Source organism: Apodemus sylvaticus, chromosome 20, assembly GCF_947179515.1.
Source record: "Apodemus sylvaticus chromosome 20, mApoSyl1.1, whole genome shotgun sequence".
NCBI lineage: Eukaryota > Metazoa > Chordata > Mammalia > Rodentia > Muridae > Apodemus > Apodemus sylvaticus.
Genome location: NC_067491.1, coordinates 39,658,233 through 39,728,143, shown reverse-complemented (window position 1 = coordinate 39,728,143; position 69,911 = coordinate 39,658,233). Strand labels below are relative to the sequence as shown.

The window sequence follows — 69,911 nt, the reverse complement described above, 5'->3', positions numbered from 1 at the left end:
TCTACCAGGATGGGACTTGTCTAACATTCATGTCTTGACTTGCCAACCAGAATGTCAGTTACCCTTGTACATGTCTTCTTCTGCCAAGTAGGATGTCAGTTCCCAGGGAGGTCTTGGGAACTTAAACTTGGAACCTTAGACCCCCTACTCAAAATGGAAGTCTTATTACAAATAGTTTCTTATATTGGTGCAGGTGTCTCTCCTATGCTGGGATCCACCCCAGGGACAACTTATAAAGGCAAATACCATAAAAGGCTTACACATAGGTACAGGAAGTTCTGTTGGGTGGTTGGTTCGGGTCCAAGCTTATTGTGGGTAATTACACAAAGCAGTTCTACTGACTTCTATCGTGATTGGCTTTCATAACATAATAGAATATGGAGTCAATCTTGGCATTAGAAAGTTTCCTTGTAACAGCAGGTAAAGTGAGAAAGTTTCCTTATAATGGCAGATTACCCAGGAATCAGTCACCTAGGCCTTGACACTTACCTAGGCCCTACTATTTCATTTAGGCCTTAATATTTTACCTAGATTCTAACACATACTTGTAAAAAAACAAAAACAAAAACACGTTTAAAAACAATTATTTTTAAAAGTGTGTGATGTGTTCTGTGCAGGTGCAGCTTTGGTTTTGAGTATTTTTTTAAGCTTCGGTTGGCTGAGTCGGCAGATGTGAGCCTAAGAGCTGTATATATTTTTAATCCTCCCCAACTCGGAAAAGACCAGCTGTGGCTACAGCCACCTCTTCAATGAGCTTCTCCTCTGCTCTCACCTTAAATAGAAAAAAAATTTGCATTGACCTTATTTCTGTAGGGTGCGTGGACCATGCACACACGTGCCCCGTGTCCAGGTGGAGGTCAGAGGACAACCTGAGGAAGTCAGCGCTCGACTTCCACCGCATGGGTTCCGGGATCCACCAGTCTTGACAGATGCACTTTTACTCACTGAGCCATCTGGCCAAGGCTCATTTTAGCTTCTGCCTCACTTACAGACTCTAACCCCTTCCCCCAGAGCCTGTCCTCAATATAGGACCTGTCCAAAAACTTCCTAAGTGCCCCACTACAGACCCACTGGAGTTTCTACGCCCTATGAGGATCTAGTGTGGGTCTTAAAGACACTGGGAATTTCCTAAGATTGAACCCGTGACTGACTCACCATTGCTTTCCTATGACGCGGAGCCCTTCACAGACAATGCCTTGCATAGACACATTTCTCAATAGACTTTGTAGAATAAGCATCATGTTTTAAAATCATTTAAAAGGCTAGGCGGGGGACAGAGTATGCCTTTTCTCAAGTTTACATTCTCCCCTCCTGTCCCCAGTGCCTGGTGCAGAAACAGGTCAAATCTCTGACTCAGAGGATGAGGGGAAAGGACTTGAGAAACAACAGCTGAGAAGGAAATATTGCCAGGTTGTCAGAGACATTGAAGGCCTGGGGTGTTTTCTCTCTTCCCAACTGCTCTGCCCAATCAAGTTAAACAGTCCCTACGAGTAAATAAATGTGGCAAAGTTAAACAAATATTTTTTTCGCCGCTGGATTGGTTCATTCTTTGTGTGGGTTCACATGGGGGAGAACCAGAATGTTTTGATTCAATCAGCCATCGCCATCAAACGCTTGTTTACAAATGGGCTGTCATATTTCCTGTTCTTATCTCTCAAGTGAGAGTTCTTGGTATTGCTGAAAGGATTACTCTCACTCAACAGGAAAACCCCAAGGCTCCTTAACCTAATGTTCTCACCTCGTTATCAAGTATGAAAACAGGTCGGCCATTCACTCCTACAGACTACAAGGTAGAGGGAAACAAGACATTGCAGTCAGTCTGGATCCCTGTCCCACGGAGTAAGGTGTGTTTGGACACTGAACCTCCCACTACCCTCGTTTTTCATGTGCATTTTTCCAGAATACTGCCATGTCTTGCCTCCTTTTTTTCCTCAAAGATTTACTGATTTATTATATGTAAGTACTCTGTAGCTATCTTCAGACACTCCAGAAGAGGGTGTCAGATCTCGTTACAGATGGTTGTGAACCACCATGTGGTTGCTGGGATTTGAACTCAGGACCTTCGGAAGAGCAGTCACTGCTCTTAACCGCTGAGCCATCTCTCCAGCACCCCCTATGTCTTGCTTCCTGATTGGAAGAGAGACAATATTGCTCCTCCGAGGTATGGGAACCATGGTTCCTTCCGCTTGCAAAGGTCTTGGTGATCGTGTGGGGATGCCACCTTCCCGGGACGCTTGCTCACTTATCAACGGTCCAGGGGGGCGTGGCCCTGTACGAAAGTGGACAGGTGAAGGTGGGGTTGATGTGTATCATACACACCGAACAGTAGCTGCTGAGTTAAATGTGCTGACCCTGCTCCCCCTCACAGCTCGATGAGGTAATACCCACCACATTTGCATTTCGCATAAGAATGAGATTGGGCTAAAAGACCATTAACCACTTACCCTGACAGACATTCCAAGTGGCAAAGGTAACTTTCACACCCAAGCAGTCTGGCTCCAAGGCAGAATTATACTATATTACCTAATGTCCCAAGACTTACTTAGGAGCTTAAGTGTCCCCTATGGGCCAGCAGTGAGGCCAAGGTTTTTTGTTTTTTGTTTTTTTAATGTACACGTCTTTAATCTTCATAAAATCCATCTGGTGAGTATCATCATCTTCCCAAAGCCTACAACGATTGGGTAGCTTGCTGGCGGTGAGCGGCAGTGAGGGAAGGAAGCAGGTGCCCAGGCTGGGCCGTGCACGCAGGCTTTTCTGCTCTTGCGGATGGGCACTGTAAGCCCTGGGGACCAGACACCCAGGACTGCAGGCGTGACTGGACGCAGATTTCTCCTCCCCACAGCAAATACCTGACAAGAAGCCCAGAGTCTGTTTTACAGACTGCAACTGTTCTAGTCTGTTTCCCGGCACCTCCTTCCTTCTGGAAAGAAGACCCTAATTTTCTTTTAGAGAGTGTTGGAGATTTTTTAGTTGTTACTATCATAAAATTCCATCTAATCAAAACAACACAGACTTAGAATCTTACAGTTCCGTAACGCAGAAGTCCAAACGGGGTCTCACTTGGCTAAAATGAAGGTGTCAACAGGGCTGTGCTGGTGTGGAATGTCTTTTCTTGACCTCTTTAGCTTCTAGAAGCGTCTCAAATTCCCTGGCTATACAGCCTTCCTTCAAAATTGTCTTAAACTTAAAGTAGCACTTTTTTTTCTTTTTAAGACAGGGTTACCAGGCAGTGGTGGTGCATGCCTTTAATCCTAGCATTTGGGAGGCAGAGGCAGGCAGATTTCTGAATTTGTGGCCAGCCTGGTCTACAGAGTGAGTTCCAGGACAGCCGGGACTATACAGACAAACCCTGTCTCAAAAAAAAAAAAAAAAAAAAAAAAAAAAGGCTGACCTCAAAATAATCTTCTGACTCCTGAGTGCTGGGATTAAAGGCATGTGCCAACACCACCTGGCCCACATTCTCCTCGCTTTAAAGTCAGTTGATTGGCAAGGGATTGGGAGAAGGTCTCTGTGTGGAGTCCGGGCGCCTTACTCTGCTTCTCATGGGAAGCTTCTCTTTCCTACCCTTACATCGTGTATTCCAGGTCAAAACAGCAACTCAGAGGATACAGTGGCACATATCTGTAATCTTAAAATTGAGATTATCAATTCAAGGTTATCCTTGGCTATATATCTTGAGCTATCTGAGATTCTTTACTTCTTTCTTTCTTTCTTTCTTTCTTTCTTTCTTTCTTTCTTTCTTTCCTTTCTTTCTTTCTTTCCTTTCTTTCTTTCTTTCTTTTTTTCTTTGGAGGGAGGGGGCAGACAATCAGTAATCTTGACTCAGAGATGGTCATGTAGCTAACTGGAGTCCATGGGGAAGAGACACTTTCATTCCATGTCAGGGACAGGGCATTGTGCTCGGCAGCTCAGTACACATCCATTTTGGTTGTAAATGCTTGGGACTGTCCTTTCTGACAGTAGCTACCGTGCCGCCATCACCTGAACATCGGGTACATTCCCCTAAAATACAGGTTTGCCTACTGCTTCTCTGAGGAAAGTCCTGGAAATTGCTTTTTAAAAAGAAACTATAATATACGGTACATGACATTTTACATTTATAATTAAATAAGGCATCCTGGGGTTGACAACAATCATATTTTATTTATACGTATGTGTGTGTGTGTGCGTGTGTGTGTGTGTGTGTGTGTGTGAATTCTCAAGAATAAAAAATTACAATGAAAATAAACCAAGATTTTCTAATGGTACCCCCCCCCCAAAAAAAAAACTTTTCTTAGCAGGCTTATGCACAGCAAACAAGCCAGAATCTGGCCAGAAGGCTATACATCCTGAAAAAAATGCTAAAGCTTTTCTTTAGAGCAACGAAACAAAACTTGCCCATATTTGTGGGTCCTATTTTTTTTTACAGATACAAAATTCACACACATACATATACACATACACATACATATACAAATATATGACATAGAAGCAAAAGGAAGATGCAGGAATGAAGGAGATGACCAGGGAGGGCAAAGTAGGAGGGATTAGGGGAAGAAGGAAAGGCAACATTAACATGCAAGATACATTTGAAAACAATTGTCAGCCAGGCAGTTATGGTCCACGCCTTTAATCCCAGCACTTGGGAGGTAGAAGCAGGCGGATTTCTGAGTTTGAGGCCAGCCTGGTCTACAGAGTGAGTTCCAGGACAGCTGGGGCTACACAGAGAAACCCTGTCTCGAAAAAGAAAGAAAGGAAGAGAGAGAGAGAGAGAGAGAGAGAGAGAGAGAGAGAGAGAGAGAGAGAGAGAGAGAGAGAGAGAGAGAAAGAAAGAAAGAAAGAAAGAAAGAAAGAAAGAAAGAAAGAAAGAAAGAAAACAATTGTCTTTATACAATCTAACACTGTAATTTAATGAATATGTGCCAGGAGTAAAAAATGAAAAACTGAATAGCCTGTCCCAGGCCAGAGGGCCCACTGCACTCAGAGCAGTTTGTAAGAACCCCCTCGCCCCCCTCCGGAGGCCCAGAGCTGCTGCAGCCAGCCCAATGGACTGGGGACCCATCACTCACCAAAACCCCCACCTCCAAATACCACACCCCTTCCACCCCTCCTGCCCCTTCTGCCAGATCCTTCCTGCTGGGTCAGGCTCCTAGCTGGTCTGCTCCCTTGAAGACACAATATCCTGACCCATCCCAGAGGACCTGCCACATTTAGAGCAGTTGAGGATCCAACTGCTCTGCAGTTGGACACAGCTTGACTGCTCCACTGAAAACCCAACAGTCGGAAGGCCTTCCAGGAGATCTACTGCAGCCAGGACAACAGATCAGCAGCTTCTCTGCCCCTCTGAAGAGCCCCCAGCAGGAAGGTCCCACAGGTGGTCCACTACAGCCAAGGCTGCAGGCCTACCCAAAGACCTGAAGCAACCCAGGGACAAAAGAGGCAGTCTCCAGACAGTCACCCAGACCAACAAACACCAGGGAAATCCAGATGGCAAAAGGCAAGCACAAGGCAATAAGCAACAGAAGCCAATATCATCTGAACCAGTTCTCCTACAACAGCAAGCCCTGAATACACCAACTCACCTAAAAATCAGGAACCTGTCCTAAAATCCTATCTCATGAAGATAATAGAGTCCTTTAAGAAGGATATCAATAACTCACTGAAAGAAATACAGGAAAACACAGGTAAACAGGTGAGGGAATGGAATGAAGTGATCCAAGACCAAAAAGTGGAAGTAGAAACAATAAAGAAGACACAAATGGAGGCAAACCTGGAAAATGAAAACCTAGAAAAGAAGTCAAGAACTACAGAAGCAAGTATCACCAACAGAATACAAGAGATAGAAGAGAGAATCGCAGGTATAGATGCCATAGAAGAGATTGACACAACTGTCAAAGAAAATTCAAAACAAAAACTCCTAACCCAAAGCATCCAGGAAATTCAGGAAACAATGAAAAGAACAACTCCAAGAATAATAGGAATAGAGGAAAATGAAGATTCCCAGTTTAAAGGACCCAAATCTGTCTTCAACAAAATCATAAAAGAAAACTTCCCCAACCTAAAGAAAGAGATGGCCATAAAGGTACAAGAAGCCCATAGAACACCAAATAAATGGGACCAAAAAAGAAAATCCTCTTGTTACATAATAATCAAAACACTAAATGCACAGAACAAAGAAATAATATTAAAAGCTGCAAGGGAAAAGAATCAAGTAACATTCAATGGTAGACCTATCAGAATTACACCAGACTTCTCAACAGAGACTATGAAAGCCAGAAGAGCCTGGTCAGAGGTCAAGCAGACTCTAAGAGAACACAAATGCCAGCCCAGGCTACTATACCCAGCAAAACTCTCAATCAACATAGATAGAGAATCCAAAATATTCCATGACAAAACCAAATTCAAAAAGTATATATCTACCAATCCAGCCCTACAGAGGATCCTAGAAGGAAAATTCCAACACAAGGAAGGTCCCCTCACCAAGGAATGGATAAGATATTAAGTATCTCAAAACAAAGCCAAACAGAGAGAACTACAAGCACATAAAAGCACCTACAGCCGGGCGTGGTGGCGCACACCTGTAATCCCAGCACTTGGGAGGCAGAGGCAGGCAGATTTCTGAGTTCCAGGACAGCCTGGTCTACAGAGTGAGTTCCAGGACAGCCAGGGCTACACAGAGAAACCATGTCTCAAAAAACCAATAATAATAATAATAATAATAATGCACCTACAAAAACAAACATATCAGGAACCAACAGTCATCTCTCTTTAGTATCCCTCAGTATTAATGGACTCAACTCACCTGTAAAAAGACATAAGCTAACACACTGGATAGGAAAACAAGATCCAGCATTTTGCTACATGCAAAAAACACACCTCAATAACAAAGACAGACAATATCTCAGAGTAAAAGGATGGAAAAAGGTCTTCCAAACAAATAGTCCCAGGAAACAAGCTGGAGTTGCCATCTTAATATCCAATAAAATAGACTTTCAACCAAAAGTTATCAAGCATGATGAAGAAGAATTCTTCATATTTATCAAGGGGAAAATCCACCAAGATGAACTCTCAGTTCTGAACATCTATGCTCCACATGGAAGAACACCCACATTCATAAAAGAAACTTTACTAAAGCTCAAAACACACATTGAACCCCATACAATAATAGTGGGAGACTTCAACACCCCACTCTCGCCAATGGACAGGCCATTGAAACAGAAACTAAACAGAGACACAGTGAAACTAAGAGAGATTATGAACCAAATGGATTTCACAGATATCCTCAGAACCCTAAAACAAAAGAATACATTTTCTTCTCAGCACTTCATGGTACCTTTTCCAAAAGTGACCATATAACTGGTCACAAAACAACCCTCATCAAGAAGATTGAAATAATCCCATGCATCCTATCAGATCACCATGGCCTATGGCTGGTCTTCAGGAACAGCAAAAACTACAGAAAGCCCATATACACGTGGAAACTGAACAACTCTTTACTCAATGATAACTTGGTCAGGGAAGAAACAAAGGAAGAAATTAAAGACTTCCTGGAATTTAATTAGAATATTGACACATCATACCCAAACTTATGGGACACAATGAAAGCTGTGCTAAGAGGAAAGTTCATAGTACTAAGTGCCCTGGTAAAGAAACTGGAGAGGTCTTACACTGACAACTTAACAGCACACCTTAGAGCTCTAGAACAAAAGGAAGCAAACTCACCCAAGAGGAGTAGAAGGCAGGAAATAGTCAAACTCAGGGCTGAAATCAACCAAATAGAAACAATACAAAGAATAGATAAAATCAGAAGCTGGTTCTTTGAGAATCAATGAGATAGATAAACCCCTAGCCAAACTAACTAAAGGTCCCAGAGGCACTGTCCAAATTTACAAAATCAGAAAAGAAAAGGAAATCATAACAATGGAAACAGAGGAAATTTTAAAAAATCATCCGATCCTTCTATAAAAGCCTATATTCAACAAAACTGGAAAATCTAGAAGAAATGGATGATTTTCAGACAGATGCCATATACCAGAGTTAAACCAAGAGCAGGTAAACTATCTAAACAGGCCTATATAGCACAAGAAAATGGAAGAAGTCATTAAAAACCTCCCAACCAAAAATAATCCAGGGCCAGATGGATTCAGTGCAGATTTCTACCAGACCTTCAAAGAAAATCTGATACCAATTTTTCTCAAACTATTTCATAAAATAGAAAGAGAAGGAACACTACTTAACTCATTCTATGAAGTCACAATTGCTATGATAACCACATAAGGACCCAACAAAAAAAGAGAACTTCAGACCAATCTCACTTATGAATATCAATGCAAAAATAATCAATAAAATCTTGCAAACTGAATCCAAGAACACATCAAAACCATCATTCACCAAGATCAAGTAGGCTTCATCCCAGGGATGCAAGGTTGGTTTAATATATGCAAATTCATTAATGTAAACCACTGTATAAACAAACTCAAAGAAAAAAATCACATGATCATCTCCTTAGATGCAGAAAAAGCATTTGACAAAATACAACGCCCCTTCACATTAAAAGTGTTGGAGAGAACAGGAATTCAAGGTCCATACCTAAACATAATAAAAGCAATTTACTGCAAACCAACAGCCAATATCAAATTAAATGGAGACATACTTAAGGCAATCCCACTGGAATCGTGGACAAGACAAGGATGCCCACTCCCCCCCCCCAATCTATTCAATATATTAGTCGAAGTGCTAGCTAGAACAGTAAGACTACAAAAAGAAATCAAGGGGATATAAATTGGCAAAGAAATAAAGGTATCACTATTTGCAGATGATATGATGATATGATAGTATATATAAGCAACCCCAAAAATTCTACCAGAGAACATCTCCAGCTGATAACATCTCCAACTTCAGCAAAGTGGCCAGATATAAAATTAACTCAAAAAAATCAGTAGCCTTCCTTTATTCAAATGACAAAAGGCTGAGAAAGAAATCAGGGAAACAATTCCCTTCACAATAGCCACAAATAATATAAAATATCTTGGGGTAACTCTAACCAAACAAGTGAAAGATCTGTATGACAATAACTTCAAGTCTCTCAAGAAAGAAATCAAAGAAGATTTCAGAAAATGAGAGATCTATCTCCCTTGTTCATGGATTAGCAGATTTTTTTTTTCTAGACAGAGTTTCTCTGTATAGCCCTGGCTGTCCTGGAACTCACTCTGTAGACCAGGCTGGCCTCGAACTCAGAAATCTGCCTGCCTCTGCCTCCCAGAGTGCTGGGATTACAGGCATGCACCACCACTGCCCGGCTAGGATTGGCAGAATTAACACAGTAAAAATGGCCATCCTACCAAAGGCAATCTATAGATTCAATGCAATCCCCATCAAAATCCCAAAACAATTCTTCATAAACATGGAAAGAGCAATTCCCAAATTTATCTGGAAAGGCAAAAATCTCAGAACAGTGAAAACAATTCTTAACAATAAAAGAACATAATGGGGAATCAGCATCCCTGACCTCAAGCTTTACTACAGAGCAATAGTGATAAAAACTGTATGGTATTGATACAGAACACGCTGATCAATGGAATAGAATTGAAAGCCCAGAAATAAAGCCACACACTTAAGGACACTTGATCTTTGACAAGGAAGCAAAAAATATACTATGGAAAAAAGAAAGCATCTTCAATAAATGGTGCTGGTCTAACTGGCTGTCTGTATATAGAAAAATGAAAATAGACCCATATTTGTTACCTTGAACAAAGTTCATGTCCAAGTGGATCAAGGACCTCAACATAAAACCAGATACACTGAATCTAATGGAAGAGAAAATGGGAAAGAGCCTTGAACTCCTTGGGACAGGGGGAAACTTCCTAAATAGAACTCCAATGTCTCATGCCCTACAATGACGAATTGATAAATGGGATCTCATGAAACTGAAAAGCTTTTGTAAGGCAAAGGACACAGTCAATAAGACAAATCTGCAACCTACAGAATGGGAAAAAAATCTTCACTAATCTGATAGAGGGCTAATATCCAAAATTTACAAAGAACTCAAGAAGCTAATCACCAAAAACCAGACAACCCAATCAAAAACTGGGGTATGGAACTAAACCAAGATTTCACAACTGAGGAATCTTGAATGGCTGAGAAGCACTTAACGAAATGTTCAAAGTCCTTAGTGATCAGAGAAATGCAAATCAAAACAACCCTGAGATTCCACCTTATGCCAATCAGAATGGCTAAGATCAAAACCTCAGGTGGCAACACATATTGGAGAGGATGTGGAAAAAGAGGAACACTCCTCCATTGCTGGTGGGATTGCAAACTGGTACAACCACTCTGGAAATCAATCTGGAGGTTCCTCAGAAAACTGGAAATAGAGCTTCCTGAAGACCCAACTATACCATTCTTGGGAATATACCTAAAAGATGCCCCACCATACCACAGGGGCACGTGTTCCACTATGTTCATAGCAGCCTTATTTGTGATAGCTGAAAATAACCCAGATGTCCCATGACAGAAGAATGGATACAGAAAATGTGGTTCATTTATACAATGGAATACTACTCAGCTATTAAGAATGAGAACATCCTGAGTTTTGCAGGCAAATGGATGGAACTAGAAAATATCATGCTGAGTAAGGGTAACTCAAACGCAAAAGGACATGCATGGTATGTACTCACTAATAAGTGGATATTAACACCCCCCCAAAAAAGTACAGAATACCCAAGATACAGTCCACAGAACTCAAAAAGACCAACAAGCTAAAAGACCCAAGTGAGGATGCCCCAGTCCCACTTGGGAGGGAGAAGAAAGCAGTCACAAGTGAGGAGGGAGGGACCTGGGAGGGAAAGTGGATGGGGTGGGGGAGGGGGGAGAGAGGGGAGGGAGAGAGGGGAGAGGAGGGAGAGGAGAACCTTATCTGACATTGGGGAAGGGAAAAGGACTGAAACCCTGAGGGCCAGCAGAAAGAATGGAAACAGGCAACCTCAGGAGATAGGAGGTTAGGAGAATACTCCAGAATGCACAAGAGACCTGGGAGGTGAGAGGCTCATAGGGAGTCAAAAGGGAGGGACCTTAAATGAAATGCCTAACAGTAGGGAGAGGGAACTTATAGAGCCTACCTCCAGCAGGAAGACAGGGCTTCAAATGAGGGAGAGGGGGCCATCCCACAGTCATAACTCTGAGCCATCATTGTTCCTGTCTGAAAGAATTACAGGAATGGAAATGGAGAGGAACCTGAGGAAAAGACGGCCCAGTGGGACAGGCTCAAAGTGGGATACAGCTCAAGGGGAAGTCCCAAGGCCTGACACTATTACTGAGGCTATGGAGCGCTCACAAAAGGGGACCTAGAATGACAGCACTCCAGAAGACCCAACAAGCAGCTGAAAGAGTCAGATGCAGATGTTTGTACCCAACCAATGGACAGAAGCAGCTGACTCCTGCTGTTGAATTAGGGAAGGCTGAATGAAGCTGAGGGCGACCCTGTAGGAGGACCAGCAGTCTCAATTAATCTGGATCCACGAGATCTCTCAAACACTGGACCACCAAACAGGCAGCATACACCAGCTGTGAGACCCCCAACACACATACAATAGAGGACTGATGGGTCTGTGTTCATTCAGAGATGATGCATTTAACCTTCAAGAGTCTGTAGGCCCCAGGGAATTTAGAGGTGGGGAAGGGGGGTAGAGACATCCACATGGAAATAATGGAAGGGAATGAGGTATGGGATGTGCAACAGTCAGTGGGTGGACAGCAGCTGGTGGGGTGAGGAATAAAATATGGAGTGTATAAAAATAATTAATAAAAAATATTTTTTTAAAAAATGGAAAACTGTGTTTGAATGCATCCTCTTCAAACTTTTTATACAGCATACAGCTCCAGATAAATTATCTCAACAGGCTCTCCCTGCTGTTTCCCTGATGATGTGTACAGGATTGCCAAGGACCTGCTATTCTGTGTTGACCTAGGCTTGATGGGAAATGATAACTGTCTAGGCTACTGACATTGTAATATCACCGTGGAAAGGGCCTTGAGGGTGCACAGAGTCACCAAGGAAGTTATTGGAGGGGTGATCAAGGCCTTCAGGCAACTCCAGAAGGGCAGAGGCATCTCCGCCCCCCCACCCTCACCCCCGCATTCTGTAACAATCTGTGTTGCTCTTTGGCAAGCCATCCCCATGTCTGTGAAGCATGGATCCAACTCAGGATCTTTTGTGGACCCAGTTCTAAGGATGGGGATGACAGTTTCATCCCAGAAACTATGTCTCCAGGCCACGTTAACAAGTAGAGTCTTTTCTTACTTTCCTCAACTCTATCCCAGTCTATGAAGGGTATCTTAGTTGCCTCTATTGGTGTGAAGAGATACCATGACCAAGGAATTTGTAAAAGACAGCATTTATTTTAGAGGCTTGCAGTTTCACGGGGTTAGGGTCCATGAGTATTGACACTGGAGAGCACAGCAGCACCAGGCGGGCATGGAGCTGGAGTCGAGAGAGCTTACATCTGATCCACAAGCACACGGCGGGGTGGGGCGGGGGAGGGAAGAGACAACTGGGAATGGGTTTGAGACCTCAAAGCCTGCACCTAGTGACACACCTCCTCCAGAAGGCCACACCTCCTAATCCTTCCCAAACTGTTCCATCAACTGGGACCAAGCATTCAAGTGTATGAGTCTATGGGGGGAGGGGCATCCTTGTTTAAACCACCACAAGGGAAGTGGAAATCGGGCTTTGGAAGTTAGAAGCCCTATCCAGCTGGGCAACAAATTCAAGGAAGTAATGGAGGCAGATAAAATGGTAATGTGTGTGTGTGTGTGTGTGTGTGTGTGTGTGTGTGTTTGTCTGTCTGTATGTCTGTCTGTGACTGTGTCTGTGTGCATGTGTGTGTGATGTGGTTTTAACATTCGCTCACTTATTTACTTTGAGTGGGATGGGACACTGTTGAGGTACACTGTATTAAATTGTGTCTCTGTTGTTTCACACCTCTCTAAGGCATTCTATGATTGACTTTAGTAAAAAAAATATCTCATGGTCAATTAGCTGGGCAGCAAGTGGAAGGTGTGACTTCCTGGGGTAGAGAAAGCCTGGTGCTAGATGGGCAGGTTAACTAGATGCGCTACTTGAGAGTCTGCCCAGCGAAGGCCTAAAGCTTTTTAATTAATATATTGATTGATTAATATATACAGAATTGTAATAATCATGTAATTTGCAGGCATTGCATGTACAATTACAAGTATGTGGAGGTCAGAGGACAATTTGCAGGAGGCGGTTCTCTCTTTCCACTGCATGCGTCTACATGCAAGTGCCCCTCCTGCTAAACCAGCTCACGAGGTCAAAATGGATATTTTTCAGCTGATTACCAAGATCAGAAGTTGCTGTGGACAGAAGTTCAGGGGTAAGCTATGTTCCTCCCATTTTCCTTCTGTCTCTTCCTCCTCACCCTCTACTCATCTTTCTTTCATGTATGTACATGTTCATGAGTGTACAGTTATGTGTGCCTGTGAGGTCAGAGGTCAGTATCAGACATCTTCCTTTGTTATTGTACAGCTTCTTTTTTTTTTTAAAGACTGGGCTTCTCGCTGGGTCTGGAACTTTCTGTTTTGTCAAGAGGAGTTAGCTGGAATGCTCCAGGGATCCTCTTGTTTCTGCTTCCCTGGAAATTGGATTTCAGATACAGCCCCACACACGTCTTTTATGAGGACGGGGACTCCAAACTCAGGTCCTTATGTGTAAATGGCAAGCATTGTACAAACTGGGCCAAAAGATGTGGCTTTTAAGTGTGAGCCTGGGTTAGCATCCTGCCTCTGCTGCTTCTGAGGAAGATTTACTCCTTCTGGGTTTCTGTTCCTAGGACTGAAAATGGGAATACCGTTGGCAAATGAATGTGTAAGTAATGGAGAGGACTGTTTGAAATAAAACAGACAGTGTTTTACGCAGAGCTAGCATACAATCATAGCTTAACAAATGCAGGCTCTGAAGTTCTCTGCCTATTACAGAAACGACTTTAAGACACAGCAGACTAGATTCCATTTTGAGTTCTGATTAAGAAGCTTAGTGATGAATTTATTTAATAACTGTTGGCTGAATTTGAACATCAGGACCAACCATCAATATTTAGCATTAATTTGGTCTGTTTCTGACATCTGTCTGGGAATCACCTGAAGGACACCTTCTCCACTAGCTTTCTATATTGAGCACACTGTGGGAGAAATGGCTCAGTGGCTTACCATCTCATTCTCCCCTCTGAGATCGCAGGTGAGCCTGGAGAGTTCTGCTCCACACTGCCCCCCCCCCCCGCCCCGCCCCGGGGTTGCCTATACTCTATATTTATTTCTCCATTTTCCCTTGAATCTGCAGCGACACAGGACATTCTCACAGTAAGGATCAGAAGCATAAGAAGCTCAGGCGGACATCATGAGCTGAAGGTCTCCATCAAGTCCACTGTCATTCTTTTGAGTTGTTTATCTGTTCATTTGTTCATTCATTTGTTTTTCTAAACAGGGTTTCTATGTATAGCCCTGGCTAACTTGGAACTTGCTTTGTAGACCAGGATGGCCTCAAACTCAAGAGATATGCCTTCTTCTGCCTCCTGTGTGCTGATATTAAAGACATGCACCACCACTGCCTCTACTGATTCTTTTCTTAATTTAAAAAAAATTTTTTTTTTAAATTTTATGTATGTGAGTACACTGTCACTCTCTTTGGACATTACAAAAGAGGGCATCAGATCCCATTGCAGATGGATGTGAGCCACCATGTTTGCTAGGAATTGAACTCAAGACCTCTGGAAGAGCAGCCAGTGCTCTTAACTGCTGAGCCATCTCTCCAGCCCCTCTACTCTACCAGACTTAATAGCCCATGGATGGGGAGACAAACTCCAGTATCCCCAGTAGGAGGCACCACAGAGGAACATTCCCAAGATCAGTTATATTGAAGACTGCGGCTCATGGAGCACATATGTCTGCTTCCTTAAGTTGTCCTCTCTTAGTATTACAGTTAGGAACTGGTTTGTCCACCAAGGGTCCTTGTATTGAAATATTGATCCCCAGTATGATGGAGTTGGGTGGTGGGACCTTGAACAGGTAACACTTTGTGGGAGATCCTCTGGTCTATCGGAAGTATAGAAAGGAATAATAGGTTTTCTTACAAGAGCCTTGTTAATTCTCTGGAGAAGGTTGTTATAAAGAACCAGAGTGGGGTCCCACTCTCTCTAACTCCTTGTTTGACAATGCAGCTCACCATTGCTATCTGTAGTCATGTGACACAGCAAAAAAAAACCAGGTGAAGTGGCGTACCCCACCATATCAAAACTGGGGAGGCAGAGACAGGAGGCTCCCTGGGGCTTGTTGGCCACCAAGCCTAGCAGAACTGCAAAACTTCAGGTTTGGTGGGAGAGTCTGTCTCAAAAAATAAGGTAGCAATTAAGAAAGAGACCCGATGTCAGCCAAGTGGTGGTGGTGGTGCACATCTTTAATTCTAGTACTCAGGAGGCAGAGGCAGGCAGATTTCTGTCAGTTTGAGGCCAGCCTGGTCTACAGAGTTCCAAGACTGCCAAAGCTACACAGAGAAACCCTTTTATTCAAAACAAAAACAAAACAACAATAATAACAACAAGACAGCTAATGTCAGCTTCTGGCCTCCTTACACTTATGCACATGCACAGATATGTACCTGTGCGAACACACACACATACACATGGACATGTGCACACATACACACATAGACATGTAGATGTGCACACACACACAGACATATTCATGTGCACACATACACACACACAGACATATTCATGTGCACACATACACACACACATGGACATGGACATGGACATGGACATGTGCACACATACACACACATGGACATGTGCACACATACACACATGGACATGTTCATGTGCACATATGCACACATACATGAATATGTACATGCGCACACATGCACATACTACTGACTGCAGAGCCCCACTCTAGTTTCTGATTCAGTAGGCCTCTGCCTTAGTTAAGAGTTTCTATTGCTGATGAAACACTATGACCTCTGTTGGTCAGCTAGTTGGAGAGCCAAGCAACTATTTGGTTGACACTTCCACATCCTATCCACAACTGAATGAAGGCAGGAAAGGAATTCAAACCGAGCAAGAACCTGGAAGCTAGAGTTGACAGAGGGGTGCTGCTTACTGGCTTGCTCCCCAGGGTTTGCTCAGCCTTCTTTCTTATAGAAGCCAGGACCACAAGTCCAGGGGTGGTCCCGCCCACAATGGGCCGGGCCCTCCTCCATCAATCACTAGTTAAGAAAATGCCCTGCTGGCTTGCCCACTGCCCAATGTTATGGAGACATTTTCTCAATTTCAGATGATTCTAGCCTGTGTCAAGTTAACACAAAACCAGCCAACACCCCCCCCCCAAAAAAAACCGAAGATTAACTCAGTGACCAACACCTACATGAAATCAACCAACCTTTTTCTAGGACTTCATAAGCCGTTTCACTACACCTAATAATCCACTGATGAAGAGAAGAGCTATGATGTTATGATCACTAGGAAGCAATACCGCTGGTCAAAAAAAAAAAAAAAAAACCAAAACCAAACAAAACAGAATAAAATGAAGCCAGGCATGGTGGCCACAGCTTTAATCCCAGCACCAGGGGGGGCTGAGGCAGGTGGATCTCTGAGTTCCAAACCAGCCTGGTCTACAGAGTGAGTTCCAAGCCACCCCAGCTGAGACCCTGCCTCAAAATACCAGCCCCTCCCCATAAGTATTCTCGGATGATCAATGAGCCAATTCAAACCAAATTAAAGTCAATAAAGGCAGGTTTCTTGGGAAGGTGCTCTTAGGGAGGTTTCACTGGTCCCAAGGAATGAGGCCAGGGAAGGGGCAATGAGGAGGGAAACAGAGGGGAGGGGAAAGAGAGAGAGAGAAAGAACTTGCACATGCAGGGAGAGATGGGGAGAGAGAGAGAGAGGAAGAGAGAGAGAGGGAGAGAGAGAGGAAGAGAGGAAGAGGGAGAGGGAGAGGGAGAGAGAGAGAGAGAGAGAGAGAGGAAGTGAGGAAGAGAGGGAGAGGGAGAGGGGGAGAGAGAGAGAGAGAGAGAGAGAGAGAGGAAGAGAGGAAGAGAGGGAGAGGGAGAGGGAGAGAGAGAGAGAGAGAGAGAGAGAGAGAGAGAGAGAGAGAGAGGAGAGAGAGAGAGAGAGAGAGAGAGAGAGAGAGAGAGAGAGAGAGAGAGAGAGCAAAATGTCTGGATTATACAGGGAAGAGCTTCTGGGGGGAGGGGAAGTCCAGCCCCTGGTTGGAAAGAAAGTTAAGGGTAGAGGGTGGGGCATGCCAGACACATCCTGTAATAGGGACTGAGGGATGCTGGGAGAACCTGGAGGCCGGGTCCACTTTCGTATGTAAAATATGCACTTCAGTCATTTGCCCTGAGTCTGAAACCCAACACCACCCACCCAAAAATAGAATAACAAGCCCTATCCTCGAGACGTTCATTAGTAAGAGACAGGATGTCTTACGTGAGGCTTCTAAAGCGGCAGCTATCTCCGGAATACCTGGCAGGGTGGGCCTCCGCCTTGTGGAACGGTGGCAAACGGCAGGTTTGAAGCATTTGTGTTCATTTGAAGGGATGGCCATGACGAAGCGCCACAGACTGACTAACACAAGATCAGTTTGCATCATCACGGCCTCGGAGGGGGGAAACCCGAGGTCAGCAAGGCTGATTACGCCTGAGACTTCTGTTCCGCTTGCGGGTAGCCATCTTTTCCTGTGACTTCATTTCCTCTTCTGATGAAGACATCAGCCCAATTGTGTTAGGGAACTACTCCCAAAGACTTCACTTTAATCTAATCACCTCTCTGAAGATGTAAAATCTTAAGTTTGCAGGGGGAATGGAGGAGGGTTACAACTCTCCCCACAACAGCAGTCAAAGGACTCAGTGTGCTACCACTGGGAGAATCCATCTCACCTCCCACTGCGGGGCAATACAGAGCCGGCCGCTCGCTCGTGAAGACTTGTGTAGTGGCTTGACTTACCCCACGTTAGCCCCGGGAACCTAAATGTGACTTAATTTGGGAACAGACTCTTTGCACACATCCTTTATTAGTTAAGGGTTATCTCACAATAAGCAAGAGCTGGCTTAGGTCAGGCCCTAAGTGCAAAGACAGTGTCAAGAGAAAGGGAGAGGAGAAGACAGAGATGGAGGCATGTAGAGAAATCACAGAGAAGATGGGGAATGATGCACCCCAGTGAGACAGAAAGCCGGCCTTCTGCTGGAGGACAGACATAGATTCTCAGGACCTTAAGCTCTGAGTTTCCCTTCTCCTTGTCAACGATGTCTGACACAAACTTGCCCCCCTCCCCCGCTTTATCTTATCACAAAAGATCCAAGATAAAGCCAAAATGTCTTTTAGGCCTAACTGAACTCTAACCTGTATCTTGCACAGGAAAATCCCCTTAGGCCACGAGGAACCATCCTCATGACTAACAAACCCTCAGCCCCCTCAGCAACAGAGCAAATTGCCTTGTCTCTCCACAGAAAACTTACACCTCTCACAATCGCTGTGGCCTTTCCCTCATCTCTGCTTTCGTTCCAGATAAAATGTTGGCCTAAGAGCCCACAGTCTCTGTATTTATGTCTACAATGTCCAGGAGAAGGCTTTGTAAGTCCCAGATCACAAATATTACAGCAGTCATAGAAGCTCTGAGGAAGGCAGGAAACTGGTTCTTCCTCAGAACCTGAGAGAGGATCCAGTCTTGCTAGTGCCTTCTAGTCTCTGGGTCTTTGGCGGAACTGTGAGAAAATACGTTTCTATGTTTCTAAGTTACCCAGTTTGTGAAGCTTGCTTATGACAAAGAATGCTAATACTTCCAGTTTCCACCATAAAGGGATGAGGAAGCTATCTGAGAATTATAGAAAGCGGCCACCTTCAGAGATGCCTCTGGACAGGTCGTGGTGACATAAAAGGTGCTCAGCTCATCAGACTGTCCAGCACGTGGGTGGTCATTATCTGAGCAGATGGTCCACAGTATGTCCACAAAGTAGAACTGTCATCAACATTCCCCAAGTTGTGGGGACTTTGACGTCACCCTCATTACAACAGCTAGAGGGTGGGATTGCATTGGGTAATAAATTAAGAATACTGTTCGAGTGTCACCGAAGAGCCACTTTCCAAGAAAGCTCAAACTCGGTTTGCACAGCAACATCCGGTAAGGAACACTGATAGCAAATGTCCTCCCCTGCTTTTGTGACCCCTATGTCAGCACAGAACCGCACTGCGTCACAGCCATGCAAAACAGTTTCTGCCATTTCTTGGAGACAGAAAAAGTAAGAGGGAGGGAAAAAAGGGAAGAAAGAGGAAACTCTGCATTCATCTGTTAACTGATAATGAAGAAGTGGGTCCGTTAAGCAAATTCTCAGTACTTGGCTTTATGCATTTAACATTTGTAACCTGTTCAACTCCTCGATCAGAAAGTCTCCCTGACAGTAAGGAGTGTATGCCAGAGCTTCTGAGGGGGTCGTGTGTTTATGGAAGAGGGACTGAGGGACAAAAGGGGTGTGTGTGTGTGTGTGTGAGAGAGAGAGAGAGAGAGAGACAGAGAGACAGAGACAGACAGAGACAGACAGAGACAGAGACAGATTTTAAGGAACTGTTTCAACAGTTGGGAGTGGCAAACCAATAATATACTGGATGAGTTACATACCATCTGAACAACAAGATTCAAAGTGCAGGGCCTATTGAACAGTAGCACTTAATGTTGGTATTCTGTCTAAGCTCCGCCCCACACCTACCTGGCAACAGCCAGGTATGCCCCGCCTCATAGACCTGGCCCACTATAAAAGGGGCTACTTGCTCCTCCTCTCTCTCTCTCTCTCTCTCTCTCTCTCTCTCTCTCTCTCTCTCTCTCTCACACACACACACACACACACACACACACACTCTCACCTCTCTGCCCCTCTTGGGCTCTCTTCTCCTCCCCCCTCTCTCCACATAGTCATGGCCGGCCTCCACTCCTCTACTTCCCTACTCTCTCTCTCTGCCTCTCTAACTCCCATCCTCTGCCCTGAATAAACTCTATTCTATACCATGTCTGTGTGCGTGTGGTCCCTCAGGGAGAAGAGGTGCCTGGGCATGGGCCCGCCTGGTCACCCCCTTCCCCCACACCGCTGTGCCAGGAGCTTCTTTCTCGATAATGAACTAGAATGTACAGGCAGATGCTTTTCAAGAATGCCTGAGATTGTGATCTTAAAAATAGAAAACTGGGCTTAAGTAGCAAGCAGGTGCCCCAAATGAGTCTTTGAATTGAGGTTAATGAGGTAGAAATGTTTCTAACTTCACGCTCATCAAAACAGAGAAAGAAGGAAATGCTTATAAATTTTTAAAGATCCTTAAGCCAACCTCCCAGAAAAAAAAAAATCTCCAAATGGTCAATAACTATTATTAGCAAAAACTTCTTTGTATAAAGCCCTCTCTCATGATACTAGAAATAGATCCCGTTACCACTGAGAATGTCCCTTGTAAACTGCACTCAAGATCATGTTCAGGATTTTATATGGTTGTCTTTCTTCCTCTCTGTATAATTCCATAAGTGTCAACTCTATTTAGGATACTTTTAAAAAATGTTAATCTTTATTTCTCTGGCCATTTTTTCATTATAAATATTTTTTAAAAAAAGAAAAAAGAAAAAAAATCCAGAGCCAAGGAGAAGTTTCCCAACCTCTGGCAACCAGATGCCAAGATTTCTAGACACTGGTGGCAAGATTTCTTACGGTGGCCAGAGCCAATGCCTCAGGAAAGACAGCACTTAGGGGTAGGGTGAGCTAGGCATGGGTCGCAGAGCTGCGAGCGTTGGGGTGAGAAGGCGCCCGCCCCTTTACAGCCTGCTTGCAGAAGTCTGTCCATCCCCGCAAGAGGGAGAGACTCTGTGTGTGCTGGGCTACTGGGCTACATCTGGGCAGGCTGTCTAAGGGAAAGAAGTGCTTCAACCAGCCTGGTCAAGATGTTATCACTTTCTCTGCATTGCCAGACATGCTGTAGTCCTAGGAAAATGCATAATTGCCAAATTATAATCATCTGGTGATTCTGGCTGGGGAAACTCCTCCATTTTCAGATTTTCATGAATAAGAGAGAAAGCATATTGATCCGGATTTTTTTTTCCATACAGTAGGTGTTTCGTGGTGTTCTTGCCAACACAGATGATCCCCAGATCAGAGCTGGGCTCCTATCCTACTCCTAACCTCCCTCTTCCTGCAAAGTGGCTTTCTCAATGGGGACCACAGGCTAGAGGCTTTTAACTACCAAAGTCATTAAGGAAAGACCACACCTGGCCCTTTAACATGCTTGGCAAGAACCAGAGCCTAGAACAGCAGAGGGGGTGGGGTGGGCACATGTTATCTCTCCAGATAATTTTAGATAATTATTTCTGATGACAAAGTGATATGCATTCATGTATTCATCGAGCAAATATTTATAACCTCAGGTCCTTTTCTAGGTATGTTTTTCACTGGAATCTTTGCTACATTATTACACCACATTCACCAACATTGATTTAATGCAATATTTTATGGTAGACTGCCCCCCTTTTTAAAAGCATCAAGTCCATTTCTAATTTCTTCCTCATGTAAATAATATAGCAATGACCTTCCTTGAATATAGTGCAGCTGCATCTTTATCTATGGTTTTAGTTTCTGTCTGTTTGGTTCCCTGGAGTCAGTCACAGTCCAAAAGCATTAAATGGAAAATTCTAGAAGTAACCAGCTCATAAGTTCAAAATAACTTTGTCTTTTTTTTTTTTTTCTTTTTTGGAGACAGGGTTTCTCTGTATTGCCCTGGCTGTTCTGGAGCTCACTCTGTAGACCAGGCTAGCCTTGAACTCAAAAATCCTTCTGCCTCTACCTCCCAGAGTGCTGGGATTACAGGTGTGCGCCACCACCGCCCGACTCAAAATAACTTTTATTACAGTGTATTGCAATCACTCTATGTGTTACTAGTTATTTTAGTTAATATCTTATTTTGACTAATTTATAAACTAAGCTATCACAGGTATGGATAGTTAAGTATTGTAGACATCAAGCTTGGTGCTATCTGCAGCTTCAGGTGACACTGGGGGGGGGGGGTCTTAGAACTGTGATAAGCAAGGACTGACTACTCTTTATTTATTACCAACTCTTTAAAATGAACATGTAAGAACAGAATTACTGCCTGTTTTGGTCACCTTTCTGCTGCTGGGATAAAACACTATGACTCACATTTCAAACTGCACGGCAGATGTAGGCTGTGCACTATGTAAAGTTTACCCTTCGGTTACTCAAATGCTGATTTTCTGCCCTCATACCTTGTTTCAATCCAGTCACTGTAATGCTTACACCAAGAATCTCCCGACTCAAGTTTGTGTAGGCAGTTCTTACCATTTATTCTCTGCCTTGTCAATAAATGCTGATCACCCAATGGCTGGGCAGAATAGAGAATAGGGCGGGACATCTACCAACCAGAGGAAGGAGAGAGGGAGATTCAGATCTGGAGGTGGGGGGTAGGGGATGGAGGAATTGGAGCTGTGAAGAAGGGGTCCAAAGAGCCAGATCGCTAATAATATGCAAGTATTATGGGATGGCGCTGGAAAGTACCCAGATTAACCTAGAAAGTAAGGATAAATCGCTTAATTGATCAGCTATTGAGGTACAGTTTTAATTGGTTTATTTATTTATTTTATGCATATGAGCACACCCACACCAGAAGAGGGCACCCGTCCCCATTACAGATGGTTGTGAGCCTCCATGTGGTTGCTGGGATTTGAACTCATAACCTCTGGAAGAGCAGTCAGTGCTCTTAACTGCTGAGCCATCTCTCCAGCCGCGGTACAGTTTAAAATAAATCTTGGTTTCTCTATGCAGTTAACAGGAACTGGCATAAGGTTAAGAAATACAGCTGCCAGATTAATTCACCATTTACATTTATATTAAGAATAATTCAGGGACAGGCAGTGGTGGCGCACGCCTTTAATCCCAGCACTCTGGGAGGCAGAGGCAGGCGGATTTCTGAGTTCGAGGCCAGCCTGGTCTACAGAGTGAGTTCCAGGACAGCCAGGGCTACACAGAGAAACCCTGTCTCGAAAACAAAAACAAACAAACACCCGAATCCTGAGCACCCACTCTTGTTCATCAAATGGTGAAAGGCCTCACGGTGATGCTTTTCAACATAGAATCCAACGTTATTGCAGACTGTTCCCCGATTCTTTTCATCTAAATGCATTATGTCTGTATGTTGTGGGGGAGGGGCAGCAAGGCCAGAGGACATCAGGTGTCCTCCTCTATCACGATCTGCTTTGTTCCTCTGAAACAGGCCCCCTTACCCAGAGCTGTGCTGGAAATCGGCTAGTCCCGGCGATCTCGGCCCCCGCCCCCCTCCCCGCCCCCCAGCTCTCCTGCCAACAGCACTGGGTTTTGCAGGCACCGGCAAGGCCACGCCCAGCTTTTTATGTGGGTGGTGGGGGTTTGAACTCAGATCCTCACACTTGCTTGGCAACTGCTCTTACCTACAGAACCATCTACCCTGTCCCTGGTGCAGAGCATTTTATCTTCTGGTTTCTTCTCTTTCTTTCTTCCTTCCTTCCTTCCCTTCTTTCTTTCTTTCCTTTCTTTTTCTTTCTTTCTTTTTTTTTTTTTTTTTTGAACAATTCTCAGAAAAATTTCCACTTTCCAAGAAACCCAGCGTGTCAATCAGGACAGCGGTATCAGTACAGGGTTCTTAAAGGAAACAAACAGCTCCTTGGCCTAATTCAAGGTGGAGCATTTGCTGACTGCATTGGACGGCTGTCACATTCAGGTCAGGAGCCGGTTCAGCAGGAATTCTCTTTACACAATGGGCTGATTGAGATTGAAACTTGAGTTTTCCTCTTTCCACAAAGCCAAATTTAACTGATCGTCTGGCCTTCCCCCCCCCCCCCCCCCCCCCCCGCGACTCCATCCAACCTCTGTAGAAATTAATCTGCAATGAGAGCACACAAAGGTTCCTTTCTGGATAAATCAAAGAGTTTGACCAGAGCAAAGAGTAGAATCTATAGGAAGATGGTCACTACATATGTGTATTAGTCTGCCTTCCCTCTCTCTAACAAATGTCTAAGCACACCAACTTTGTGTGTGTGTGTGTGTATTTGTGTGTGCATGCATGTGTGTCTGTGTGTGTGCATGTGTGTCTGTGTGCATGTGTGTATGTGTGTGCATGCGTGTGTGTACATGTGTGTGCATGCATGTGTGCATCTGTGTGCATGTGTGTGTGCATGTGTGTACATGTGTGTGCATGCATGTGTGCGTCTGTGTGCATGTGTGTGTGCATGCATGTGTGTGTCTGTGTCTGCGTGTGTGTGTATGTGTGTGTGCATGCATGTGTGTGTGTCCATGTCTACGTGTGTGTGTGTGTATGTGTATGTGTGTGTGCATGTGTGTGTGTCTGTGTGCGTGTGTGTATGTGTGTGTATGTGTGTATGTGTGTGTATGTGTGTGTCTGTGTGAGTATGTGTCTGTGTGTGCATGTGTGTATGTGTGTGTGTCTGTGTGTGCATGTGTGTATGCGTGTATGTGTGCATGCATGTGTGTGTTTGTGTGTGCATGCGTATGTGTGTGCGTGTGCGTGTGCGTGTGCGTGTGTGTGTGTGTGTGTGTAGGTAGGTGGTATGCAATGTGTATGTGGGTTTGCTCGGCCATGCATGCACATGCCCACGTGCACACATGAAGAGGCCAGAGGTTATTTAACATCTGGTATCTTCTTTCCACTTTGTTTTTTGAAACACGTTCCCTCCCTGAACCTGGAGCTCGCTGATCCAAACACTGACAGGCTAGCGAGCCATTGGGATCGGCCTTAGAACTGGCGGCACTGATACTGATATGCCTCATGGCGCCCGGCTTTTGTGCCGGTACTAGGAATGGAGCTCAGCTCCTCACGCCTGCGCAGCAATCATTTTAAGCACTGACTGAGCCATCTCCTCAGCCCAGGAAAGGGGTTATTTGGGCTCCCGGTCGATCAATGGTGGGTTTGCCTCACTGCTTCATGCCTGTGGGACGACACCACACCCTTGTGGGCTTGTGGAAGGGGGTCCTCGGCAGAGCAAAACAACTTCCCTTGTAGCAGGGAAGTGAAAAGGGAGAAAGAAAGAAGAGAGGACAGAAGGTCCTGCTTCCCCCTTCACCCACGCTCCCTGTTGGGCCTGAAGAGATAGCTCAGCAAGTAAAAGGATTTGCTGTTCTTCTCAAAGGCCAGAGAGAGCTCCCAGGACCTACATCTGTTGGCTGACAACCACCAGCCGCTTCAGCTCCAGGGCATCTGACACCCTCTGCTGGCCTCCACATACACACGCATACGACATACATTCACACAGACAAACACACATATACACATCAATAAAAAGAATAAAAATGCTGCCAGGCGGTGGTGGTGCACACCTGTAATCCCAGCACTCTGGAAGGTAGAGACAGGCAGATTTCTGAGTTCAAGGCCAGCCTGGTCTACAGAGTGAGTTCTAGGACAGCTAGGGCTACACAGAGAAACCCTGTCTCACAAAAAACAAAAACAAAAAAACAAAAACAAAAAAAAGTCATTAATTTAAAAAAAAAAAGGCCAGGAGTTTGAAAGAGAGTAAGACGGAATATACAGGACAGTTTGGAAGGAGAAAAAGGAATGGGGGAAATGGTATTATTATTACCTCCAAAAATAAAAGAAATAATTTGTTTTGTTTTGTTTTTTGTTTTTTCGAGACAGGGTTTCTCTGTGTAGCCCTGGCTGTCCTGGAACTCACTCTATAGACCAGGCTGGCCTCGAATTCAGAAATCCACCTGCCTCTGCCTCCCAGAGTGCTAGGATTAAAGACGTGTGCCACCACCGCCTGGTAAGAAATAATTTTTAAGGAAAAGAATGTGCACCCCCAGTGACCTCCCAACAGTCCCCACCTCCTGAAACTTACACTACCTTCTAGAACTGTGGTTCTCACCCTGTGGTTCTCAACTCCTTTGGGGTTTGAACAACCTGTTTTCACAGGGGTTGCCTAAAACCATAGGCAAACATAAGATATCTACATTACAGTTTGTAATAGTAGTAGGGTTACAATTACAAAGTAGCAACAAAACTATTTTTATGGCGGTGGGGAGGTCATCGCAACATGAGGAACTGTATTAAAGGGTCGCAGCGTTAGGAGGGTTGAGGACTGTTCTGCAGCACAAGGTCAGGAATCTGATACATGAGCCTGTGCAGGACCTCTCCGTCCTAAACTATAGAACTATAGGTCTCAAAAACAAGAGACTGGGAACCATCTCTTGCTACCTCCCATATTTACCTCTCTCTGTATTTGCTGCTGTATGAAAGCAGATAAAACACAAGCACGGATCTCAGCAGACACCTCCGTCTCACCAAGGGCAGGGCACCAAGAACACAGCTGTGGACGTGGCTAGCACAGGGTCACTGGTGGTCAGAACTGTCAGATGCAATCTGGCTGACAGAAAGAGGGAATCGGGAAGGCGGAGCAGAACGGTCTGGTTAAAGGAAGAGACCAGGGTACAGGGAAACTCCAGAGAGGTGGGGAGGGCTGAGCAGTAGTTTGTGTTTTCACAAAAATGGGTCCTTGGCTAATCAGAGGCCCCGAGGCCTGGCACTTCCACTCACAGGCATCCGCCCAGGACAAAGAAGAGTCGGTGCCCACAAAAGACTCGAACAGGAAGAGTCACACGAACCTTGAAAAGAGCCCCTACTGGAGCCAACCCAAATGTCCAGCAATGGGAGAAAGAATAAACCACTTTGCCATAGAGCAGATAAATTCCTACCCAGCAATTAAAAGGCACAGGCCTCTCCCATGTCAGGACAGAATAGTCTAATGAAGATGATGGTAGGTAACGTCTACTCCACTCAGTTACACTGGCATGAAACCGACAAATAGATAAATCCAATTTTTGGTGACAAATGACAGAAAGTGGCAGCCTCCTGTGGATGGAGGGGCTGGGGATAAATGATGAGAAAGAGAGAGGGCTGAGACTTCTGAGCTGCCGGAACATTCTATATGTCTTGTTCGAGCTGATGGTTTCCCATGCATACCCAGCTATGACAACTCATCGAGATGTGCCGAAGATCTGAAAAGATTTTGTTATTATATTATTCATCGATGGTTTTTAAAATATACATATTTGTTTTTATTACTATTTCTATTAATGCGTGTAGTGTGTATGTGCCTATACATTATATACGTGCCTAGGTTCAGGCGCTCGGAGAGGATAGGAAAGAGGGTCTGATGCAGGTCCTCTGAAGAACACGGTGGACTCCTAACTGCTGGGCCCTCTCTTCACCCACTCAGTGTTTTTGATGTTTTGGTCTGGTTTTGTTCATTAGTATTTTAAAGACAGGGTCTCACTATATAACCCTGGCTGACCTGGGTCTGCCTAGGTAGACCAACCTAGCCTTAAACTCACAGAGATCTACCTGTCATTGCCTGCTGAGTGCTAGGATTACAGGCATGAACATCTAGGCCTGGCACTTATCAGAATTTATATAAAAAATAATAATAAACTACAGCGCTGGATAGACGGTTCGTCCACTAAGAGCGTTTAATTCTCCTTCAGAAGACTAGGTTTGGGTCCCAGCCCCTGTGTGGCTGCTCACAACCATCCAGTTCCAGGGAGTGCAATGCCGTTTTCTGACCTCTGATGATACCAGGCACACAGCAATATACTTATCCATATACCTGCTAGACCCAAAAATAAAATACACATAAAATTAAAACTACACATAAAATAAAAATAAACACAAGCTGAGGGCACGAGCTGGCATACCATATAGGCTCAGCACTAGGAGGCAGAGGCTTGAAGTTTCCATGTTTGAGGCCACACTAGCCAGAAGAGCAAGATCCTGTCTCAAAACAACAACAAAATGCAATATATGCATGTGTGTACACACGTGTGCTTATAGAGGTCAGAGGAGTGCACGGGATGCCCCCCTCCCATGTAGTGATAGCCTTCATCTCATTCTTCTTCCTCTTCCTCTTCTTCTTCTTCTTCTTCTTCTTCTTCTTCTTCTTCTTCTTCTGCTTCTTCTGCTTCTTCTCCTCCTCTTCCTCCTCCTCCTCCTCCTCCTCCTTCTTCTCCTTCTTCTTCTCCTTCTTCTTCTCCTCTTCCTCCTCCTTCTTCTTTTCTTCTTTTCTTCTTCTTCTCCTCCTCCTTCTCCTTTTTTTAGGTTTTTTGTTTGTTTTTAGATTTACTTATTTTTAAAATGTATATGTATACAGTGTTTTGCCTGAATGTATGCCTGCAGGCCAGAAGAGGGCGCCAGATCTCATTACAAATGGTTGTGAGCCACCATGTGGTTGCTGGGATTTGAACTCAGGACCTCTGGAAGAGCAGCCAATGCTCCTCACCTCTGAGCCATCTCCCCAGCCCCCATCTCATTCTTCTGAGACAGGATCTCTCAGTGAAACTGGGGCTTCCCATTTTGAGGCTATGCTGACAGCAAGCCCCAGGGATCCTCCTGTCCCATCTCTGTCCTGACCCTTCTCAGCACAGGGCTCACTGGCCTGTCACAGGACCCCCACCTGGCTTTTCCCTTAGGTGCTGGGATCCATCCTCACACCTGAGCAACAAGTTCTCTCACCTGCTAAGCCATCTCCCCATCCCCTAAATGCGTATATGCATGTTTTGTAAGCACAGGAATTCCTATGATTTGTAATGTAAGCAGAGCCCCCACCCCCGACTATGGTCTAGAGAAGGCTCAGGAGTGGCCAGAATGAAAAGGGATCTTCATTGTGTGTGTGGATTACCTGGGAGCAAGGAACTGTGAACATTCACAGATGTCTTCTCCTCATCTGCATTTAGACAAAAACCCAGCCTGCTCTCTCCTGACCACCCCTAAGAGCTGTGCAAAAACTGTTGCCAATAGATCACAAAGCAAATTTTTGCTGGAAAAACAAAAACAAAAACCAAAAAAAACAAAGAAGGCTGTGAAGTAAGAGAATTATGGGAACCACAGACAAAAGAGACACTAAACGTATATGGAACCTCTCAAGCCAGGACTGAAATAATCATGTTTGTTTTAAATGTTTATCAGTTCTGCCACATGCTTTGTCAGGCTCTCTCATTCATAGTTATAAACTTCTCAACCTGAGAAATTTGGCAGTCTGGGGCTGGAGACGTATTTCAGTTGGTGGAGTACTTGCCTAGCGTGCACAAAGCTCTGGGTCTGTCTCCAGCATCGCCTAAGTCAGGCATAGTCTCACATACACCTCAGCACTCGGGAGTCGGGGCAGAAAGATCAGAAGCTCCAGGTTTCCCAACTCCACGACAATTTCAAGGCAAGCCCAAGATTTGTAAGACCCACTTGAAAAGGAAAAAAGAGGTCAGACTGGGGCAGGGGCATGCCCCTAATCCTAGCACTTGGGAGTCAGAGGCCACTTCCAGGACAGGGAGGGCTACACAGAGAAACACAGAGATATAGATATAGATATAGATATAGATATAGATATAGATATAGATATAGATATAGATACAGATATAATAGATATAGATATAGAGAAGATATAGATATGGATATTTACGTGTGTGTGTATATATATATATATTCACATGCACACATAAAACACACAATATATGCTCATACACACAAAATACACACACAACATACACATACACAATATACACTCACACATAGATACACATACACCACTGCTGCCAACATCATCACAAAGTTAAAGGACCTTAGGATTGTGTTATTGTGTCACGTGTGGGATTGTAAAGGGTTTCATCCAAAGTTGCGCAGTCAATCAATAATTAAATATGCACATGCTGGATGAAGGCTTAGAGGAACCAGGAGAATGAGAAGAGCTCAGAGCTGGAGAGCGGTCTGAATGGTCATTCCGGCACACAGAGCTCGTGACAACCCTCCTGCTTCAGTCTCACATGTGCGGAGGTCACAGGCATAAGCCTCTACACCTGGCTACTTCTTGTGAGCCCTTAAGGGGGTGGCAAGGCATTCCACTTCCCTGTCAGAAAAAAGTTAGGGTTCACTCACCGACAGCCACTGCACCCCCATGGTTACAACTCTCCCCGTCCCTGCAAGTGTTACATGGTAGCTTGCAGCTCTCTAGAAGCTAGAGGGGCAGCTTGCCATAAAACTTTGCTCTGAGCTAAGGGTTGTGAGAGGAAAGGATAGGAACTTCCTGGAGGGTTGTTAAATTATCTTTATATTTATATGGATTCATAAAATTAGTACGGTAGCAATTATTCCTTAGCCAGCTAATTCCCCAAATAACCACACAAAGAGAATAGGATTTATTAAAACTGCCTTCAGCCAAATACTAAGCAATTATTACTCCATTCGAAATCTCCAAGCTATTCAGAATTTCCCCCCAGACAATATTCCCATCTTATTTGAGATATTTTTTTAGTCATTTGTTGTTCCAGTTTACCTCTGCTAATGCTTCCTGGACCTCTCTTCCGGTCTCTTTCTCTACCCCTTCTAAAACCGGAAGTCCCACCTTCTTCTATCTAAAGCTCAGTATTGGCTTGTTGGCTTTTACTGACAAGGCAGCGAATGAGTGAGGAGTAGCGTTTATACAAACTTGAGACAGGAGCTTCTAAGAATAAACATAACAAGCCATGTCCAGATTGAAACAAGATTGTGAGGGCAGAGAAATCAGCATTTAAACAACACAAGGATAGCCTTTACACAGCGCACAAAAAAACAACACAAGGATAGCCTTTACACAGCGCACAAAAACATTATGCCCACAGAGGGCCGGAACACCGAGCACATTACCCTTTGTTCTCTATATTTTTTCTTCCTTGCTTCCCAGCCAGATGCACAGGACCCAGCAGAGGGGTCCACAGCTCCACGGAAAGAGGACATCACCTTGCAGATGGAGCCTGTGTCCCTGGATGACTGTGTGGGTCACAGATGTTTTGCCACGCACTGACCAGAGTTACACTGTAACATAACTAAGAAATTTGAATGACCCTGTCTAGTGGTTCTAGTTGGGATGTCTATCTCAGCAGTTACCCTAACTAGCACATACAGGATAAGGGGGGTTGTGCAAAACAGGTGAGGGACCTGTTAAATATGCTAGACATTGTGCTTGGCATTGGGCATAGTCAATGAATTCTTCCCTCCTGGGCACCTACCATTTACATGGTATGGATGGGACCAGAGCCCACATGACAGTGAGCTACCCACAGAGTCTGTATCCCTTGTTTTCTTCTGCAAATGCTTCCTAACAAATACTCGGAATAAAAACGCCATTCCCTGAGGATTGCTTTGGAAAATCAAGGACATGTTTTAATTCTGGTTCTGCCAAAGGAGTTACAGTTAGAAGAGTTGGGATTTATTTGTTCTCCCAGACTTTATCACATCCCCCAAACCTAAACGGTGGTTAAATTTCCTTATATAGCAGGACCTTAAGGATTGGTACAAATCGAAAAACCACTGTTTTCATATACCTATTTAAAAATTTAACCCCCTCCAAAAAACCCTCTAATCTTTACTTTGACCTTACTACAAATGCATTTCCCTGTGTAGCTAATTAGTGACATTGGCTCCTGCAGACCTAACATTCTATGAGCCCACATGGAATTTCCAGATGATGCATGCAATGGTGAATTTGATTGGGTTTTGAGATGCCAGCAAAGTGGTGGTAAAGCCCAGATCTGGAAGTATCCCTAGGTGTTTTCAGAGTAGCTTGGAAGGTGGCTCTGACTGAGGGAGGAACCCCTGCTCTGACAAAGCCTATTACTTGAGCAGTTGTGTGCAGTGTGTGTGTGTGTGTGTGTGTGTGTGTGTTTGTGTATATCTATGTGGGTCTTTGTATGTCTGTGTCTGTATGTGTGTGTGTCCAGGTGCACATATGTGTCGCATGGGGTGGTCCTCTGCACACACAAAGGCCAACAGAGTGTTGATCTGCAGAGGCAAGAAAGAAGTCTCGTTCAACATGACCCGGTAGCTCGTGTTAGTTCAAACTTTGAGAGTCTGACCTTGAGTAGCTTATTTCAAGGATATTTAAGCACAGAACACTTCGGAAGAAAAAATAAATGTCTTGGTGACAATGAACTCAGTTCGATGGGCACAATAAAACTGAAGGCTCCCTTGAAAGTCTGTGAAGCACATGTGGCACTTTCTGTAAAGATGGCTTCTATAGATTGACTACATGTGACATCTTGTATAAAGATGGATTTGATAGATTGACCAAGAAAAACAAGTTCATGATAAGGGTGTAGGGGAGGATCTGGTGTGGTCTCGGCCACACAGATAATAAAGGCCATCAGGTTATCAACCATGTCCGCTCCCAGCCTTTTGGGAAGAAAACAGCTTAAACATCCCCCCCTTGAAGAGATAATCCTATGTGTTTAACATTCCTGGTTTCACTAGTGTTTGCATATGATTTACATGCTTTCTACACATGTGTGCTTGTAGTACATGTGTGTATGTGTGTGTGTGTGTGTGTGTGTGTGTGTGTGTGTGTGTGTATTCTCCCTCAGGAGCTGTCAACTTTGAGACAGGGACCCTCATGGATACCTAAGGCTTCCAGTCTATGCTAGAGCTGTCTTGTCAGTGATCTCCAGAGATCTGCTCATTTCTGCCTTCTCAGTGCTGAAATTACAAAAGCCCAACACCGTGCCTCACATTTTGATGTGGGTTCACACTCCACTTGTTCTTCCATGTCAAGAGCTTTCCCGATTGAGCCATCTCCCCAGCTGTGGTGTCGTGTGGCCACTTGAACAGGCGACTCCAGCATCCTCAGCCTTCGAACACAGACTTCACCAGTAAGGGTCTAGAGCAGTGGTTCTCAACCCTTCTGATGCTGCACCCCTTTAGTACAGTTCCTCATGCTGTAGTGACCTCCCAACTATAAAATTACTCTTATTCCTACTTCGTAACTGTAATCTTGCTACTGTTATGAATCATAATGTAAATGTATCTGGTATTCAGGATATCTAGTACCTGACCCCCAAAGGGGCCGAGACCCACGGTTGAGAGCCACTGCTCAGGAGGCTTCCAGGGCTCCTTACAGGGGGGCTTCATTACTTGGTTCCACTCATTCCAAGGCTCATTTAGGCACCTGTGGGTTTTCCCACTCTCCCGAGAGCAGATGGCGGCGGTGGGCCTGTGGAGCCTCTGGTCACTTCGGAACACTAATGAATCCTGTTCCAGTTGTATGCACATGCTACTGCTTCTGTTCCTCTGGAGAAGTCTATCACAGCTTTTCAGTGGATTTTCCTGGTGCCTCAGAGTCACTCATGAGGACAGCTGTCTCATTGTGATGGACTGTTGCCATAGAGATCCTAGCCCACTGGGCTAAATCTCTAGATTGTTGCCGTCCTGACAACTTATTGGATTTTTAGAGGGGGAGGGAAGCTCCGGCCTTGTTTCTTACACATCCTTCTCTTTTATAGATGGCCACCTTGGCAGGAGCATCACTCCTGGTTGGCTAGTCACAAAGATTCCAAGTAGTTATTTGCCTCTGAGATCTTGTTCTTTCAAAAAGGAAACCACAATGTATCAAATTTTCCTCTTATCCAAGTGACTTGCCCATGGGCTTTTTGACATCAGCTAAGAATCTTTTGGTTGTAACACAAAGACACATTTAAATATATTTTGAAAATAATAGTGATAATAATAATAATAATATTCTAGGGCTGGAGAGATGGCTCAGTGGTTAAGTGCTCTTCCAGAGGTCCTGAGTTCAATTCCCAGCAACAACATGGTGGCTCATAACGTAATGGAATCTGATGCTCTCTTCTGGTGTGTGTCTGAAGACAGCTATAGTATACTCATATAAATTAAATAAATACATATAACAACAACAACAGCACTAATAATAATAAATATTCTAGCCAAATATTCAGGACTTGGTTTCTCTGTTCTTGTACAGGCCATTTCTCCCCTTGTGGCCATAAACGGCTGCAAAAATTCCAGCCTTAACAAGTCCTCAAGTTCACAGCCAGCAGAAATAGTAAACTTGCCTGTTGGTGGCATTTATAAAGGTCCTGAACTTTCCTCTGTCGCACTAGTTTAAGTCATGTGGTCCCTGCAGAAACACATGTGTGGGGGGCTTTGAGGCTGGGTCACGACTCCTTCTCCTGACGTAAGAGATTAGAGTATTGCTGTATTGCTGGGACTGGGTTGACGAGGGAGACTTCCCAGGAGGAAACAGGAAGTTCATTCTCTAGGAAGGAGTAGACTAAGAAAAAAACAAAACAAAACAAAACAAAACTGCTGTTGTCATAAACATTGCAGCAGCCCGGGATTCTCTTCTAAGAACCCAGACCATTAGTCATCCCAGATAGCTGTCCTTGAAAACAGAGAGTATCTGGGTAAACACGGGGATCAGGTTCCTTCCCGCCTGAAGAGCTTGGCCGGAGGAAAATAAACAGGGCAAGACAGACCTGTGGAAATACGCCTTGGTTAGACAAAGCGTGAACTTGAGGAGGCACTTTGGAACTTTATATGGAACAAACAGAGGGAAAAAGAAAAGAAAAAGAAAAAGAAAAGGGCAAGAAGACGCATCCTTTCTCTCACCAGAGGTGGCTTTCTTGTTTACAGAAGAAAGTGTTTGAATGCCGCAAATGGCGGGTAGGAAGAGGAGGAATCACACCGTGATTTAAGCGTTCTCAGCCTGTGGGTCGTGACCCCCTTTGGGGAGGAGTCAAATGAGCCTTTCACAGGGGTCCCGCATATCAGATATCCTGCATATCAGATATTTACATTACGATTCACAACAGTAACAAAATTATAATTATTAAATAGCAACAAAAATAATTTTACAGTTGAGGAGGTCACTGCACCATGAAGAACTGTATTAAAGGGTCATGGCGGGGGTGGGGGGGTGGGAGTGTGTCGGGTAGAGGGGCATATACATGGAGGCAGGGGGTGGGAGGAGGGGTAGGGAATTTTGGGGAGGGGGACTTTTGGGAGGGGGAAATTGGGAAAGGTTTTACCATTGGCAATGTAAATGAAGAAGATAATTAAAAAAAAGATATCTTAGGCTCTACAGTTTCTCTTGAGAAAAACTACATTGCTTGGTGCTATTCTTTTGTAATTTTAAACAATGTGGCTTATATTGGATTTCCAACTTCTATATGTCATTTAAGAGAATCTGTTTCTTATGCTATCAAGTTATTTTTATTGTAATATTTTGTTATTAAGCTCAGACTGTTCTGGAATGTGGCCTATATAGTCTAATTTAAAATTTTGTTAATATTTTCTCTGTGGTCAAGTTGATTTATCAGTTTATAAAATAAACTTATAAAAAAAGTTGGTATTTCTTTTGTTTGTTTGGGTTTTTTTTTTTTTTTTGGTTTTTTGGATTTGGTTTTTTTGAGACAGGGTTTCTCTGTGTAGCCCTGGCTGTCCTGGAATTCACTCTGTAGACCAGCCCTCAAACTCAGAAATCCGCCTGCCTCTGCCTCCCAGAGTGCTGGGATTACAGGCGTGAGCCACCAACGCCCGGCAAAAAGTTTTTTTAAAAAAGGGTCACGGCATTAGGAAAGTTAAGAATCACTGTTTTAGACTAAGACTGTCTATACAAAACAAAACAAAACAAAACAAAACAAAACAAAACAAAACAAGGACGCTTGGGACCTGCCTGGACAGATGTAGCCCAATATTACATAGAAAGCACGAGTCATTTTGAACATCTGCTGCTTTTACTAGGCGAAAGGCAAGTCATTTGTGGTCACTTTGTTTTATGCTATTTTGAATGAGATGTTGGGGACACTTATTAAAATTAACTTTTAACAATAAAAACAAAATTAGCTTTTGACCATGTAAATTAAAGCCAGACCTAAAAGAAGCCACTGCAGGAGTGAGATTTCTCTCTTGGAACAGAAACCCGAGTCAGACCAGCGTAGGCAAAAGGGAATGTCTGTGGGGAAGACTCGTGTGACTTAGAGACAAAAAAGCCATCTGGAATAGTCTCTCACCCCACCCTCCTCCCTCTCCTGTGTGCGTGTTCGCACTTGAGTGTGAGCATGCAGGAGCGCGCATGTGCGTGCGTGTGCGAGTGCGAACACATGTGTGCGCACGCGTGCATGCACTGTGCAGTGTGTGGAGGTCCGAGATCAGGGTTGGTTTTCACCTTCTACATCTTAGAGACCAGGGTCTCTTGTTGACTCTTTCTGACGCTGCATAGCAGGCCGGGGACGTCAGGGTTTCTCTTGTCCACACCTCCCATCTGTCTGAAGGAGCGTAGGGCTAGAGACGAATGGATTACGGAATCCAGTTTTCTATTGGCTCTGGGGACTTGGCCTCAGGTCCTCGGGTGACAAGCACATCACCCGCTGAGCCCTCTCCCCAGCCCCAGAATCTTCTCTTCTCATCCACATCTGTACCTGCTTTCTTCTGAGGACTTGTCTGCTGTCCCATCGCCCCCATCTGTCTCAGAGAGAAAGAAGACCCTTGGCCAGCTTTGTCTTTTCACGTCCTGAAGAAGGGCTCCCAAGGCCCAGGTCCATGCTCAGCGTTAAGACCCTGGACTGTGGGTCGGTTGGTACCCAGGGCGTCTCCCGTTCTCTGAGGATAAGGGGAGAGAGGGAGGAAGAAGGTGTGGGGGGCTGTGATCAGGATATAAAGTGAGTAAGTAAACAAATTAGTGGGGGAGGGGATGAAACACTGGACTTTGCCCGGGTCAGTTGCGTGCTGTGGCTTTGCCAGGAGGTAGAGAGCCCCTGGACATGGATGCAGGGGAAACGGGCCTTCTCTGAAAGGATAAAGGTTGACAAACTGGGTCTTTAAATTAGAGATGTCCATATCAAACCTCAAGTTTGCTACTCGATATTCACATATAGTCAGTCAGCAAAAATGTTTTCATTAATAAGCAGTTACTGCATTAGGAGAGCTCAGAGGCTAGGGTAAATCCTTAGCACAGGCAGATGCGCAAAGGTTTCCCAGTGGCTATATTCTTTAAAAAACAGTATCTCCCTGCCCTGAGACCTTAGGGGTTCCCTCTGGTACTCTGGGACTCAGACAGTAAGCTGACACTTAACTTCGCCTCCCTGTTTTACTTGTCTTAGGAGAAGGAGGGGGAGGAAGAGGAAGAAAGGGAGGAGGGGGAAGAGAAGGAGGAGGAGGAGAAGGGGGAGGAGAAGAAGGAGGAGGGGGAGGAGGAAGAAGAGGAGGAGAGGGAAGAGGGAGAAGAGAAAAAGGAGGAGGAGAGGGAGGAGGAAGAGGAGGAGGGGGAGAAGGGCGACAGTGTCAACAAAGACAATAGTACCAAACAATTTGGTTGGCTTTGATCTTGCTTCATAGCTGAGAATGGCCTTGAACTGCTGACCCTCCTTCTTCCCAGATTTCAGTGTGCATCACCATATTTGGCTATGTGATGCTCAGTGTCAAAGCCAGGCCTCCAGGCTTTTGAGGCAAACCCTCTACTCCCTGAGCCCTATACCCAGCCCTTGGTCACTTGCTCACCCTTATCAAGGTTACATTTCACTCTCTCCTTCCCGACCTGCCTGATTGGATAGAACCATGGGTGGCTTTTTGTTTGTTTGTTTGTTTTTGCTTTTGAGACAGGTCTGGTTGTCCTGGACCTCACTATGTAGACTGCTGTGTAGACCGGGAACTCACAGAGATCTGCCTACCTCCACCTCGCAAGCGCTGGGATCATCAGCCTACTCCATTATACCCAGCTATAATCACAGCTTTTTGCAGGAAAGTTTCTTTAAAAGAAAGTAGGGAACCAGTTCCTCCTTTCTAAGTGATGTTTTCCACAAAAAAGAAGCAGGACTCCTTAGAAAAAAGGGCCGATTCCAGAGCTAGGGCCGGAAGCATGTCTCTGCAACTTTTGTGCAGCAGAATAAAAAGATGCACAAATGTGATGGCGGCCAGACGGCTGCAGGGGAGCCCCATCGCTTGTGCCTGACTTCCAGCTGTGCCTGAAAACACCAAGCCCACCCTCCCTTGAGAAGTTCAGTCCTTCAACTTCTGGCCGTCACCTTTGGTTCTGATTCCTCAGACAACTGCTGGGACATCTTCCTTGTCTTGTAAGCATATGAGATCTTTCTTGGTGATCTGATTTCAGCCTTTTCTTTTCCTTTTTATTTTATTTATTTATTATCATTATTATTATTATTAGTTTTTTTCGAGACAGGGTTTCTCTGTGTAGCCCTGGCTGTCCTATAACTCACTCTGTAGACCAGGCTGGCCTCAAACTCAAGAAATCTGCCTGCCTCTGTCTCCTGAGTGCTGGGATTACAGGCGTGTGGGAGGAGGGAGAGGAGAAAAAGGAGGAGAAGGGCTACGGTGTCAACAAATAGGACCAAACAATTTGGTTGGCTTTGATCTTGCTTCATAGCTGAGAATGGCCTTGAACTGCTGACCCTCCTTCTTCCCAGATTTCTGTGTGCATCACCATATTTGGCTATGTGATGCTCAGTGTCAAAGCAGTCTTGGCTCCTCCCAGCTCCCGTTGTCATATGAAACCTCCCAACTACCATTGGTGAGTGTGTTGGTGTGAGAGCTGCCTTCATAACTGTTACTTAGAAACTGCTTTTGCTATAAGTACCACTTCTTCCCTAGACCAACAAAGTAACGAAGAGCAGGGGGCTAGCCTGGCATCTGGGGACCTGGGCCTTCATTTTGAATCAGCCTTCAACCTAAAACTTGTGAGTCACACACACACTCTCTCTCTCTCTCTCTCTCTCTCTCTCTCTCTCTCTCTCTCTCTCTCTCTCTCTCTCTCTCTCCCTCTCTCTCAAAGCCTGCCAGTGGTGAGGTGTGCCTTTAATCCCAGCACTCTGGAAGCAGAGGCAGGTGGATCTCTGTTAGTTCAAGGCTGGCCTGGTCCACAGAGCTAGCTCTAGGACAGCCACTACACAGAGAAACCCTGTTGGAGTGATGATTTTGGAATTTTGGTTTCTTAAAAAAAAAAAATGTAAAGAAATGTTTTTGTTTTAATCCCAGGTGTGGGATATGCAGATGCATCAGATTACCCAGAACAGCTGACTGTGATTTGCCTCGCACTCTAGCAGGGGCGTGGTTTCATCAGAGGCAGATATTTTCTGCGACTGCGTGATGTTGGAATCCTGAGGACTTTTCAGCGGCTCCTCTAGAGCCCGGAGAGGCACTGTGGGTTGTTGGTTGTTGGTTGTTTGCTGCTGGTCACTGTTGGTTGTGGTTTGCACAAAGAATAAATAAGAAATTAGATATCCTGATGGCGAAGATCAAGCGACCCAAGGAACTCCACGTCCCTAATCACTACCGATATCATCGTCCCCTTTCCTTCTCTCCTTTCCTTCTGTCCTTCCTTTCTCTCCTATCTAGTGTTAGGGGGTTGAAAGTGTGGGAAAGGGTGGGACAGAGTGGGAGAAAGAAGAACCCACAAAGTAGCAAAAGACAGCTACACCTTATCTCCAGGGTTAAAAAAAAGAAGCAAATGAACTGAAGACATCTAGGTGAGAAGGACTGGGTGACAAGGAAGCAGGCTGAGGGCCGGAGAGGTGGATCAGTGGTTAGAGCACTGACTGCTCTTCCAGAGGTCCTGAGTTCAAATCCCAGCAACCACTTCGAGGCTCACAACCATCTGTAATAGGATCCCCTGCCCTCTTCTGGTGTGTCTGAAGACAGCTACAGAATGCGCGTACAAATAAATAAATAAATAAATAAATCTTTTTTTTTTAAAGCAGGCTGATCAAGCCCGTTAGCAGCAGCCCCTCCATGGCCTCTGCACCAGCTCCTGCTTCTCACTTTTTTGCTGTTTCAGTTCCTGTCCTGACTTCCTTCAGTGATAGACTAAAATGTGGAAGCAGAGGTTAATAAACCCTTTCCTCACCAAAAAATAAAAAAAAAGAGTGATTGTGCATCAGCCTTTGGACTGCCTGCGCTGTGTCCCACCCTGACAAGGTAACTGAAAGTTCCCCTGCGTCTTCTCCCGACGTTCATTCCCAGAACAGCGAAGTCTCACAGAAAGATCACACTGCGATGGTGTCCTCCGACGGACAAGGGCGTACTCAGACCACCTTTGCAGAACCAGAACTGAGGTAGTAGTCAACTAGAGTCCAGTCTGACAAGACCGCCTCCTGAGCTGCTTCTCCATTTAACCCAAAAATTCAAGATGGGCTGAGATGCTCAGTAGCCGTCCTCTCAACGTAGCCAAACGCTGACTAAAATCATTTTTACCAAGACCCCCAGAACTGAACATTTGTCCTGGGTGGTTACTTACATAATGTCTTAGTGACTCTTCTATTGCTGTGAAGAAACATCATGACTTAGGCAACTTATAAAAGGAGGCATTCAATGAGGGCTTGTATCAACATACAAAGACTTATACCAACGAAAACCTATATCAATATGCAATAAGCCAGCCGTATCAATGTAAACAAAATAACCTTACTTGAGAATAGCAAAAGTTCTATGTAGAAGAGCTACCCCTTTATTCCATTATTCCTATATGATAATTCTACACAGCCTTATCACTAGCAGGAAATTGTTCTCATGTTCATGGTCTTCAACCACAGACTATCAGGAACGTGTAGAGCTGGATAGGGTGAGTTTATCCCTCAACACAGCAAAAGAGAAAGCCAGCATGGGCAACCTTGAGGTGTCTCAGAATGTGCAGGAAATCTCTTACAGCATTTGGGATTAGGTTGAGTACAGTGCACAGTATTTAAGGAAGCAGGCTTAGCTCCAGATTGAATATAGTCAGAGAGCAGGGGTATTTTGTGACTGAGAATCCAAATAAACCTTATCTCCAAGGAGGGGAAACCAAAACAAGGGTGATGCTGTAGCCAGTGATCATTTTTCCCTGAGAGAAGGCTATGAGTCATCTTGTGGTTGGCACAGTAATTCTTTTCTTAACTGTGCTAGGTAAATCATGAAGCGAACTTTGGTTGTCTCATTTCACACAGGTCCCAGAGACATTGCCCAGATGTTGGGAAAGACACAGGCCTTACTGTCAATACTGGGTCATCTGGATGTCAAGAGCTGTGTGTGTGTGTGTGTGTGGGGGTATGTGTGTGGGTGTATGGGTGTATGAGTGTGTATATATGAGTGTGAGTTATGTGATTGTGTGTGTATGTAACCATGTGAGTGTGTGTGTGTGTAAGTATGTATGTGTGATTGAGTGAATGTATAATTTGTGTGAATATGTGAGTATGTAACTTGTGTGAGTGTATGTGATTGTATAAGTGTGTGAGAGAGCATATGAGTGTGTAAGCGTGTAACTGTGTGAGTATATGTGATTGTATGTGTGTGAGCATGAGTATGAAGGCATAAATGAGTGTGAATATGTGTGACTGTATGTGTGTATGTATGAGTATATATGATTTTGTGAGTGTGTAACTGTGTGTGTATGTGATTGTGACTATGTGAATGCATGAGTGTATGAGTGTGAGTTTGTAACTGTGTGTGAGTGTATGGGATTGTATGCGAAAGTGTGAGTGTATATGTGTGTGAGTCTGAGTATGTAACTGTGTGTGTGAGCAGGTGTATGTGACTGTATGTGTATATGAGTGTGAGTGTGTAAGTGTGTGTGTGAGCGTGTGTGCATGTCTCACCCGTCTCATCAGTCATCACTCCATGTTCATTTCTGTGTGAACTAGTGGTCAAGTCCTGCTCACATTTCTGTCTCTCTGAACTCCAGCTCCTTCCCTTCATCTTTTCTGCTGTTTTCCAAAGCCCAGCCATTGTCAGCTGTCACCCTCATCACTGTCATGTAATGGTGTCCCTGGCATTCCCATCTGCCCTCCTCTAACCACCCATTAGCGAGAATGAGGTTTCTAAATGCGTCATCCCCTGCTAAAATTCTTCCTTGGTGGGACCGACAGCTGTGTGCTAACATTACATGGCAAAAATAAAAATCAGTGTGGTTAGCAATGCAAATAGCTGTTCTCCTTCCTTCCCAGCAAGGAATCAAGAAGGGCAGAAAGTATATTTGCATAAAGAATGATCCGAATTTAGAGCCTCCTTTGGTATTCTGATTCCCTCTCTCCGGGTATTATGACTCAGAGAGGACCTGATGGATGACATGACTACTTAAAAAAGTGTTATTGGCACCATTAGCACAACGAAGGCGTCCTGAGCAAGACAACCGTGCCCAGTTCTGGGTAACGTGTTTTCAAGGAGATGCTACTGAAAGGATGAGCGGATGTAGAGGCTCAAAGAGGGGCAACCGAGAGAGGGGGAGTTCAGAGAATGTGCTGTACGGATAGTTGGGGAAAAAATGAATAAGAAACGTAAAGAGATCTGACAGATGTTTTTAAATACCTAAAGAGCTGTCATTTGTAGGATGAAGTCCATTTATTTTGTGGGTTTTGGGGACAGGGTCAAGTCTGAGAATCCACAAGCCATAGAAACACTGCTTTCAACCCGAGGAAACACTTTATAATAAGAAGACTGTCTAATAATGGGGTGAGGGACGCAGACTTGTATTGGAAGGATTTGTATCACTAGAGGAAAAGCCGGGCCGTGTAGACAGCAGCACAGACAGCAGCTTTCTCCGTGGAATAGATGCTCCCCTTCCACCTCTCTGTGGGTTCTGGGGAACGCAGTCAGTTTGCTGGGTTTGAGCCGTAAGGGCCTTAGCCACGGAGCCTTCCCACTGGCCCAGCGTTCTCAATAAGCAGAGGAAATAGCAGAGGAAAGAAGATGAAGAATTGATAAACAGACTAAATTAAAATGCCTCCGCACAGCAAGAGAAACAAGCAGTAGAAAAAGTCACAGGCCACAAAATAAGAAAAAAAGGAATCGTATTCATCTGATAAGGAGCTAATATCTAGAATATATAAAGAATGGTAAAAGAATGAATAATCCAACCAGCTGGTAGGCAAATGAACAGAAGAGATACTGATCAAATTTTTAAAAAAGGCAGGGGGGGGCAGGGGGAGAATAAACACATGGAAAAATGTTCGGCATTCTTAACCATCAAGAAAATACAAATCAAAAGTACACTCAAGCTGACCTGTCCCCCTAGCACTCAGGGGGTGGAGACCTACACTATGACAGATCCTATCTCAAAACCAAGCAAGCAAGCAAGCAAGCAAGCAGACATTCCTGCATTGCGACTTCATGTGATCCAAGTCTGAACGCCTTTCATGGAGAAAATAAGCAAACACTGCTGGCAATTATCCTTGGTTGGTTGGATTTTTTGAGACAAGGTTTCTCTGTATTACTCTGGCTTTCCTGGGGCTTGCTCTGTAGACCAGGCTGGCCTCCAACTCAAGAGATCACACCTGCCTCTCCCTCCCAGACGCTGAAACTAAAGGCACGTGTCAACACTGCCCCACCCTTTTCTTAAAAGTGTTTCTAATTGGAGCTGGAGAGACTGCTGCTCTTCCACAGAACCCAAGTTCAACTCCCGCACGGCTTGCTTTCCGTAACTGCAGCTCCAGGGAATCTGGTGCCCACTTCTGGCTTCCATGGGAACTATGCACACACACACACACACACACACACACACCCCGCACCAGGAGTAGGGGGACTGGCAAATGCTTCAGGAGGAGGAAGAGATTGACTGGAGAGATGCCTCAGCAGTTAAGAGCACTGACTGCTCTTGTGAAGGTCCTGAGTTCAAATCCCAGGAACCACATGGAGGCTCACGACCACCTGTAATGCGATCTGACTCCCTCTTCTGGTTTGTCTGAAGACAGCTACAGTGTACTCATATAAATCTTTAGGCTGGATCCAGCAGGGCTAGAGCGAGCAAGGTTGACAGGAGTGAGCAGGGCCAACCAGAGCCCCAGCAATCACATAATGGTTCACAGCCATCAGTACAGCTATACAGTGTACTCATATACATAAAATAAATAAATCTTTAAAAAACACTTTAATATATAATATATATATTTAATATATATATAAAGTTAACAGTGTTGTCTTTGATTAAGTCAATATTTTCTACCTAAGCTCAGTTTTTTTTAAAAAAAATGATAATGAATCAGACCCATGATTGAAAATGTCATTAGAAAAAAATAAGTAGCAGTTGATATTTAGCCAGTGCCAGGGATCTTAAGGACCTTTGTGTGGGCCAACTAGAAAGCAGATATTCTCACAACTAGCAGTTTTATGAATACTTAATGATGGGCTGGTAGAACGACTTCCAGCAATGACATTATCAAACCACCCTTTCTCAAGTAGCAATATTCAAATTCTCTGCCTTTCTGGCACTTCAAAGTCACAAGCACAGGGTAGGCAGTGCAGGCTGAACGCTGTGTCACAGTGCCCTCTGGTGGTGACATTAAGAATGTGTTCCGCAGAGTGAGGCATCACAGCCTTGCCAGGAAAACTGTACAGAGCTGCGTTTAAAGAAGCATCCCACACATGTGATTGCAAATGGCCACAAAACCCATAAATGGTATTTCATATAAGGGTAGTGAGGAAAATAACATTTTTCCCCAGCTGAAGAGATCAGGAGATACAGAGGAAGTGAGGTTGTGATGGGTTACTATTTATTTGAAAAACTCAAAATCAGCAACACATGAAAGTCAAAATTCAGTAACCACAATTATCTATATCTTCAGCACATTAAAGTCTGATTCGCTAAAGCACTCACACGTGACTGTGCGTGTGGCACCCCAGAGTTCAACACTGGTCGACTCTGGATTCGCAGAAATATTTTTTAATCATTTAATTTTACTTACAAGCCTTATTCTTTCATGCTCATAACATATCTTGATCTTTGTTAATATAAATCAGTATAAAATTTTTCAATACAAATAGTTTTTTTCCGCTATAAATTTTAAAGTTAGCAACAAAGTTGGTAAGCATTTCTGACTAGATTGTTTCAGACTTACTTTCTTTGATATAATAAAAAATATATAAATGTTCCCTTTGTGTAAGAGGCTCATATTATTATCAATTATTACTAACCTTTTTCTCTTCTGTTCACTATTCTGCTTCTTCAATCTTTTCTAAGTTTTATTCCAAAAAGTTATATTAAGATTAACATGTTTATAAAGATGTCTATCATTACACTAAAGCATCCAACTGGACAGACAAGGACCTAACTCAGTATGTAAAGCCCTAGTTCCCTGATGGACAACTTAAAAAAGAAAAAACAAGAAAACCTTTCCGGGATGGATGGAAGGCCAAAATGGCTTCTAGCAGAATTGGTGCCTCTAAGGAGTTATAAAATGCACGATTTTGTCTATTCTTTCCGTTCCTTTTCCTTCTCCTGGGAGCATTAGCTTCTTCCTCTTCATGTCTTTTGATCATCTGTTCTGCTTCCTTTGCCTGAGGGTCAAGATCACCGCCATTCCATTCTCTCTTGTTAGGGGGGCCATTTCTACTTTTTCCAGCTGAGTTTACTAACACCCATTGTCTTATTTACCACCTTGATGGCTCAAGTGAGTGTGGACTTCAGAGTCCCTTCTCCAGCCTTGTAGTGGGGTTTCAACGCGACACAGCTCTGGCACTGCTGGCTCCCCTGGGCGTGGCTTCCCATTCCCCCGCAGCTTCTGCTTGGGTCACTCTTAACAGAGCTGAAAGCCATGGTACTTACCCCAGCCAATATACAGCAAAGAAACAGCAAGGGGACACTTCCCTCCAAACTGTGCACAAGCCCGTGTGATATCACAGTGCTGTGAACAGCTGCTCACAGGGAACTGGATCCTGATACTGTAATAAGTATGTCTGAAGAGAGTAAACCTTACTTAGTTCATCAGCCGGAGCAGAGCGTTAGCTTCAGATGGGACGCCCACTGCAAGCCATGTCCTCATTAAGTTCAGAAATTTTTCCAGAGGAAAAAGTCTCCATCAAGAAGCTTATGGTCCCTACTGCAAGCGAAACTCCATCGCTGGCTAAAATTCCCAAACAGGTGTCTGCATGTCCTAGAGCTTCCGAGGCATATTCTACTTGGCATTCGTAAGCAACCTCTGGAGAAAATACTGTGGTCCTGGGGTCATGTCTTCGAGACTCTGAACTTTAACCAACTTATTGCTCCTACATTGCACTGGCTACTGGGAGGTCCAGTTACACTGCCTACACTGTACAAGCCACATTAGGAATAGATTTTGAAAAAGAAATTATTTTCACTCAATTCTATAACATTGACACAAACGTTTGAACATTGACACCACTAGAACACTTTAGCATCTCTCTGGAAGGCCCTGCTGCCACCAGTCTGATGACTACCAACAACTAGAGTTGTCCTCTGACCTATCTACTCTCTGGGGTCTAGAGAGTTGGCTCAGCAGAAGAGCACTGACTGCACCTCCGGAGGACCCAGGTTCGATTCCCAGCACCCACACGGCAGGTCACAAGTGTTGGTAACTCTAGGCCCAAAGGATCCATGCCTTCTTCTGTCCTCCACAGGAACCAGGAACACACATCATAGACAGACAGACACACATGTAGACAAAAGACTCACACACAAGATAAAAAACAAATAATGAATCCTATGACATCACATAAAAAAGAAATACATAAATATTTCTTTTTGAGATTCCTTACCAACTAAACAGAAATCCCAAGGCAGCAATGTTATCAGAGCCCAGTAATTAATCCGAGAACGTTCCCATAACACCAGTTTGCTGGAGAATTCTAATCACAGGTTTGCAGCTGTTTGCACAGGCTCTAAAGCGATTTTGTGTGGTTTTGTTTGGTTGGTTTTTGTTTTGTTTTGAAGACAGGGCTCGGAAAACATTGCTTAATGGAGAACAAGCCAAAAGACAAAGACAAGTGCTGTAAAATGTCTTTCGGACTTTACACACCAAATTCCACTCCTGATTCAGAGCTGGTCTGAGTGTGTCTGTACAAGATCAAGCCAGTCATAATCTCCAGCTTGGGGGTGGGGGGTTGAGAGGTGGCTCAGGGGTTAAGAGCACTGGCTGCTCTTCCTAGTGACAATTTGGGAATTTTGTTTTTTTTTTTTAAAATAACAGAAATATTAGAAGAACATTTTAATGTGTTTGTTTTAATCCCAGGCGTGGCTTACAGGGCTGCCTCCGACTGTCCACAGCAGCTATGGTTTCCCTCGTGCTCTAAGAGGGGTGTGATTTCAGCTGCAAACACTTTACCCTAGGATCTCTTTTCTTTCCTCTCTATCCTTTTATCTCTTATCTAGCGTTAGGGGGTTGAAAGGGTGGAAGAAAGAGGAACCCACAAAGTAGCCAAACTACTTTTTTTGTAGACAGCTACACCAACACCCATATGGTGGCTTGCAACCATACAGAGCTCCTTACGGCAAGCTGACACCATCCTCTGGTCTCCAGGGGTATCAGGCATATATGTGGTGCATAGACATGCATGAGGCAACACACACACACACACACACACACACACGTATGAGGGAGGAACTCATGAGCGACATGTCACCCCTAACTGAAAATCTATTGGTAGCCGATGGGTGATGGAAGGGGAGCATTAGTCACCAGTGGTGTAGCCACTGGCGTTTCCGTGCGCGGGCAACAACCCCTCCCATGCTCATGCAAGCACCCTATCCATCTCAGAGGACCACACAATGCAAGGCCTGGAAGGAGGATGGGGGCTTGGGAAGGAGAGGATCAGAGGGAGTGGGATGAGAAGAGATAAGGGTGGGTGAGGGAAAATGTGTGTGTGTGTGTGTGTGTGTGTGTGTGTGAAAACTTAAGACATTTTAACTATGCTAACATTAACGATGGTTCACAGTTCGCCATACTGGATTTATGACAATGAATGACAGGGCTGAGCAGGGCGGATCACTCCTGCAATCCCAGCACTTACACTGAGGTGGAGACGCATGTGAATACAGAGACAGCTTATATAAAGAGACTGCATCACAACCATTCTCTTCTCCTCCCCCCTCCCCCCTCCGTTGGTTTTTTTCCCCCCTTTAGGTTTGTTTTTTTCCTGAGACAAGGTTTCTCTGTGTAACTCTGGCTGTCCTGGAACTCACTCTAGATGAAACTAGTTTCAGACTCAGATGTCTGCCTGCTTCTGCCTCCTCAGAGCTGAGATTAAAAGCGCGCACCACCACACTCACCTTGTCAAGTGGCTCACAACTGCACTCATGTGTACACATACTTACACAAAACTAAAAATAATAAAATACAATAAAATAATATACAATAAAATAAAAAGAGGTAGAAGCAGGTGGATCTTAAGGCCACTCTGGTCTTGGTCTTGTCCCAGGACAGCCAGAGAAACCCTGTCTCAGAAACCAAAATAAATAAAAGAGTCCCCGGGGGGAAAAGACTTTAATCTTTCAAAAGGAAAATAAGATCAACTAGGCTTCTTAAATAAGAGCCTCAAATTCAGAATCAATATAATGAAATACACGCTTAAATACATGAAAGGTATTTTATTATTTTCCTGTATGCCATCTTAATGAATATACCATGTACACTTTCTCAGCTGGCAAATGAGACACAAAGCAAGATCTCCTTGGCGCTCAGAGAACCAAGAGCAGTCAGTCACCTGTCCCTGGGAGGATTCAGTTTCTTACGCCGACTGTGATACCTTGAGAAGAGGAAAATATTGGAGGTAAGGTTATTCCAACAGTAATTAGTCACTCCAGGTAGATAGCTTAAATTTCTGCGATTATTTTCTATTTTTGTTAGAATTATCTGAAAAAGTCAGTAAAACTTTATATACAAGGGCATACTTCTCAGATATTTCTTAGTAATAAGCCACAATCCCCATTACAAAAATTATTTCCTTTCAGATCTTGAGAACAATTTTACAACCTAGATTAAAAACAAATGCTTATCTTTAAAGAAACTTTATATCATAAATATGTCCTATAAAAATTTTATTGATAATGCAATTATTTCCACTATAAAGGCTAACGTGGGTGTAGAAACACCCAGCAGTTATTTGAAAGCAAAGGGGGCATAGCAAACCCCCAAAATAAGAGTATGTCCTGTCTGTTTTGTGATTATTATGTCTAAACACAGAATGTATCTCATATATGTATTATATACATTTGGTTTGAAGTTTGAAGATAATTCTATATAATATTTTTAGTGTACTGTGACCCTTGAAAGTGAGTTAAGTACAGAATTCTCCACTTGTGGAATCAGGTCAGTGCTCTGAACCCTCTCAGAGCCAAGAATGGTGCCCGCTTTAATCCCAGCACTTGGGAGGCAGAGGCAGGGGGATCTCCATGTTTGAAGCCAGCCTGCGTCTACATAGCATGCACCACCACATGCAGCAGACAAATGTATTTCTAAACACAACTAACTTCTGGAAATTGAAATTTAAAATCCAATTCTGTCTGCAGTCACAACGAAAGGATTTTTTGAGATGAATGCATACATCGCGACCTATAACTGAGTTCAGAGCCGAGAGCAGCCGTACCCACGCGGGGTCCTACGTCCCCAGGGGCGTGAGGTGGGAAAGGCAGGTCTGAGGTTAATCTGGGGAACACAGCAAGACCTGCCTCAAGGATACCTGACACCTCAGCCTTGAAAACACACACATATAAAGTAACACTATATGGACTGAGCAGATTTTATTTTAATATTTAAGAATATATATATGTGTATATTTATATAAATCATATATCTGTAATGACAATTAAAGGACAAAGTCAGGAATTTGAATGAAAACAAGGATGGGAACAAGTGAGGTCTGTAGGGAGGAAGTGAAGGAGGAGATGGGAAGGTGAAAATGGTGTAATTCTTGTATAATATCACAAAAGAGCAAAACTATTAAAAACATAAACAAACAAACAAACAACAACCACAAACCAAGCCCCCCCCCCCAAAAAACACCACTACAAAAATGTTCTAACCAAGTGGTACTGGCGCATGCGTGCCTCGGATCCCAGCACTCGGGAGGCAGAAGCAGGTGGGTCTCTTGAGTTTGAGGCTAGCCTGGTCTACAGCGCAAGACCCAAGAAAACCAGGGCTGCACAGAGAAACCCTGTCTCTAAAGGGGAAACAAACAAACAAACAAACTTTTCCTAAAGACCTAAATAAATGGAAAAATGTATCATTTTCAGAGCTAGAAATACCTAATTACGTAAGGCATCAACGCGCCTGAAACTGGCCTGGAGACCACATGGTATCCTGTTTAAAATTCCAGTGGGCTTTTTAAGGAAAAACCTTTTTGGAGTTGCGCTGATTTCAAAATTTAGACATAAATACAAAGGCTAAGAAAACTTTGAGGAGAACAAAAGAGTTAGAGAGCTGGAGGCATCGCGAGGCGCATTTCCGGTCACGCAGACATACGTCCCGTCCCTAAAGCCCTACAGAGTAAAGGCCACCACACGTGTCAGCAGAGGACTTGAGCAAGTGGCTGGAGGCGGCGACGGTGGGTGATACATATATCATGGTATAAAACCTGTTCTGATGCGGTCACAAAGCTGTTTCCCAGGAAAGCTGGCTGGAGCTGGCACGGCACAAACCTGGGTGGGACAGAACGGGGTTGCCCCATGTTTACCTGCAGGGACTGGGCATGGATGGAATACGGAGATCTCCATTTTGTACCTTACACGCCTTTAAAAGCAACACTGTAATACCTCTAAAAACATTGAAAAAGAAGACTCTATAGCTCATTTTTAAATCATAGTAAGTCCAATTCTTTTGATTGCTATACTTTAAAAACTGTGAAATACTGAAAAATCAGTCTATATATTGCTTGAGACTGAAGGAAAAAATAGTTCAGTAATGTTCAGAAACAAATACTTCAATCAAAAATAGAGACGTAGACAGGACAGACCAGTGAGGAAAGGTGCCTGCCGTACAAGGCTGGCGACCTGAACTCCATCCTTGGAACCTACAGACATCATGCACAAATGCTAAGAATAAATAACATTTTGTGTTTATTTATATGTGTGTATACATACAGATAGATACTAAGCAAATACTTACTGGATGATCTGAAAGGACAATAATTCTAGGCTAGATGCTTTCTTTATGCATACCAACTAGCATCTGGGTTTTCTGCTGAGCTCTTTATTGGGAGAGGTATTGGGACAATCAATTCCGCCTAATTAAAGTCTGCTTATAATTCAAAGTGCTTCTCGATCCTGAGGGGTAAAGATATACTAGGAGATTACATTAATTAGCAGTCAAAAGCTAATTAGTAGCAATTAGATTAAAGTAAATTAAGATTAAACATAGGTAGATCCTAGATAACACGCTCTGAATGGTCTCCTTGCCTTTAGTCTTTCTCCTTCGAGTGAAACACAGTCAGGGGATTTTCACAACGTCAGTGACTTGGTTATGAACAATGTTTACAAAAGATTAAAGCAATCTGAATACGCAGGGGAGAAGCATGCCACAAAAGCCAGCAAGGGCATCGAGAAGGAGGCTGGAATTCAAGTTTCTGGATAATGTGCAAAAAGAAAAGGCTGGGAAGATAGCTCAGGCAGGGAAGAGTTTGCCTTGCTAGCCTGAGGGCCTGAGCTCAATCCCGAGAAGCCATGCAAACAGAGCTAACTGACACAGCACAGGACTGTACTCCCAGTCCTGAGGAGACAGACAGGGAAGACCCAGGTTTCCTGACCAGCCTAGTCTGGCTGGTGAGTTACAGGCCACTGAGAGATGGTCTTTAAACCTGAAGTTGGCCATACACCTCTCTGCATACAGCCCCCCAGATGGATGGATGGCTAGGTGGATAGGTGATAGACAGACAGAAAGATGGATGACAGACAGACAGACAAGACTCCTGACAGTTGTCCTCTGACACCCACTTATCAGTGTGGCATGCACCAACACATCCACACGCCTGTACACCACATAAACACTAATAATAAAGTGAGAACACTTTAAGTAAAACAGAAAATGAAGGAGGCCATGAATCATGTCTACACATCTAAGAACGTAATTAAAGACACAGTTACGGGACAGCTTCTTAATTTGCTTTCATGAACTCTAACTTAATAGTTACAAAGACAGGTGAAAAATCTAACAGTATGCATAAACAATATGAGAACTAAGAAATAAACATCAAAAATGGAGATTAAAACAGAAAAGAAGTCTAGCAGTGGAGGTGCACGCCTGTAATCCCAGCACGCGGGAGGCAGAGGCAGGTGGATTTCGGAGTTCGAGACCAGCCTGGTCTACAGAGTGAGTTCCAGGACAGCCAGGGTTATACAGAGAAACTGTGTCTCAAAACAAAACAGAAATTGGAAGACTGGAAGTTGGGAAGAAGCTGAGGGAAGATATGATCAACACATACATGTATGACATTATCAAATAAATATAAGGTTTTTACGTGGGTTATCCTACCCACAACTTGCTTATTCAAACGCAGTAAACATTACTTAAGGCACTTTTACATTTAAGACAGTAGAGACTGCTTGTCGGGGTTGGCCTGGAGCTGCTGTGTATTCAGAAGCTACACACTGTACCCCAAACCTGGCAGCCCGTGGACTGAGAACAAGAACACCAGCTTTGGCCGTGCAAACCTTGCCCCAATCCATTGGTCAGTAAAAGGCTAAAGCCTGTGACCTGGCGGTAGAGGGGGACGTTAGTTCCCTGGCTGGGAGTCCCAGTTGGAGAGGAAAGACAGGAAGAAGAGAGGCAAGCAGGCGGAGAGAAGAGACGGCCATGGGGTGGGTGCACTGTGAGCGCACAGCCGCGAGGGCCGGCCTGACGGAGTGGAACAGCCCAGGCGGGACATGGCGGGTGCTGTCTCGGGGATCCCCTCAGGGAAGCTGACGGAATAGAGAGCTGACACCTGCCCAGCTCTATGCTCCAAAGCTTATTATAAATCTAAAGGTCTCTCTGTCTTTTATTTGGCAACTATATGGTCTAAGTGGGGTAGAACAGAATCCTATAATAAACAGATAAAGCTAACAAGGAGCCGTAGCGTACCCAAATAATAATAACCACGGCATGTATTTGCCAGAAACTCTATTTTTTTTTCTTAGAAAACACACAAATACGTCACCTTTAGTCTGTAACCCAAGAAGGAAGCAGGAGGACTGTGACCAGCTCAAGAGATGCCTGGACTACAAAGGAGTTCTAGGCCAGTGTGGACTACAAAGAAACAATACCCTGTCTCAAAACAAAGCCCGCACAGCAAGGACCCACCCACCCGCCTGCAGTTCCTATAGAGTGCTAAGTGGGAGACTTCTTTACATGACGGAAAGAAACCAAAAATGTCTAACTTAAAGAAGTATTGCCAGGCGGTGGAGGATGGTGTACCTTTAATCCCAGCATTCCAGAGGCAGAAGAGGGCAGGTGGATCTGAGTTCTAGGTCAGCCTGTGGCAAAGCGGGTGTGTGTGTGATGAAAATGTATCTACTTTATGCCTGTGAGTGTTTGCCTACCTATGTCTGCGCCACACGGTACCTGGTGCCAGAAGAGGACCTCAGACCCTAGAACTGGAGCTACAGACAGCCATGAGCTGTCACGTGGAGACGTTGGGGACCCAACCCAGTGCTCTGTAAGAGCAGCCAGTGCTCTGAAGCTCGGAGCCATCTCTCCAGCCCCTCATTTAAAATAGTTTAAGAACAGTGACACTGAGGAAACGTTAAACCGTATATAGCACAATGGGTTGTATGTCATCTATACAATGACTATAAATAAAAAATGTCAAGAGTTTAGCTGGGCATAGGGACATACACCTTTAATTGTGAGGCAGAAGCCTGTGGATCTCTGTGAGGTTTAGGCCAACCTGGTCTACACAGAGCATTACAGGCAAGCCAGGGCTAACAGCTACACAGTGAGACCTTGTCTTTAGAGAAATCAAAAACTTGGACAGGCAAGATGATTCGGTTGGTAAAGGTGCTTTAACAAGTTGCATCTCTGTGAAGGAAATGGCGGAGGGAGGGCATCAAGACCTGCAAGCCGTCCACATGCTCAGCACAGCTCACACCCTCTCAGAAGAACAAGAACCTCACCAAGAAAGGCAGTATGAAGTCACAACCACAGGAGCCCTGTCACACTGAAGGACAGGGGAGAAAGGATTCCCTGAGGAGACCCTGAAACAGTAAACAGAGCCCAGGACCCAGAGTTTCCTCCAGGCTGTACAGGAGGAGCCACACCCTTCAGAGTCGGCATAATTAACAATGGGCTCATCTTCCTCACTTCCCCATTCATACTAATGGCACCACTACCCACTGAAACACCCCAGGCACAAATGCCCCCAACACTCCCTGCCCCCGTCCCTGGTTCCCTGTCACACACTTCTCAAAGCACAGCCTGTCGCCCTTCATAAAGCACCTGGACAGCTCCCGTTCCCCTTCCCACTCTCGGTGGCCACCTCTAAAGTCAGTCTTTGACTAGACTGTTGTAATGGCTTCCTAACAAGTCTCCCTGCCCCGTCTTTCCTTACATCACTTCGTCTCCTCAAGCGGATCCTTAAAAATGTTTTATGGGACAAATGTCGGACATGCAGGTCTGCGTTCTAACTCCGCAGCATGAAGTCCTCAGAGACCCTTCCTACGTCACAGAAGGCAGCTCCTGCAGGTGACAGTGGGAGCCTGGCACTTCCCCATGGTGGTGCGATCAAGAAGCAGAGAGCAGAGAGCAGGCAGGGCCCAGAGGACCTTCAGTCCCCAGAGGACCATCCCCACCGACACATTTGTCATACAGACCCTATCTTCTGATGGTTTTATGATCTCCCAACACACTATCGTCAATTAGGGACAATGGGGGACATTCCAGGATCTACCAGCATTCCATGCAGTCAGAGCGACTTGTGGTTTTCTCCATATTTTATCCGACATGCTAATCCTGCAAGGGGAGCTGTCATCATTTCTCATGTATATATCTGAACCACCTTTCTTTCTTTTTTTTTTTTTTGTAAGAACAGAGCTTGCTCAGACAAACAGAGACAACAGAGAACACTTCACAGTTTGATTTGGAAGAAGAAAGATATAAGAGAAGATTCTGGGCTAAGAATATAACTCCACGGAGCAACACACTGCCCTGCATGTGTGGGCCCTGGGGCTGATCCCTAGCACGGCAAGAAAAGAAATAAGGAGTTTGGGGTGAAGACTGGGACTATAGCTCAGAGTTCAAAGACTGCCTCTAATTCACAAGGCCCTGGGTTCAATTCCCAACAAACAAACAAAACAAAAACAAAGTAAACGAGTTTTTCTTTAAATAGGGCATGGGTGGTGAAATGGCTTAGTGGGAAAGGCCCTGGCCAGTCAGCCTCGACACCTAAGGTTCACCTCTGGAACCCATATGAAAGGTCATCGCCAATTCCCCAAGCTGTCCTCCAGCTGGCCCATGCTTCCCCACCCCAAACAAACAAATAAATGTAATAAAATTATATCTGAAAAGAGGATAAATAAATAAAGCAAACAAACAAACAAGTAAATTGAAGGGCCTGGGAGCTGGCTCAATCATTAATGTGTCTTCCGTGCAAGTATGAAGACCAGAGTTCAAATCCCAGCACCTCTGTAAAACACAGCCAGGATGGCAGTGGACACTTGGAATCCTAGAACTTAGGCTCAGTGCTCCAGAGCACTGGAGGTTCTGCTAGAGGACCTGGGTTCAACTCCCAGCACCCGCCTGATGGCTCACGACCATCTCTAACTTCCGTTCTAGGAGGTCCAATGCCCCCCTCTTCTCACCACCCGAGGCACTGCACACATGTGGTACACACACTTGTAAGTAGGCAAAGCATGTCTACATAAATGAAAATAAAACATAAATGAGCCGGGTGGTGGTGGTGCACGCCTGTAATCCCAACACTCTGGGAGGCAGAGTCAGGCAGATTTCTGAGTTTGAGGCCAGCCTGGTCTACCAGAGTGAGTTCCAGGACAGCCAGGGCTACGCAGAGAAACCCAGTCTCGAAAAAACCAAAATCAAAAAAAAAAAAAAAAAACCAAAAACAAAAAACAATAAAAAAAAACCAAAAACATAAATGAAAATAAATCTTTAAAGTAAGCAAATAGCGGGTGGGGGTAGAGAAAATCGTAAATGAAGGTAAAGAGTGACTGAGGAGACCACACAGCATTCATCTCTGGCTTCTATGTGCACTGCACGCACACCAGCTCACACTCACACTCACACACACACACACACACACACACACACACACACAGAGCAAGACTAAAGCACAGTCAGACCCGGGTAAGAGGAACACAGTGTGCTGGGCAGTGCTGGCACACCTTCAGCACCTGGAGATGGAAGCACACAAATCTCTGAGTTCAAGGCCAGCCTGGTCTACACAGTGAGTTCCAGGACAGTCAGGGCTATATAGTAAGACCCTGTCTCGAAATGCAAAAAGAAAGAAAGGAAGGAAGGAAGGAGGGAAGGAGGGAAGGAGGGAAGGAGGGAAGGAGGGAAGGGAAGGAGAATGACACTAGGTGAGCACTGTAAACACAAAGGCAAGGGGTTTTTAAAGGAATTAAGGACAATATTACTGACCAATCAGATCGCGCACAACTGGGGCGAAGGGGTAATGTAATAATTCAAAACTCTGTTAGAAATGGATAAAGTGTGTCTGGGGAGAAGGCTCGGAGGTTAGGAGCACTTGCTCCTCCTGTGGAGAACACAGGTCCTGCTGCCAGTGGCCACAGGGTGGCCCCAGTCCCAGGGGATCTGGTGTGCTCAGGCCTCCGGGGGCAAACACACACCACACATGTAGTGTACTTACACAGATGCAAATCACTCATACACGGAAGGTAAGGAAATAAATAAATCTTCGCAGTACAGAAATGGACAAAGTGCTCAGAATAAGGCCAGTTATTATCAGGAAGGAAATGAAAAAGCCATAAGGACCAGCTCAGACTAGGAGAATATCTGAAAAGCTTGCATTAATAAAAATAAAGTGCTAGTTTGTTTTAACCCCAGGCTATGCAGTCTGAGAAGTACACCTTCGCACACTTGTGTCAGTGTTCCCACACACAGCACCACTGCAGATGTTGTTATTGCAAAGGCAGAAGTGAGCATGTGCGGTGGGTGGGGCTGATGGACAGCACGTGCGGTGGGTGGGGCTGACTGACGGACAGACGAACAGACAGATGAACTTACTGTCCGTGCGGGTACCAGCGGTGCTTCGTGGTGAAGAAGACCTTGCTCAGTTGTTCTATCATGGGCCCTTGCTCCAAGTGCTTGCTCTTTCCTTCTAACTTGGTCTTCAGTATCTGCTCGTGAGTTTCCTCATTGTTGTGCAGAAGATCTGGTTGAGGGATGGGCTAAGGAATAAGCAAATTACAAACGATGAAGTGTAGAAACATAAGCCGGGAACTGCCTGCCTTTGTGATCAAACAGCGGCCACCCTCAGCCATCCATCCCACGGCCATCCCTCCCTCCCACAGCCATCCATCCATCCCGCGGCCATCCATCCCACAGCCATCCATCCCACAGGTAGGGCAGGTCACCAAAACACCTTCAGGTGGCTGAGCTATTCAAGTCAGAAAGACTCATCTACCCGCAAAGCATTTTAGGTTCATTTTCCAATAATAAAAGTTCTTACTCAATTATTTTACCTCATTGATAAGGTACTTGTTATTTTTATTTCTATTTCTCCAACATATATACTGGGGCCCATATCTTTTTTTTTTTAACTTGCAATGCAAGGTTAAACTTGAAAGGCAGTTTACCTCACATATTATTAAGAAAAGAACAATGAAAAATATATAACAGACCTGTGGGGGGGGGGGGGGGGGTTGAGTAAGAATGGCCACCACACGCTCCCATGTCTGACTGGTCGGTTCCCAATTGGAACTATTTGGGAAGGACTAGGACGTGTGTCACTAGAGGTGGCCTTTAAGGCTTCAAAAGCCCATGCCAGACCCAGTCTCCCTCTCCGCCTGTGGATTAGATATAAACTCTTAGCAACTGCGCCAGTATCAGGCCTGCCTACCTGCCGCCATGCTTCCCGCCGTGATGGACGAACCCTGTGAAACTGTAAGCAAGCCCCCAACTAAATGATTTCTTTTATAAAGCTGCCTGGGTCTCGGGTCCTGCAGTTAAGTCCTTACTTCCCTCTGTGAAATCGGGAGGAACAGCCCTCTCATAGGGTGGGTGCAGATCGAGCGATGGTAGTGTAGCAGGCTTGCGGTCCCTCAAATTCCTACAGATTCCAGCAGATGGTAGTTACTGGCATTTCCCTTAGAGCCCCCACAGGACTCAAGCGCTAGAAGTATATTGTAAAGAAGTACTCCTTAGACCATCAAAACTCTTAAAGACCGACTCTTATACAAAGCTGAATATTAGTCACTGTAAATGACAATCCCTGAAAGGCTCTGGTGAACACAGCATTATAGCTGTAAAAGCTGTCAGAATCTAAACGTAGACACAACAAAAGCGTATTCACATCAGGCTGGGGACTCTGAGAAGTCCTCACATTCATATCTGACAGCAAGAACTAACAGCGACTCACTCGAAACCACAACCCTGCACAAAGTCCACTGCAATTATACACCAACTGCCCAGCAAGTGCCTGGTTGGCCTGGAGCTACAGCCGCCCTTGTCACTGGTTCCTGTGAGGAGGAACTGCTGTGGAAAACAGCTCCCATAATCCCCTTCAGCTAGCCTTCAGAAATGCCCCCTTGTTCCGACGTACTGAGTACAGCAGGGCTAACTTCCTCAGTGTGGTGCTTGCAAAGACACTGTATCTACCTCTGCTGCTACTTGGCTGAAGGACCCGTGAATAAGCCTTTCTCTCTCAGGTTTTGACAATTTTTGCTAACAGTCTAATGTTTTAAGGCAGGCATGCTGACACTCAGCTATGGTCGCAACACTCGGACGGCTCAGGCAGATGACTGCCATTAATTCAAGGACATTCTCAGTTACAGAATGAGTTCTAGGATAGCCCGGATAACAAAGAGATCCAGCCTGGGCTACAGTGAGACTTTGCCTTAAAAAACTTACCAACAGCTTGTTTGTTGTTTTTTCAAGACAGGGTTTCTCTGTGTAGCCCTGGCTGTCCTCTAACACCTGGAGACTAGATTGGCCTCAAGCTCACAGAGATCACCTGCCTCTGCCTCCTGAACTGTAGGATTAAAGGTGTATGCCACCGTAGCCTGACTAGACTTCCCCACTTTAAAAAAAAAATTTATTTTGTAAATATTAAAAAGAAGGTGTCTGGGGTCAGCAAGACACCGGTAGATAAACGTGCTTGCTGAGAAAGCCTGGCAGCCTGCGTTTGATTCCTGGTACCCACATGAGAGAGAGAGAGAGAGAAAGAGAAAGAGAGAGAGAGAGAGAGAGAGAGAGAGAGAGAACTGTGTCTACAAGTCATCCTCTGGCCCCACACTCATACCGTGTGTCTAAATCACTGTTCTATTGCTGTGAATAGACCCCACTGCACGGCCGCTCTTACAGAGGAAAGCATTTAACTGGGGCTGGCTTACAGTTCCAGAAGTTTAGTCTATTATCTTCATGGTGGGAAGGACAGCAGCGTGCAGGCAGCAGCTGGAGAAAGAGCTGACAGACAGTTCAACATCCAGACCCAAAGGCAACAGGCAGAGAAAGACACTGGGACTGGCTAGGGTTTTAGAAACCTCTAAACCCACCCCTGTGGTTTCCTCCAACAAAACCACGCCCCCTGACCCCTCTCAAGTAGCCCCACTTCCTAATGGCCACATATTCAAATATATGCATCTTCCAGACCAGTATTTGGGTCTTTGAAATGGTCACACACACTAATGTACAGATGCTTAAAAGTTAAAAAGATTATCAGAATCAACAGCACAAAAGCTATAAAACAATGCTCTAAAATTCAAGTCTTGCATGATATATAGTAGTATTAGAGTATTAGATATATAATATATTTTACAGGCTTATTTTATGCCCGAGTCTGATACTGGGGATTCAACCCAAAGCCTCACAAATACTTGATGAGTGCTCTACCAATCTCCTAGGTTCACAAAACTTTAAAAAATTTAAATCTTAAACAAGGTCATGCTAAGATGAAACTGAAATCCTTCTGCTTTAAGCCAAGTGGTTGGGATTGCAGGGTCTCTGCCACAAAGTCGAGTTTTCATCAGATTTCTTAGGTCAGAAAAATGGTGTCCTAATTTCCCTTAAATAGTCCCTTGACCAAGAAACTTTTTAGGAAAGAAGATAAAAAGTAAGAAGGAAAAATCAAAACAGTTCACTAGAAAAGCTCAGAGACTGGACCCGAATGAAGGCTCTCCGCCCAAGGCCCCCACGTACTTTGGTGTGCTCGTAGGGGATGTCCACAGAGGGGTGGAAGCACACTATCGTCCTGCCGTCAGAGGTCAACGCGAGCTCCACTGTGCTGAAAGGGAAATGTTTTAGAAACACCGTTAAACTGGACTCAAAGGAGCTTGGTTATTTTTAGGTCTGGTTCTGTTTTTTGTGACAAGGTCTCATTCTGTAGCCCTGACAGTTCTAGAACTCACTATGTAGCCCACACTGGCCTCCAAAGCTTGGCAATCCTCCTGCCTCTGCCTCCAAAGTGACGGGATTAACAGACACACACCATCCTATCTAGCAGAATAACTTTTGTTTTAAGATATTATTTCATGTGTCTCAGGCTGGTTTCGAACTTACTATGTAGCCAAGGATGACCTTAAACTCTTAATCCTCCTGACTCTTGTCTCCCATTAAGAGTACAGGTATGCCCAGCTAGAATAATTACTCTTAATGAGAAAATTAATTAGAAAGCACCCCACGTGCTACACTGTGAGCTAAGCCTCTAGCTGCTGGAGACCAGCAAGAGCAACACAGCCCTGAAACCCTGGCAGTGGTACAGGCTCCACCCCCATGCAGCAGTGTGCTAATGTGGTTCAGGACACAGTTAGCCACAGGAGCCAGTGCAGTCCCCAAGCACATGGCTGCATATGCCACCAAGGGACAAACTGAGAGCTTCTGGGATGACTTTATAAAGCCATGGACACATCTGCCATACAATCCAGTCCACCTTGGGAGTTCCATATTATAGCAGAGGTTGGCAGTCTACAGGCTGGAGCATTTTCAGGAAGCTTTCTAAGAGAGACCCCAGCCCTAAAGCCCAGATTTCAAGATGCTACTTTAAGCTGGGTGCATTGGCACACATCTTTAGTTCCAGCACTCGAGAGGCAGAAGCAGACAGGTTTCTGAGTTTGAGACCAGCCTGGTCTACAGAGGGAGTTAAACGCTGTCCCAGAAAAAAACAAACAAAACTCAACAACAACAAAAAAAAGAATAAAAACAAAACAAGAAAGCTGCTACTTCAAACTTAAGACAGACTATTCTAGACAAAGAAGAAAAACAAAGAAAAAATACTGAAAAGAGTTACTGAACTTTTTAGCCTAATTGAAATGTTAACTGGCGGGGCTGGGGAGATGGCTCAGCGGTTAAGAGTGCCGAATTCAAAACCCAGCAACCACATGATGGCTCACAACCGTCCATAATGAAATCTGATGCCCTTTTCTGGGGTATCTGAAGACAGTTACGGAGCAAGCAGGGCTGGAGTGAGAAGCTACCGTGTACTTACATATAATAAATAAATTAAAAATAAGAGAAACAAATTACATATAAAAAAAAGAAATGTTAACTGGGTCTAATCTGGTCTACAGAGTGAGTTCCAGAACAGTTGGAGCTACACAGAGAAACCCTGTCTTGAAAAACAAAACAAAACAAAACAAAACAAAAGACCATAGCAGAATATGTCAGCTTAACCACCATAAAAAGATAAACAGTAATGAGACCACAAATTGTATTACATCTGCATTGCATGGTTTCACTCTGATTTTATCACTGAATTCTAAACATTGATACATTGATTTTACTACTGAATTCTTTTTTTTTTTTTTTTTTTTGATTTTGGTTTTTTCGAGACAGGGTTTCTCTATGTAGCCTTGGCTGGCCTCGAGCTCACTTTGTAGACCAGGCTGGCCTCAAACTCAGAAATCCATCTGCCTCTGCCTCCCAGAGTGCTGGGATTACAGGCGTGTGCCACCACCGCCCAGCCTTACTACTGAATTCTAAACATAACTATAATAACATTTCTACTATCAAGTTTTATTTACTTATCTGTTAGTTTGTTTCTGTCACAAAGGTCTCACTTTGTGCCTCTAGCTAACCTGGACCTCACAGGGCCTCACCTGCATCTGCCTCCCCAGTGCTGGGAATTAAGCGCACCACCAGGTCCAGCCCACATGAGCATTTAAACATTAAGATTTATTTCCTGTATTTTATGTGTATGAACGTTTTGCCTGCACGTATGTGCCTCACGGCGTTCCCAGTGTCCTCGGAGATGAGAAGACGGTCCTTGGAACTGCTCTGTGAATGAGCTTTGAGTCGTCAGGTGGGTGCCGGCAAGAGCGAGAACAGCACACACTTCAGACCTCGGCGCCATCTCTCCACCGCCACTCCTTCTGGAGTAGCTCAGCTGGGTTGTCCAGGCTGGCTTTGAACCCAGGATCCTCTCTCTTCAGCTTTCCACACGCTGGGATAATCACAACTGGCTTTAGGAAGTTTTACATAACATCACGCAATGTGTTCAGGTTGAAAAATATGGGGCTGGAGAGATGGCTCAACGGTTAAGAGCACTGACTTCCGAAGGTCCTGAGTTCAAATCCCAGCAACCACATGGTGGCTCACAACCATCCATAATGAGATCTGACGCCTTCTTCTGGGATATTTAAAGACAGCTACAGTGTACTTACATATAATAAATAAATAAATAAATAAATAAATAAATAAATACATGAAAAATATATCTAATCTAATTTCATCACTACCTACTTAGTACTCATGAAACGTACAATTAGAACTAGTGTCAAAAAACAAAGTATGGCCGGGCGGTGGTGGCGCACGCCTGTAATCCCAGCACTCTGGGAGGCAGAGGCAGGTGGATTTCTGAGTTGGAGGCCAGCCTGGTCTACAGAGTGAGTTCCAGGACAGCCAGGACTACACAGAGAAACCCTGTCTCGGAAAAACAAAACAAAACAAAACAAAACAAAACAAAACAAAACAAAACAAAAAAACAACAACAAAAAAAACAAAACAAAGTATGACCTGGAGAGATAGCTTGTTGCTCTTGCAAAGGACCCAGTACCCACACAGTGGCTAACAAGAAAGTCAGTAGTGCTAGTTCCAGGAGACCTGACACTGTCTCCTGACCTCCCCAGACCTCAGGAACACACATGGTACACATACATACATGCAGGCAAAACAACTCACACACATAATACATTAAAAAGAAAATATAAAAATGACGAGCATGGTACCATATGTATAAATAAGCTCTGGGAGGAGAAGCGGGAATCCAAGGCCAGACTCAACCATGTAGAGAGTTTGAGTCTACCTGCGCTGGTTTTTGCTTTTTGGCTTTTTGGTTTGTTTTTTTTCTTGTCTGTTTATTTTTTTACTTACTAAAATATGCAATAAAACATACATGATTTAAGAAAACATATTGTAGCCAGGCGGTGGTGGCGCACGCCTTTAATCCCAGCCCTCGGAGGCAGAGGCAGGTGGATTTCTGAGTTCGAGGCCAGCCTGGTCTACAGAGTGAGTTCCAGGACAGCCAGGGCTACACAGAGAAACCCTATCTTGAAAAACCAAAAAAAAAAAAAAGAAAAGAAAAAAAAAAAGAAAACATATTGTATTTTTTCTGTACATCTACTCTGCTGCAAAATAAAAATAAAAATGAACGCATTGTATACTCTTCTCCATTCTTAGAATAGTGGCTCAGCTGAGCAAATACCAAACAAATAGTGTGAATTCAACAGTGCGACCTGGAATTATTCAGTGTCAGACTAAAGACAGACAGACAGATATAAGCCCTAATATAGAACTATAAAAGCAAATTAATTTTTGCAAAAAAATTAAAGCCTGCCTCAGAAAGAAAAACAGCAAGTCTATTATAACAGACGTTAGCATCCACTGCAACACAACAGTAATTGTTTTTATCTGAAATGTGCACAATTCGGATACCGCAGAAAGAAGACGATTGTAAAAACAAAATTAAAGACAGAATAAACAGGACAGGAAGCATAAAATCACTGCGGACCCAGCAAAGACTGCGATGTCGATTCTCATGCGTACCAGTTGTAGTCATCCGGAAGAGAAGAATATGTGGATTTGTGACAAGCGCTAGATAAAGCTCCATCTGCAAAGACCCAGAGTAAAATAGTTAGTTCCCCTGAGCACAAAGGTAACTCTGCACGTCAACCAGTACGGCTCTTCTGTTTTCTGTTGGTTTACAGAGATGGGGAGGAGGGAAAGGGGTCTACGGGGGAAGGGGGAGGGAAACAGGAGGCGGGCGAAGGGCGGGATATCCCACATCTTCTCTCATGCAGAAGGAAATCTAGACTTAGATACACGTACAAATATGTGACACAAAAGCAAGAGGGGGGTTGTTGAGGGGAGCAAAGGGGAGAAGGCAATGGAGTGAGGGAAGGAGTTACAAGGATAACACACAAAAATGTCAACCAAAGGGGGTGTGGCCTTTTGGGGTTTTGGTTGTTTGGTTCAGGTTTGTTTTGTTTGTTTGTTTCCTTTGGTTTTGCAAGACAGGGTTTCTCAGTGTAGCCTTGGCTGTCCTAGAACCAGCTCTGCAGACCAGGCTGGCCTTACTCTCAGAGACCCACCTGCCTCTGCCTCCCCAGTGCTGGGATTAAAGGTGTGCTCCACACCATCCAGTGGACAGCACTGTATTCAATGTTGCCTAGAAGAATAACTCTATAAAATAACTCCTAGAAGAATAACTCTGCCTTTTGCCCCAGCACTTGGGAGGCACAGGAAGGCGGATTTCTGAGTTCAAGGCCTGGGATACACAGAGAAACCCTGTCTTGAAAAACCAAAAGAGAGAGAGAGAGAGAGAGAGAGAGAGAGAGAGAGAGAGAGAGAGAGAGAGATTTGAAGTAAAAAGCATTAGAGCAATTTTATCTGCTATTATTAGTATTTTGTGATAATCTCACTATGTTGTCCTAGTTAGGCTGGCCTCAAACACACAAAGATCCTCCTGCCTCCGGAGTACTGGGATTAAAGGTGCACAACCACACACAGCTCATTACAGTAACTCTTTTTTTTTTTTTTTCAAGACAGGGTTTCTCTGTGTAGCCTTGGCTGTCCTGAAACTTGCTATGTAGAGCAGGCTGGCTTCAAATTCAAGAAATCTGTCTGCTTCTGCCTCCCGAGCGCTAGGATTAAAGGCATGCACAGATAATCAAAACTTAAATGTGTATAGTTCTTACTTTAGTTTATGGCTACAATCTTTAGCAATATTCTGTGCTCATGAATTAATTTTAAGGTGGGCACTGGTGGCACGTGCCTTTAATCCCAGCCCTCAGAGGTAGGGGCAGGTAGATCTCACAGAAAAATAGGATGTGATTAACAAAATACTGTTCAGAGCTTTAAAAATGAGGATTAGGGGAGCAAGGGATCATGGGACAGAATTTTAAATCTGCATGTCTGTCTGTGGAACTGGTTCCCTCATTCTATCATGTGGGCTCCAGAGATGGAACTCAGGTCATCATGCTTGGTGGCAAGGTGAGAGAAAGATCCCTGCTACCTAGCCTCCTGGTTCCCTCAGAGAGCCCAGCCCCAGGGTGCTGAAGTCAGACCCCCACACAGCCAGTAGTCTCCACAGGAGTCAATGTGCAAACTGCTTCTCTGGGCCTCTTCCCTAAGAAAAGCTTTTTCTGTCCAGTTCATCCACGGCTGCTGGACAACCACATCCATCCCTCTTACACACGCGGGAGATGTAGAAATGTCTGACTAACTGATAGGAGTGGCTGGGAGGGCCAGAATGTTCAGTCAGCTGTGAGCTAACTTAAACTGTTCCACTTCAGTCTTCCTGAGGTTCTGTGACTAACCTCCCTTGTCTACTCAGCTTCTATTACTGAAGGGAGACTATTAGTTTTGAAGTTTTATGTGAAAAAGGATGTGGCAAAACAAACCCTACAATTGAAAGAGAAAGTACAAAGAGCATCAAGGAAAAGCCCTCTCTGTGAGGGACACTAAAACTCTTACACACAACCGACATTGGACATGGAGTTTTACGGGGGTTTTTAAAGCTTATGATGTCATTTGAACTCATAACTTACTTAAGGACAAAAAAGGATGACAGAGAAGGTATGACTAAGGTCATGTGACAGAAGACTCTAAAGTGGGATCAGGTAAATTCCAACACTGTTTTAAAAAGGAGTTCAGTGAATGTACTGGCTGGTTTTGTATGTCAACTTGACACAGGCTGGAGTTATCACAGAGAAAGGAGCTTCAGTTGGGGAAGTGCCTCCATGAGATCCAGCTGTGGGGCATTTTCTCAATTAGTGATCAAGTGGGGAGGGCTCCTTGTGGGTGATGCCATCCCTGGGCTGGTATTCTTGGGTTCTATAAGAGAGCAGGCTGAGCAAGCCAGGGGAAGCAAGTCAGTAACATCCCTCCATGACCTTTGCATCAGCTCCTGCTTCCTGACCTGCTTGAGTTCCAGTCCTGACTTCCTTTGGTGATGAACAGCAATGTGGAAGTATAAGCTGAATAAACCCTTTCCTCTCCAACTTGCTTCTTGGTGATGATGTTTGTGCAGGAATAGAAACCCTGACTAAGACAGTGAGCAAAACAGGTTTGTCTTTCCTCAAACGACCCCAAGGAACCTATTTATTGTTTTGGGGAGGCAGAGTGTGAAAGCAGCTAGCTGTGATAAGCAGGAATTTCACATTTACTTATTTATGAGCCAATACATCAAGCACATATTATAGACTTTCAGGAAAAATGATCCTTACAGAGGAAGCACATTTATTTGTTTAATGGCCACATCCACAAGGGAAAAAAACCTTGTAAAATATTAACAGTGATTATCCTTGGAAGATGGGGCTGTGGACTGTCTTCTTATGGTGTAAAATGTAGTGAGTATAAATGAAGGGGAAAGCCACTCTCTACCAATTCACCTAAATCCTTCCTGTATCTTAATGATAACCAATGACCAGCCGAGATCTTTAACTCAGCATTTATGCGCACACATGCACACACACACACCACCACCACCACCACCACCACCACCATCCTTTTAGCCCACAACAGGATCATTCTCTGATAAATCAGGTTTTCTTCTTTCTCTATTTGGTGATCTTCCCATGTTGATAACAGCTGTATGGTATTCATAGTTAAGATGGAGCATAACTTATTAATTCCCCTTTTGACTCACACTTAATTTTTGTCCCCTTTTTATGATTGCATGTAGAAGGCATAGAGAATAATCAAATACTCTAAATATTCTATATTTGAAAAACCACAAAACATGTTTAAGCATTAAAAAAAAGTCTTACTTACTTTGGATTGGAAATAAATGCTTCCAGATGGTTCTGTTTGATCTCGCCCATTTTACTGCCGCCGCCATGATCCTTAGCAAGTGACTTGAAAAAAATGGTATTGCGAAGAGAAACTGCCTCTAAAACCTGTAGCTAGGCACACAGATTAAGAGAGAAAGAAAATCAGCTACAAAGGTAAAGTTCAACACTACATCAAGATAGGAACTATTAGCGAGTGCTAATCACTTGAAATCAAGGCTTTGAAACTTGGTCATCCCAATTTAACAACAGGAAAAAATCACTGACATCAGAATATGAGAAACCGAGCAACTTTGTCCACTATCATTTCTTGTAAGTGCAACTTTCTCTTCACTTACTGAGTGCTCATTAAACAATTACTTAGAAAGTCATTCACACATTAATACACACTGCAAACTCTTCCTCAAACGCTAGTGAGTCTACACACTAACTCCCAAGTCCCAACCTTCGGAACCTATCACTTACAGTAATACTGTTACTGATCAAATATTCAACATGACTTATCCATGAAAAACTTAAGCGGAACCCGATGTCACCATCTCATCTTCTGTCACATAACATTTAAAGATTTTGGTGTTGCTCACTTACAAACTGGAAGATCTAAGGCAAGTCATTAACTAAACGACCTTCCGGTTCTTCAGTGGTAAACTTCGAGAAGCAACCACAAATTTCATGAGACGTTGTAAAGAAACGGTATACAATTACTCTGCCCCTATTCTCTATTGGTCTCAGTGACCCTCTATAGGCAGGAAAGGGATTAGGACAGGAGCTCTCTTTATGTGCACACTGATGCCAGACATCCTACACTGCGAATTGCAAACACCCTGAGTTCATTCTGGCTATTTATGCCTAGCAGGCCACTTTCTTAATATTCTGTTCTCTTTCAGACAGTTGATTAGGAACGAAGACGAAGAGAAGTCAAATGCTTTATTATTTTAGTAGTTCACTGTTTAACTGGTGGCATGCATGGGAAGAAAACCCGCTTCTTTTAAGTCTAAAATCAAAACGTTTGAGAGGGACATTCCTCTACTCGATGTTAGCATACCCAGGGAGAGTCAAACTAGAGCTCCAAAGAGAGACTTTCCAGGATGAGCCCCTTGGCACCGAATTCAGTTCTAAATCAAACACCCCGGCGGGTCTGAAGTTTGACACTTCAGGAACACAGGGACTACCACCCAGGAGCCGGTTTGAAGACTTGAATCAGGAAGAGTCTCAGGAGTCGGAAGGTCAACTTGGTGCAGGCTGACGGCCGCCTGCACGCAGCGGTGTGCTGTAGGGAGAGCGCAACCACTCGCCTGCCCTTCTGCTGGATGGAGCCTGCGGCCAGCGGCAGACAGAAAAGCCCTCAATGCCTACGGACAAGCCTTCCAGGCCTGTCCCGGAAAAGGAGAGGGCAGCGGTACCTCCACAGCTACTCACCGCGCGCTCGCCATCTTGCTTCAATCTGGGTCCTAAAGGTGCCGTTCAGCGCGCTCTACAGGCCCGCGAGGCACTCTGGGAGTTGTAGTCTCTGCCGGGAAAGTAGCCCCGGTTGCAGAAGGAAGGCGGGGCGGGCAGCTGTGGCCATGCTGCATTTGTTGTGGCCCCTTGGGCTCAGGATTACCGAAGGTGCTCAGACAACAAAATAGCTACCGTCCCGATTTTAGTAGCAGGAACTACTTAAAATAACATCAAAAACAATTTTATACCTTATACCGGGAGCTTGAAGGCTAGTCAACATACAGGAGAGGAAAGACTGATAGAGCAGATTGGAAAGTTCTGGTATTGGTGGGAATGAATTCCATTCAGGAGTTGTTGATTTGGGGAGTCACCTGAGACACACAAGTGGTGATATAATGAAGCAGGCTGGTAGAGAGATTTGTTTAGAGAGTAAAGGTTGGCCTACATAGAAGTCTAAAGCCATGGAAATGAGGGCTGGGTATGTAGCTTGGTGCTAGCTCATGCCTGAGACCCTGGGTTTGATCTCAAGCATCACAAAAACATATTAAATAAAATATGGGAATAATGAGTTGGTCAACACATTGACCTTGCAACCCCTGGGACTCCCTGATTCAAGTCTTTAACCTGGCTCATGGGTGGTGGGCTCCCATGTTCTGTTCCTCAAACTTCAGACCCACCAGGGTGTTTGATTTAGAACTGAATTCCATGCCAAGGGGCTCATCCTGGAAAGTCTTTGGAGTAAGAGAGGTTGACCCTCCCCTGGGTATGCTAGCAGGGAGCAGAGGAATGTCCCTGTCTTATGGAGAAGATGTGGTTTAAATGGAAAAGGGCTCAGACAGTGCCAAGGAAATCTAACACTTAGAGATCACCTAAGAGGTCACCTAGCGTGGGAATATCTGAAAAAAGACAGTCCAACAAATAATTGTTGGTATTCCTTCTAGATTCTGCCCAACAGTTACCTGGCAAGGACCAGGTAGACCTGGCTGGCTATAAAAGGGAATGTTTGCCCCTCCTTGCTCTCTCTGACCCCTTTCTCACTCTCTCCTGTTCCCCCTTCCCCTCCCCCTCTTCCATGTGTTCCTGGCTGACCTCTTCTTCTCTCTCTCTCTCTCTCTCTCTCTCCTCTCTCCTTCCTCTCTTTCTCTGCCTCTACCCCCTTCTCAACTCCCCTTCTTATGCGCCCAAATAAACTGTTCTATACACACCTGTCCTATGGCTGGTACCTGTGGGGGCAGCGGAAAGATGCGTCATCATGAGCCCACCAAGGCCACCAAACCACACTATAAAACATATCCTTGGTTTTATAAAAAAAAAAAAACACATCAGTAATAATAAATACATAAACTCAAAATGCTAGCAAAGCACTTACATTGGCACACATAAAAGTAGTTTGGCCAGCAATAGTGGCTCATGCTGTTCGTCTCAATACTCAAGAAGTAGGGGCAGGTGGATCCCAAGGGTGCAAGGGTAATCTGATCTACACAGAGCAT

The 69,911-nt window shown here is 44.5% G+C and overlaps 1 protein-coding gene and 1 pseudogene across 3 annotated transcripts; both read right to left on the bottom strand.

Annotated features, from left to right (window-relative positions):
- Positions 1-39,768: 39,768 nt before the first annotated feature.
- LOC127670526 (proteasome subunit alpha type-4-like) lies at positions 39,769-47,891 on the bottom strand (annotated as a pseudogene).
- Positions 47,892-48,165: 274 nt separating this feature from the next.
- On the bottom strand, positions 48,166-68,467 carry Mrpl42 (mitochondrial ribosomal protein L42). 3 transcript variants are annotated; one of them, XM_052165567.1, is made up of 6 exons: positions 68,401-68,467; positions 66,965-67,095; positions 63,737-63,800; positions 59,897-59,981; positions 56,765-56,928; positions 48,166-48,338 (listed from the first exon to the last, which is right to left on the bottom strand). In XM_052165567.1, exons 2-6 carry the CDS (start codon positions 67,029-67,031, stop codon positions 48,293-48,295), a joined length of 426 nt encoding a protein of 141 aa, XP_052021527.1. In that variant the 5' UTR covers positions 67,032-67,095; positions 68,401-68,467; the 3' UTR covers positions 48,166-48,292. The 3 variants fall into 3 exon arrangements, with proteins under 3 accessions (XP_052021527.1, XP_052021528.1, XP_052021526.1); XM_052165568.1 differs by having other exon boundaries at positions 66,965-67,089; positions 68,401-68,457; XM_052165566.1 differs by lacking the exon at positions 68,401-68,467 and adding an exon at positions 68,027-68,041.
- Between the last annotated feature and the right edge of the window lie 1,444 nt (positions 68,468-69,911).

What these genes read in the sequence shown, in the direction of transcription:
- Mrpl42 (XM_052165567.1), bottom strand. Translation starts at nt 67,031, where the DNA reads ATGGCGGCGGCAGTAAAATGGGCGAGATCAAACAGAACCATCTGGAAG. An exon ending in GCATTTATTTCCAATCCAAA is followed by an intron (nt 63,801 to 66,964) that starts GTAAGTAAGACT and finishes GGGTCTTTGCAG; the next exon opens with ATGGAGCTTTATCTAGCGCT. An exon ending in TCCCCTACGAGCACACCAAA is followed by an intron (nt 56,929 to 59,896) that starts GTACGTGGGGGC and finishes CTTATTCCTTAG; the next exon opens with CCCATCCCTCAACCAGATCT.